We start from the raw sequence: 72,089 nt of genomic DNA, 5'->3' as shown, positions 1-72,089 counted from the left end.
ACACTATTCTTTTCTAGCGATTCTTTTACCCCTAACCCTTCCCAAGCAGACCCTTCCACTGGAGTCCAATTCTTTTCTGGTATCCTAAATAAAATTATTTCTTTAACTTCTATACTTTAGCTACTTCTCTGCTTTGCTGGTTTTTCACCTTATCCTAAATTTTCAGCAGCCACAAGGGCATCGGAAGGGAAATGTTCTGATGTTGGTTCCCCAAAACAAATATAGCCAGAACTTAACCTCATCTTATAACCACATAGGCTTCTCTTCTTGGGCTTCTCTCTCTCTCTGCTGATGGGGCTTCACTCACAGAAGCTGAAAATCTCAGAGAATGCTCTGTTTCTCTTCATACCATTTCCTCCAAATCCAGACTACTCATTTTAAAATGGAAATTCTTCAAAAGCAATACCTCTTCTAAGCTGTTCTTCCTTAGACTCCTAGTTTGACACTGGATTTCTGGGCTCCATCATCTCTCTTCTTTAAAAAGTATCACACACACAGTGGTGATATATTCATATTTTAAACATCCATTTGTTCAAAATTTCCAATCTTCACTATTTTCCACAATGTCTTCATTAGCAATAAAAGCCTTATACTTTGACCCCACCACTCTTTCTGCCATGACTTCCCAGCGCTTCCCACGATGTATTTTCGCCCATCATTAGTGCTACTTACTGTTTCAAGTTCAGCATTTTTTACCTGCTCTTGTTTTTTTCCCAAATTTCTGTGCTTCAAAACCCAATTCCACATGCATATGCTATGCAATCATTCAGTTTCTCTTCAAATGCTGTATCTGGAATAGAGCTGTCCATGATTACTCAGGTTAGAAGGTAGTATTTCTTTGAGCAGAGTTCATGGTAGGTAACTGCAATGGCACATATGGCTTTTTATCTTACACAGAGAGAGTCATAGGGAGGCTAGATTACATATACTCCTTGATAATTGTGGAGTAAAAGAAAGGAACACTAAATTTTCTATTTTCCTATGGGTTTCGAAATGTATTTAAAAACAACATAAGGGCACCTGGTGGCTCAGATGGTTAAGCGTCTGCCTTCGGCTCAGGTCATGATCCCAGGGTCCTGGGATTGAGTCCTGCATCGGGCTCCCTGCTCCTTGGGAGCCTGCTTCTCCCTCTGCTTCTCTCTCTCTCTCCCTCTCTCTCTCATGAATAAACAAATTAAAAAAAAATCTTTAAATAAAAAAAGAAGATATTTTAAAAAAAGACAATATAAAATTGACATTTAAGTTAATCATAGGTTTCTAGAGCCCTATTGAATCCCTATTTTCAAGAAATTAGGGAAAAAAGAGATTAGGCACGAATTCCTTTTTGATACATTGAATATCTAGTATATATATATATATATATATATATATATATATATATATTTTAAAGAGTCTCTTTTCCCTTGTTCCCATGTTTTTAGGTCAAGATGGAGTCAACAACAGAATAAAGGCATTCTGTCATATTTAAGTCTTTCCTTAACTTATGCATATATACTGCCATTCTACTTTTCAATTTACATGGATAGAAAAGAAGGAATAAAATAAAGAAATAGGAATTAAAATCTATGTACATGAATGAAATAGTACTAAAAGATTTCAAAAACTCTCAGTAAACCATCACATTAACCACGTGGGTTAAGAAGATTGAGACACATTTTTGCAGGATGGGAAACTCGTGGTATTAATGGCTACTAGAACTTGAACTCCATGGTCTGACTCCAAATAAGGCTTATATCCCTAAACCATTCCATTTCTGGTCAGCTACAATTTCTTTAATTCCCTAACTGCCACAATCTATGACTTTTTAAGTTGCATCTGATATTAAATAATCTCTCAATTTTCTAAGATTTTATGACAAAAAAATTGCAAATTATTTTTCTGTGTGGTAGTGACAAAATCAGTTACAGGAATGTATTTCCTAACTACCCATGCTCAGAGTTTATCAGAATCTTAAAAAGACAGGAATGCAAGAATTATGAGGGAATTTCCAAAAGTCCCTATCTGACTATACTATTTCCCACTGGTGGAAGAGCCAATATAAAAGAATTCTGTGATTTCTATGTAGAATCAAATAACAGTAAGCCTGTGTCTGAAAGATATTAGGCACTATGGAAAACAGAAGAACTTCCTCTAAAACTCAATTTAACAATAATCTGAATGCACAGCTTACATAGAGGATGTATTCAATTTTTCAATTGCCTCTTGATATTTTTTATAAATGTCATATAGGCAAAATGGTAAAACAGCATATAGCTATACAAATATATAATCATGTAGATCATATAAATTTAATTTTTGAGGGGCATATAGTCTCAGATTATATTTGTTACAACCTTTGAATGTTCACTTTTATTTATCAATATAATTTTTTAGAAGATAACAGAATTCATTCAAAAAAACTCATGAGTGGATAAGCCCCAATTTCACCTTGTGATTTAAACAAAATAACTATTTCAGGTAGACAACAGTTTCTCGAGTAAAAATATTCAGGAAGGAAGGCAATTTATGAATTTTGCATTATTTATACATGTTAACTCTCACAGATTTATGAGTGAACTCTAAGTAAACAACACATTTTTATATAAAATAATGACTTGAGGGAATGGCTTATATTTGTCTACTCTTTATACCATATTTTAATAAAAACAGCAAAGATACTTCTTAGCAGCCCAAATCCTATATGCAGTAACCCTAAGCTGTATGAGTGGATTTCTTGACTGTTTTTAAAGGAAGCAATTTCTGCTGATTCTTGTTAGAAAATAATTTTATTATCACCCATGTACTGCAAATATGTTCCTAATCACCACAAAGATGGCTTCAAAATATCTTTTTTTCAGCTTTATTGAGGAAGAACTGACAAATAAAATTGTAAGATACTTACATGTAGACAATGGAAGGGAAGGTGACACCATTATTCTCTTTCAGCAGTGGCAATGACATGAACCAATGGCAGGCATAAATTTGCATCATCTTGTGATCATCTTCTCACTTCAGTTCTGTAGACAGTTGAGATCATAGGTAGTACTTTCCTGCAAATCATGCACTTTCTTGATCTCTTGAATAACTGTGGAGGCTGTCTCTGACCTCCATGCCCCCTTTCCTTCCAAAGTGTCTATGCCTATCCAATCCCTCATGTTAAATTTCTTCTCATTTGAAATACCTCGAATGGCTATTGTTTTACTGACTAAACACTGACTGATTCAGTTAGTTAGTAATTTGGCCAATGTATATATTTACCTTGTGGTCAGGGTCATTTAAATTCCAAATATACTACTTCACCATCTGTTAGTAATTTGTTATATTCCCATTCCAGAAAAGATTATTCAGTCCTACATACAGAAAAACTGGTGTACAACCTGAGGTAGTTCTCAATTCATCTCACCCTTTGGTTCCAAGGATTATAATTAGGGTTACATAAATTTTAACCCCATCTTCACATAATCTTTCTGGGTTGTATCATTTATTTTATTAATTAAGGTATCAGATAGAAGAATAATAAAAATCTCAAAATAATATTAGCATTGTTCAGGATTTCCCCACTGTGAGAGGTGGGTCCAACATGGCACTCACAAGCCCATGAAGCAAAATCAGGATTTCTTTTTTTCTTAAAAATCTTCTGTGAGCATATTCCAGAGTTTTTGAATTAAGCTAGAAAATAAACTCAGTGTAGGTGGGTAGTATGCACCCAAACAATGCTAATAAGTACAACAGTCCCAAATAAAATACAAATGTTGAGAGAACAAAAATCAAATCAGTCACTGACTACCCTCCTTTTGAAAAAACACCTGTTTATGAGAGACTAGGACATGTTTAGCTTTCCCTAAGACATCTGGATAAGAAAATAAGCTGGTTCTCAAATTTGAGTTCCAATGCATACAAATGAGGTTAAGTGGTAATGCAGTCTTTGAGCAAGAATAGCCATCATCTGAAGAAAGGTAGAGTGGGAAGAAGAAGGAAGTAAAGAGAGAAAAAAATTTAAAGGAATTATAATAAGAATACAAAGGGACAGTTGGAGAAAAGGAAAGAAAAAAGGAATATAGAAAATAAAAATATGCTTATTTATTTTAACAGTGGTTATAGGATGCAGTTAAATGCAGCTACCATGATAAAATATTCAAGTGTTCACTATGACATCAACTTCTTGTCTAGGGAATCTTCCAGTTTGGAATGCATTTTATTTGAAACCTGCTCTAAACAAGAAAGGAACTACAGCTCCATCTCTGAAAAAGAAAATAGGTTTTTTAGGTTCTAACAAAAATTAAGAATGTTTATTTGTAACCAAAGGGAAATATGAGATCTCATGTAAACAAAGGTGATTGTTTGATATTATAACTTCATTTTTGGACAAAAATCTAAGGTCTTATGCTTCAATCAAAAGAATATAGAAAATAACTGTTTAACAAATACAGTCACTTTCCTGACAAAGGTATACAGCTCTTTTTTAACAGATAAAACAATGTGTAGCAATTATAGAACAATGGCCTTCTCTTGAATAGTAATTTTTTTTAATTTTGAGATACAACTGACAAATAAAATTGTAAGATACTTAAAATATACAACATGATAATTTGCTATACATACACATTGTGGAAGGATTCCCCCACCAAGTTAATTAACACATCCATCATGTCGCATATTTACCTATTTACTTTTTTTTCCCTTTGGTGAGAACACTTAACTTCCATTGTCTTAGCAATTTTATTGCACGATACAGTGTTATCAACTCTAGTCATAATATTTTACCTTAGCTCCTAAGACCTTATTCATCTTGTAACTGAAAGTTTGTACCCTTTTTCCAACTCCCCCCTATTTTCCCCACCTCCATCCCTTGGCAACCACTTTTCTACTCTGTTTCTAGAAGTTCAATTCTTTTTCTTTTAAATATTCCTCATATAAGTGATACCATATAATATTTGTATTTTTCTCTGTGTGTCTGACTTATTTCACTTAGCATAATGCTATTCAGTTTCATACATGTGGTCACAAATGTACATATACATAAAATCTTAATTTTCTTTACTAATTCATCCACTGACAGACAGGCTTTTCCATATTTGGCTAGGGTGAATAATGATGCCATGAATATGGGAATACAGATATGTCTTCAAAATAATGATTTCATTTCCTCTGGGTACATAACCAGATGTGGAATTTCTGGATCATGTGGTAGTTCTATTTTTAATTTTCTTAAGGAAACTTCATACTGTTTTCCATAGTGGCTGTAAAAGTTTACATTTCCAAAAGCAGTGTACATGTGTTCCCTTTTTTCCAAATCCTTGCCAGAATTTATTACCTCCTGTTTTCTAGATAATAGCCACCTTAACAGGTGTGAGATGATCTCATTGTGGTTTTGATTTGCATTTCCCTGATGATTTGTAATTTTGAAGACTTTTTCATGTACCTATTGGCCATCTGTATGTTTTCTTTGGAAATTATCTGCTCACATGTTTGCCCCTTTTTCTTTTTCATTTCTTTGTTTTTCTATTGAGTTGTATGAGCGTTCTTTGTATATTTGGATATTAACTTCTTACGGGATAGGTTTATAAATATTTGCTTTCACATTCCATAGGTGGTTTTTTTTTTTTCATTTTTTTATTCTTTCCTTCGTTTAGCAGAAACATTATAGTTTGATGTAGTCCCACTCATTTGATTTGCTTTTGTTGCCTTTACTTTTGGTGTCAAATCCAAAAACTCATTAGTAAAACTGAGGTCAAGGAGCTCACCTACTTTATATTCTTCTAGGAATTTTATGGTTTCAGGTCTTACATTCAAGTCTTTAACCCATCTTGAGTTGACTTTTGTGAGTGGTATAAGATAGAGGCCCGGTTTCACTCTTTTGCATGGAGATGTCCAGTTTTCCCAACAGCATTTATTGAAGAAATTAAACTCTTGTGTATTCTTGGCTCCTTTACCATAAATAAAATGACCATGCATGAGTGGCTTTATTTCTGGACTCTCACATCTATTCCAACTGATCTAAATGTCTATTTTTATGGCAATACCATATTATTCTAATTACTATACCTTTGTAATATAGTTTTAAATCAGGAAGTGTGATACCTCCATCTTTGTTTTTCCTTCTCAAGATCGCTTTGGTTATTTGGTTTGTTTGTTTGCTTGTTTTGTGGTTCCATATACATTTTAGGATTGTTTGTTCTATTCCTTTGAAAAATACTATTGGAATTTTGGGAGGGATTGCAGTTCACCTGTAGATGGCTTTGGATAGTATGGACATTTTAACAATATTAATTATTTCCATCCATGAACATGGGATATCTTGTAATTTATTCATATCTTCTTCAATTTCTGTCATCAGTGTCTTATAATTTTCAGTGTATAGATATTTCATCTCCTTGGTTAAATTTATTCCTAGGTATTTTATTCTTTTTGATGCTATTGTAAATGGAATAGTTTTATTAATTTCTCTTTTTGATGGTTAATTGGTGTATAGAAACATGACTTATTTTTTGTATATTGATTTTGTATCCTGCATCTTTACTGAGGTTTTTAGTTCTGAGAGTTTTCTGGTGGAATACTTAGGGTTTTCTTTTCTTTTATGGGGGGTGGTTTCTTTTCTTTTTAAATTATTTTATCTTTTTTTAAAAGATTTATTTATTTATTTTAGAGATGGGGGAGGGACAGAAGGAGAGGGAGAGAGAGAGAATCTCAAGCAGACTCCCTGCTGAATACAGACAGTGACTCAAGGCTTGATCTCACTACCCAGGGATCATGACCTGAGCCAAAATCAAGAGTTGGACCCTTAACTGATTGAGCCACCCAGGTGCCCCTTATTTTTTTTTTTTTTTTAGTGTGGAGCCCAACATGGCCTTGAACTCATAACCTTGAGATCAAGACCTTAGCTGAGATCAAGAGTCAGATATTTAACCAAATGAGCCACCCATGTGGCCTTACGACTTTCCATATATAATATTATGTCGTCTTAAATGGGAGATAGTTTTATTTTTTTCTTTTCCAATTTGGCTGCCTTTTATTTCTTTTTCTTGCCTAATTGCTCAGGCCAGAACCTCCATTACTATGTTGAATAAAATTGGTAAGAGTAGACCTCCCTGTCTTATTCCTAATCTTAGAGGAAAAGATGTCAGCATTTTATCATTGAGATAATGTGAGCTGTGGGTTTGTCATGTATGATCTTTATTACATTGAGGCACTTTTCCTCTATAACCAGTTTGTTGAGTTTTTATTATGAAAGAATGTTGAATTTTGTTAAATTTTTTTATCCACCACATCTATTGAGGTAACCATATGATTTTTATCCTTCATTTTATTAACGTGATCTACCATATTGGTTGACTTGTGGATACTAAACCATCCTTGCAGCCCTGGAATACATCTTATTTGATCATGTGTATGATCCTTTTATTTTATTATTTAATTTTCATTTATTTAATTTTTTGGTGTATGATCCTCTTAATATATTATTGAATATGCTTTGCTAATAGACAATATTTACATTTATGTTCATCGGGGACATTGGCTTGTATTTTTTTGTATTATCTTTCTGGCTTTGTTACTATGGTAATACTGGCCTTTACAAAATTAGTTTGAAGATATTTCCTCATCTTATTTTTTGGAAAATTCTGAGAATGATTGGCATAGTTCTTCTTTAAATGTTTGCTAGAGTTCACCAGCAAAGCTATCTGATCCTTGACTTTTTTTGTTGAGAGAATTTTGATTACTGATATAATCTCCTTACTAGTGATGGATCTGTTCAAATTTTCTATTTCTTCATGATTCAGTCTTGGCAGATTGTTTGTTTCTATGAATGTACCCTTTCTACTAGGTTTTCTAATTTATTGGCATATAATTGTTCTTAGTGGTCTCATGATTCTTTGTATTTCTGTGAAATCTATTGCAATGACTCCTCCTTCATTTGTAATTTTATTTATTTGAGTCCTCTTATTTGTTCTTATTGAGTCAAATTAAGAATTTATCTATTTTATTTATCTTTAAAAAAACAGCTCTTAGTTTCATTGATCTTTTCTGTTGTCTTTTTGTCTCTTTTCCATTTATTTGCTCTGATCTTTTTTTTTAAGATTTTATTTATTTATTTGAGAGAGAGAGAGAAAGAGAAAAAGTATGAGCAGGGGGGAGAGGCAGATGGAGAGGGAGAAGCAGACTCCCCATTGAGCAGGGAGCCCAATGCGGGATCCCAGGACCCTGGGATCATGACCTGAGCCGCAGGCAGTCGCTTAACCAACTGAGCCACCCAGGCGCCCTATTTACTCTGATCTTTATTAGTTCCTTTCTTCTACTAACTTCAGGCTTAATTTGTTCTTAATTTTCTGGTGCCTTGAAGTACAAAATTCGGTTTTTTTTGAGATCTTTTTTTCTTAATGTAGGCATTTATTACTATAAACTTCCATCTTGGAACTGCTTTTGCTGTGTCCCATAAGTTTAAATATTTTAATATTTAAAATTTTATTTTTCTCAAGATATGTGATTTCTTTTTTGACTTGATTGACCCTTTGGTTGTACAGGAGCATATTTTAAACTCTGTATATTTGTGGATTTTCTTGTTCCCTTCTTGAAATTAATTTCTAGAGTCATACAATTTATAATTTCACTTGATGGACAAAATGAACCAAATGATCTGAATAAAAAAATATGCTCAGGTCAGCAAATTTGTTGAACTCCTAATTATGAAATGCTAACCTTGAAATGAAATCCATAGTAGTTAAGTAAATCTTCTTTTAATAATATAGAGCTCTTTGGACACTCTGAGTTGGGATAATAGTATTTTTTTTAAGATTTTATTTATTTATTTGACAATGAGTGAGAGAGAGCACAAACAGGGGGGAGCAGCCTGCAGAGGGAGAGGGAGAAGCCCCTGACCCTGGGCTTGATCTCAGGACCCTGAGGTCATAACCTAGATTGAAGGCAGATGCTTAACCAACTGAGCCACTCAGGCATCCTGGGATCATATTATTAAAAAGGAAAGATAACCACTGTCTGAATATAATCATATTATCACAGTATGTCTTCTAAATAATATTTTAATTCTGGGATATTTTCAAGATTATATATTTTAAAGATATCTGTTTACTTAAAACTGTGTACATTTAGAGGAATTTCTTTCCAGTCCATGACCAAAATTACCAATAAAACCTTTTGTACTAAATGAAGTAACACTCACAATTTTGTAAATTGAGTAACTTTTCTAGGTGAAGCCACATTATTCTCAACTTTAGGGTTATAATCATTTAGGTTTATAAATATTTACTCTTTTGGTGTACCAATACAAATTTTCTCTAGATATTTCTATCCTTTTTGAGAAGAGATAAATACCAAAGACAGGGAAGCATAAGGATATATGGACTTCTGTGTATATGTGTTTTGTGGGTGTGAGGTAAGTGGTTTTACTTTTTTTTTAAAGATTTTATTTATTCATTTATTTTTCTTTGAGAAAGAGAGGGAGAAAGGGAGAGAGAGAGAGAGAGTGCTTGGGAGGAGCCGAGGGAGAGGGAAGGGGAAAGAATCTCCAGCAGATTCCATGCTGAACATAGAGCCTGATGCGAGTCTCCATCTCACAACCCCAAGATCATGACCTGGGCTGAAACCAAGAGTTGAACATTCAACCTACTGAGCCACCCAGGTGCCCCTGGTTTTACTTTTTTAAAATTAAAATACAGTTCTCTTGGCCTGTTGTCATTATTAGAGATTCCATCTTAGAACTGCTTGTGCTGTGTCCCATAAGTTTAAATAGTTACATATTTAAATTTTCACTTATCTCAAGAGATGTGATTTCTTTTTTGCTCTATAGAGTAAATACACACACACATAATACACAATTCCATTAACCAAATGGTGTACACATTTGGGAATCATGTATGATACAGATACATAACAATAGAAGGGCTGTGTTTTGTTTGCTTATTTTTTATTGTTTTTAAGGAATATATATATATATGTATAGTATGTACTATATAAAGATGTAAAGTGTTATTCTGTAATACGTTTGATTCTGAAAAGGTTTTCTTTTGCTTACAGAAATGATTTATGTACTGCCGTAGATAAACAAATTAGGACAATATTATCTTTTCCTAAAGTTTTTTAAAGTTTGCCTTCTTAATTTTTTTACTTTTTTGAGTTTATTTTCCTGCTTATGAATCAAAACTATTCTCTGAAATATACAACCATGATATCTTATTTAAATTCCTTAGGTGTGTGCTAACTGAGACACTTAGCTCTTATCACAAACTGTACCCGCCCAAAAAAGGTGTTTAATTGCCAATTGCAAAATTTCAGAGTGGCTATTGCTCCTCCACATCACATATGTAAGGGTAATTACTACGTTGAAACATAATGAAACTTCATTATGCCCACAATCAGCTACCATCTAGCAGGATGATGCAGGTGCTTGCTGTGCATTATAGAAATAAGTTTAAAGTTTTACATCTCTTCATCCATTAAAAAAAACAAATTCATCTTTCCAGTTGTGACCACCATTCAGAGCAAGTCTGAGAGTTATTTATACTAAAAATCTGTCTCTCCCTCTCCCTGTTCCCACCCTTTCATCAGTGGAGATAGGAAATGGGAAGAAAATCCTGTATGGCCACAAAAGTGCTATCAACTATTAAAGCAAAACCTACATTCTTGTAAACCAACTTCAGTATTATTGAATCTGAGATCAAGTGTTTTCCAACTCTGTGATAGATATGAGACTCTTCTTTAAGTCTTATTTATTGTACTGTATTAAAAGCTGAATTTTAAAGTTTGAATATGGTCTCATCTGATCCTCGATCTTTATCTGTCAACTCTCAAAATTTTGGAAGTGTTTTGCTTCAGATTTCTAGAAAAATAGCTGTGTCTGGAAAAATAGAATTTATTACTAATATTAGATAATAATGGTAAGTAATTAAGAAATATTACAAAAATTTCCACCCAAATACTCTTTATTCTCTTTAACAACTAAACAAGTGTCACTTTCAAATCATGACTCTGCTGGTATGCCATAGGTTTGTATTACATTTGGACTCACATATTTTTCTCTAAAAAAATTAATAAGACACGTTTCAGAAGAAAATGGCTTTTTTATTTTACACAGTATTAGGAATTGCATTTTTCTCTTATAGCTTCTTTGCTGTATGATTTTTTTATGCTTTTGAACTCGTGGACAATACTTTCATAGATCTTGTAGCACCGACAACTGTCAGAGATGTCATCCAACAGAATGAAGAATGTCCTTGGTTAGTTTATTGAAGATTGGTATAGAAGATTGTTGTATTTTTACATTCTTTGATGCCAATAAGAGTCTGCCTGGAAGTGGACAACTGCATCATAGGTAATTCGGTTGTGAATCCCTTTTCCTTATTCCAGTGAATCAATGACTGTCTGATATATATTGTATAAAATATATTTTAGAAACTTTTATATGGGGCCTACAAAATTAAATTCCTCTATTGTTTTCAGATCCCTGGGGAAAATGGAGACTGTGTGCCCAACAAATCCTGTTTGCTTTCAGAAATGTCGAATGTACATCTGTCTAGCTTTATACATACCTTTGTTTTATTCTGTGTTTCTCACCAGTCACAGCAAACACACACTGATGGGAGCTAGAGCACATTACTCTTGAAACTGCTAGAAAACTTTGTAAGGGACTTTATTTTGTTTTATACTTTAAGAGAGAGAAATAATTAAATGTACTACTATTTAAAGTAAAAATATACCACTCTGGCATGATTGCACATCTGTTAGCTTTAAGGCAAACAATAAATGTGCTGTTATTCCAGCCTTTAAATTGTTGCTATAAACTTCCAAAAACATTGAGCAAGTTTACTTATCCAAGCTAGTTTAATTATTTTGGCTTATTAAACAGGAAATGACAGAGGGTCAAAGTGACATTTTTTTAATATTATGATGTCTGATTTATTTTCATCCACACATGGACACTAGCCAAAATTTAGAAAATGCACTTATTAACTAATTACCTGCTACCATATGTTAATGGAATAAAACGATACTGTCAAAATTACTCCTGCATATTATGGTTTTAATATTGTTTTTCTAAATGTGGTTTTTTTTTAGCTTAAACAAAACAAAAATATATATTCTGAGATTGTGGTAAACACTAAATGAGTTAAAATTCTATTTCCTACATGGAAGGGAACACACAGAACCATGAAAAAACTTGCTTCAGGGAACCCAGTACAAGTCGGGGAGCTAATCTCAGGAACACTCCTCTTAGTTACGTGGTTCAAGTTGTTCTTTGTCCCACTTACTCCCTGCATAAAATGATGACTATAAGTGCTTTCTAGTACCAGAAAAAGAAAATAGAAGATTGTAAACATGATCAATTTCCACTGCAATTTTCACCTTAAAACGCCTGAGTTAATTATTATAATAAAGATTTGTGTTTACCTGTTTTTTTGTTTTTGTTTTTTTTTTTTTTTACTTGTTACTGTGTTTACTCCATAAATTCCCTTGAATCCCCACGATGTCTCTTCCCTAGAGTCCATGACTATGGAAATAAGATTCTCTTCCCTTCCTCTCACTCTTTCCCCATTTTTTTTATAATTTTATTTTTTAAAGGTTTTTATTTATTTTTTTTGAGAGAGAGAGAGAGAGCAAGATAGAGCACAGAGGGAGAGTGAGAGAGAGAAGCAGACTCCCCACTGAGCAGGGAGCCCGATGTGGGACTTGATCCCAGAACCCTGAGATCATGATCTGAGCTGAAGGCAGAGGCTTAACCAACTGAGCCACCCAGGTGCTCCTCTCTCCCCATTTTCTTACTTTTCTTTGTTTGTTTGCCTGTTTGTTCTCAAATTAAATATATAGATAGATTTATCACCTACATGATAAAAGTGCTATTATCGGATTCAAATCATCAAATCTGATGTTTTGGCTTTGAAATATTTGTTGAGGACACACAGTATCCCTACCAGAATTTCATTATTTAAGGGAAATAATAAAATAGAATAGTAATAGTAACTGCTTTATTCATGTACCTGGTACTGCTTTGAGAATTTGAATCAATTTTGTGTGAGATCCAGATTAGGCCATGTGCTTATTGGCTTCTGCCTCTTATAATCCATCCACTTCCATATATTTTCTCCCTACATCCCTACTGTCTTAATAGTATTTTGTGTCCAAATTTGCAAATCTTTTATGCTTACCAGGCCCTCTCTTCAATAAATTAATTCAAAATCAACATATATCAATACAAGATATATTGATAGAAATCATACCTATATACAAAACTGGATTTGATACTTTCAAATGACAGTCTTCAGTTAAATAAATCCCATTTTTTAAAAGTTTATTTATTCAGCAAATTGAGCAATTATTTGTCAGGCACTGGGGATAGAGCAATTAACAAAACCCAGCAAAATCTCCTCCTTCATGAAACTTGCACTCTGACAGGAGAGACAAGACCAAAAATAAGATAAATAAGTAAAACGTGTATGTATTGGAAAAACTCCCAAAAGAAAAATAAAGAAGTGAAGCAGGACAGAGTTGAAGATGGGGGATTTTAGATAGATTGATAAGTAAAGTCTCACTGAGAAGGCAAAACTCAAATATAGATCTAATAGAAGTGAGTGAACAGGCTGTGGAGACATTTGGGAAAGAGCATTCCAGGCAGAGGGAGTAGCAAGTCTGAAAGCCCAAAACATGAATGTGTTTTATGTGTTCCAAAGTCCCCAAGGAGGCCAATGTAGCTGGAATTGAAAGCAAGGAAAAGAGCATGGAAAGAAGGTAAGAGATCACCAGAGGCTAGCCTATGCCGGGTCTTTAAACAATGTTCAAAGCTTTAGCTTTTGATCTGAGCAAAATGGGAATTCATTTGAATGTTTTAGGGAGATGAGTGACATGATGTGATTTTTATTGAAGTAAGAGTTATAGTATAACATAGCAGTTAGGGAGAATGGATTCTGGTACCAGATAGCCTAGGTCCTTACTTTTGACGTTATTCAACTATGGGGTTGTTGTCAATTTGCTTTGCCTTACTGTGGTTCATTGCTCTCATGGGTAAACTGGGGATGATAGTTGTATCTACCCCATAGAAGTATCATAAGTATTAAATGATTTAGTATTTATAAAGCACATGATAAGGAGTATTAAGTGCACTTTAAAAAAAAAAAAAGAATCACTATGTTTGCTGTGTTAAAACAAGGTCTGTGAGGATCAGAGAACAGAGCAAAGACACCAGTTAGGAAACTACTGAAATAATCTATTTTATATAAGTCATTTTAGCTTGAATTAGGGCAGTAAAGCTATAAGCTGTGGAAAGAAGTGGTCAGTTACTGCAGATATTTTAGTGGTAGAGCCAACAGGATTTGCTTAGCTTAGATTGAAGTATGAAAGATGAAAAGCAAAAATTGAGTGGAAGGCTAAGTGATTGGGAATATTAGCTGTCATGTATTAAAATGGAGAAAGCACTGAGGAGGAAGGACAGGTTTGGTATGGAGTTGGACAATGTTCTTAGTTTGGACAATAAGTTTATTTGAATTTGTTTGCAAGTTTCGTTTTGGTAACATTTTAAGTTTGAGATTTCTGCTAGATATTCAAGTAGAGAGATTCCAATAATTGGGGACACATATGAGTGTGGAATTCAGGGAAGAGTTTAGAGCAAAAGATATATAGATTTGTGACTTGTTAGCCTGTCTAAAGCTAAGAGAACTGATAAGGTTGCAGAGGGGGTGAAGAGAGAACTAAATTTTGGGGCACTCCAGCATCTAGATGTCAGGGAGACAATGAGGATACATAAAGGAAATGGAAAAGCAGGAGAATGTGGTGGCCTTTAAGCCAAGTGAAGAGAGTAAATCAATAGGAAGATGTAATCACGTATACACATGTTGCTGACAGGTCCAATGAAACCGGGCCATGGGATTAACAGTAGAGGGGTCCTTGTTGACTTCGACACAACCAATTTCTATATAGATATTGGGGTGAATTCTTAAAAGTAGTGAGTTCTATGACAAATGTAAAGAAAGAAGTTAGAAATAACTCATACAGGGAACTCTTGAGGAATATTCATGTAAGGACAAAAAGAAAAGGAATAATTAGTTAAAGGGGGAAGTGATCTAAATAATATTTTATTCACACAGAAAAAGGTATCATGACTTTATGCTCTCAGCAAACATCCTGTGGAGATTATTTTTTAATTGAAAATGATGCAGGGGAAATGGAATAATTCTAAAGCACAGTACTTCAGTAGGTAAGACTTATGAAATTTGTTTAATTAACTGGAAGGATGGCCAAGTGAATCAAGGCTATCAAATCAATATAGCTATGTATATGGAGTTTTGCATTTTTAATTATCCCTTAGGCAGAAATATTGTGAAGTTTCTGTACAGCCCATTTTTTGTCTTCTATGGGAACAAATTCTGTCAAACCACAACATCATACAGGTGAATTTCATGAGCTACTGTTGTGAAATACATGAAACCATTATCTTTGCTGTAGTTGGATAGATCAAGAATGGACATCTGGCATAATATACACTAGTAGAATTCTCTCTCCTATCATCTGGAATAGTAATTGAGGGATTGCAGTGAGCTATTCTCTATATGAAGTGTACCTGTCAGAGTAAGTCTGGAAAACAGAAACTATCCAATGTTTTTTGAGAAGAGGAGCTTTAACAGGGGCGCCTGGGTGGCTCAGTTGGTTAAGCGACTGCCTTCGGCTCAGGTCATGACCCTGGAGTCCCGGGATCGAGTCCCGCATCAGGCTCTCTGCTCAGCAGGGAGTCTGCTTCTCCCTCTGACCCTCTTCCCTCTTGTGCTCTCTGTCTCTCATTCTCTCTCTCAAATAAATAAATAAAATCTTTAAAAAAAAAAAAGAAAAGAGGAGCTTTAACAGAGCAGATTGGTCTATCAGAAATCAGAAGACTGAAAAAAAAAAAGAAATTAGAAGACTGAAAGAGCAAACAACGAAACCCTGAGTTTACCCTGGGTGTTATCAACTGCACCAAGCAGATGCTGTCTGCTGAGCTGACCTAGTTCTTGTATTGATAACTAGGGAGGAACTGCCACCAGGAAGACCGAGATAGCCCAGAAGCTAGCTCCCACAGACAAAAGTGAAGAGATGGTACTATCAAAATTCGGGAGCTGGAAGAATCTTATATCTCTGAGGAAGACACCACATGCCTACTTCTCAGAAGAGTAAGGGCTCATCATCTATCTGATACTAGCAAATGGAGATAAGGGTGCTAAAGTTTTCCAGAGAGAGATAGGGCGATAGTTGCCCTCCGTTACCAAAGTAAGAGTGACAAGGTATGGAAATTAAAAAAATCCCTTCTCCCATCCTCCTGCCTTTCACTCTCACTCCAGATTCTGGACAGAAACCTAGTGCCACCTAGCAAGAAAGTCTGAGGAGCGTAATTTGCAAGCCCCAGCTCTAATATCACGGAGAAGAGGAAGGAGAGTGGCCTCAGTACTGAAGTACAAGTTAAATAACCAGTACAGTATGTACCCTAAGGAGTTTGGGGATAAGCATCCTTCACACATGATGTGGATAAAGAGAGGAGACAGATGCTGTCTTATAGGGAGTGAGAATATATATTTTTTTTTCCACAAGTAGATACAGAGCAAATGAACATGTATTTCCTATTGATTTAATATTTCCAAGTTCCAACCACTGAGACCCAGCTGAATTCCTGCTCTTGGATTTTACAAGGCAATTTTATATCCTTAAAATTAAGTCCCTCCCTCCTCTTAAGTTTATCTAGCTAGAGCACTTAGCAAAATGTCTAGCACAAAACATCAAACATATTTCCAGAAAGAAATTGGATGCTGTTTTCTCAAACTTGCCATCAACTGTTCTGTTACAATATTCTATGTTTCTGTGCTGCCCCATATGGTAGGTACTCACTACATATGGTAGCTGAGCATTTGAAATGTGGCAGTTTAGGTACCAAATTTTTATTTTATTTTATTTTTAAGTTTAAAGAACTGATACTTGAGTCAGTTGTTAGGACAGTTTTAAGTATCTTTGGACCAAGTGGATATGTGACTCTATTTTTTCTAACATAAATTTTATGAAATCTGAAAATGTCAGATATTTATGATGAGAAGGTAACATTCCAATAGGGATGTATTAAAAAAGAATTTCAAATATCTCATTAAAATTTTTATATTGATTCCGTGTTGAAGCAATACTATTTGGGATATGTTAGGTTAAATAAAGAAATAAGAAATATAAAATGACACATTTGGCTGACATTTCCATTGGACAGTGTGGCTCTAGACCCTTGCTAGACTTAAAGTATGTTCTGTGGACTAATAGCATATGCATCATCTAGATGCATATTCCAAGGTCCTTCCCAGACAAACTGAATTTGAATCTGAATTTGCTTTTTAACAAGATCTCCAGGCAATTTGTGTGAATATTATAGTTTGAGAGGCACTGCTTCAAGCTACCTTCATATTCATTAGTTCCTCTACAGCAAAGATCAAATATAGTGTGTACTGCCTGTTTCAAAACATGGTTTGGTAATGAAAATTGGAACTTAAAATTCTCATGAAAACAAGAGTTTGGTAAATAGGGAAACGATACCTGTTTAACATTGAACTTACATTGAACATAATACACAATTTTCCCCAGCCTGCACCTGTAACATTTTGTGGCGCATGGTTGTTACTTTGTTACAAGTACAGCATAGTAGCACCATGTATCCTAACAGGGCTAACTCAGCAAGCAGCATGGGGACATCTGCTACATGATGCCATGTCACTCTGATATTTTTTTCCCTTTGTCTAAGTGCAGCCCAGTGATTTGTCTTGGACAAATTTCCTGGAAAGTTCTCCCTGATCTCTGTAAATTTCATTTTTTCTTCATAATGAGCATCTTCAACCCTTCCTTATCCCCTCTTCTATCAACTGACTTTCCTATTATTCCTGAAGTTCAATCATATATTAATCATCACATTCTTTTATTTATCAGAACTTTACCATATCACTTGAAAATCACTGATATTATTAGAATTATTTCTATTCCTTCTCTGATTACACAGGCTCTAATCATATTTTTTAAGCCTTGAAATTGTTAGTGTCTGGCTTTATGGAATGCACTGTTTTACAGAAATCTTATATTGAGTGTGCAGAAATACCTGTATTTGCTATACTTTTGTAAATTGTGATAACACTGGAGAATCTGAGGAATTCCTCATTTCTTGTGTTTCAACTGTTTGATTAAGGGATCACTTCCAAAGAAGACTGTAAAATATGAGAGATGATTGCTGGAGAAATTGTTTAATCCTGAAATAGATTTTCAACTGCTCTTAATTTATTATTTATACTATGCTTAATTCTAAAAAGATCCGAGGCTGAGTACAATAAAAGACACAAAAGAAAAGATTCAAAAGGCCCATTAAACAATTGAGTAATAAAGGGACAGCTGGAAGGAAAAAGAGGAAATACAGTTGTGCTAGAAAATCTTGACTAAAAAGCTATTATTTCTGAACAATAAGGACATACAGGCTTACTAGCAAAGAGGGCAAAATATCTTAAATAATACAATAAGTAACGTAATATTTTTTCTTTAAATTTTTTATTGTTATGTTAATCACCATACATTACATCATTAGTCTTTGATGTAGTGTTCCATGATTCATTGTTTGTGCATAACACCCAGTGTTCCACGCAGAACATGCCCTCTTTAATAGCAATCACCAGGCAAAACCATGCCCCCACTCCCTCCCCTCTAGAACCCTGTTTGTTTATCAGAGTCCATCATCTCTAAAGGTTCGTCTCCCCCTCCGATTTACCCACCCTCATTCTTCCCCTTCTGCTATCTTCTTCTTTGTTTTTTCTTAATATATATTGCATTAATTGTTTCAGAGGTACAGATCTATGATTCAACAGTCTTGCACAATTCACAGCGCTCACCATAGCACATACCCTCCCCGATGTCTATCACAAAGTCACCCCATCCCTCCCACCCCCGACCACGCCAGCAACCCTCAGTTTGTTTCCTGAGATTAAGAATTCCTCATATCAGTGAGATCATATGATACATGTCTTTCTCTGATTGACTTATTTCACTCAGCATAACACCCTCCAGTTCCATCCACATCATTGCAAATGGCAAGATCTCATTCCTTTTGATGGCTGCATAATATTCCATTGTGTATATATACCACTTCTTTATCCATTCTCTGTCCATGGACATCTTGGCTCATTCCACAGTTTGGCTATTGTGGACATTGCTGCTATAAACATTGGGGTGCACGTACCTCTTCGGGTGCCTACATTTGTATCTTTGTGGTAAATACCCAGGAGTGCAATTGCTGGATCGTATGGTAGCTCTATTTTCAACTCTTTGAGGAACCTCCATACTCTTTTCCAGAGTGGTTGCACCAGGTTGCATTCCCACCAACAGTGTAGGAGGGTTCCCCTTTTTCCGCATCCCTGCCAAAATCTGTCATTTCCTGACTTGTTAATTTTAGCCATTCTGACTGGTGTGAGGTGGTATCTCATTAAGGTTTTGATTTGGATTTCCCTGATGCTGAGCGAAGTTGAGCACTTTTTCATGTGTCTGTTGGCCATTTGGATGTCTTCTTTGGAAAAATGTCTGTTTATGTCTTCTGCCCATTTCTTGATTGGATTATTTGCTCTTTGGGTGTTGAGTTTGATAAGTTCTTTATAGATTTTGGATACTAGCCCTTTATCTGATATGTCATTTGCAAATATTTTCTCCCATTCTGTCAGTTGTCTTTTGGTTTTCTGGACTGTTTCTTTTGCTGTGCAAAAGCTTTTCATGTTGATGAAATCCCAATAGTTCATTTTTGCCCTTGCTTCCCTTCCTTTGGTGACGTTTCTAGGAAGAAGTTCCTGGGGCTGAGGTAGAAGAGGTTGCTGCCTGCATTCTCCTTTAGGATTTTGGCTCCTGTCTCACAATTAGGTCTTTCAACCATTTGGAGCCTATTTTTGTGTGTGGTGTAAGGAAATGGTCAAGTTTCATTCTTCTGCATGTGGCTGTCCATATTTCCAAACACCATTTGTTGAAGAGACTGTCTTTTTTTCCATTGGACATTCTTTCCTACTTTGTAAAAGATTAGTTGACCATAGATTTGAGGGTCCATTTCTGGGCTCTCTAATCTGTTCCATTAATCTATGTGTCTGTTTTTGTGCCAGTACCATACTGTCTTGATGATGACGGCTTTGTAATAGAGCTGGAAGTCCGGAATTGTGATGCCGCCAGCTTTGCTTTTCTTTTTCAAGATTCCTCTGGCTATTCGGGGTCTCTTCTGGTTCCATACAAATTTGAGGATTATTTGTTCCATTTCTTTGAAAAAGGTGGACGTATTTTGATGGGGATGGCATTGAATGTGTAGATTGCTCTAGGTAGCATTGACATTTTCACAATGTTTATTCTTCCAATCCATAAGCATGGAACGTTTTTCCATTTCTTTGTGTCTTCTTCAAATTCTTTCATGAGTATATTATAGTTTTCTGAGTACAGATCTTTTGCCTCTTTGGTTAAATTTATTCCTAGGTAACTTATGGTTTTGGGTGCAATTGTAAATGGGATTGACTCTTAATTTCTCTCTCTTCTGTCTTGTTTTGGTGTATAGGAATGCCACTGATTTCTGTGCATTGATTTTATATCCTGCCACTTTACTGAATTCCTGTATGAGTTCTAGCAGTTTTGGGGTGGAGCCTTTTGGGTTTTCCACATACAGTATCATATCATCTGCAAAGAGTGAGAGTTTGACTTCCTCTTTGCCGATCTGGATGTCTTTGATTTCTTTTTCGTGTCTGATTGCTGTGGCTAGGACTTCTAATACTATGTCGAATAGCAGTGGTAATAGTGGACATCCCTGCCGCCTTCCTGACCTTAGGGGGAAAGCTCTCAGCTTTTCCCCATTGAGAATATTATTCGCTGTTGGTTTTCCATAGATGGTTTTTATGATAATGAGGTATGTACCCTCTATCCCTATACTCTGAAGAGATTTGATCAGGAAAGGATGCTGTACTTTGTCAAATGCTTTTTCTCCATCTATTGAGAGGATCATATGATTCTTGTTCTTTCTTTTGTTAATATATTGTATCACATTGATTGATTTGCGGATGTTGAACCAACCTTGCAGCCCAGGGATAAATCCCACTTGGTCGTGGTGAATAATCCTTTTAATGTACTGTTGGATCCTATTGGGTAGTATTTTAGTGAGAATTTTTGCATCCTTTTTCATCAAGGATATTGGTCTGTAATTCTCCTTTTGATGGGGTCTTTGTCTGGTTTTGGGATCAAGGTAATGGTGGCCTCATAAAATGTGTTTGGAAGTTTTCCTTCCATTTCTATATTTTGGAACAGTTTCAGAAGAATAGGTATTAATTCTTCTTAAATGTTTGGTAGAATTCCCCTGGGAAGCCATCTGGCCCTGGGCTTTTGTTTTTGGGAGATTTTTGATGACTGCTTCAATTTCCGTAGTAGTTATCGGTCTGTCGAGGTTTTCTAATTCTTCCTGGTTCAATTTTCGTAGTTGATACATCTCTAGGAATGCACCGATTTCTTCCAGGTTATCTAATTTGCTGGCATAGAGTTGCTCATAATATGTTCTTATAATTGTATGTATTTCTTTGGTGTTGGTTGTGATCTCTTTCATTCATGATTTTGTTGATTTGGGTCATTTCTCTTTTCTTTTGGATAAGTCTGTCCAGGGGTTTATCTCTCTTGTTAATTCTTTCAAAGAACCAGCTCCTAGTTTCGTTGATCTGTTCTACTGTTCTTTTGGTTCCTATTTCATTGATTTCTGCTCCGATCTTTATTATTTCTCTTCTCCTGCTGGGTTTAGGCTTTATTTGCTGTTTTTTCTTTAGCTCCATTAGGTATAGGGTTAGGATGTGTATTTGAGACCTTTCTTGTTTCTTGAGAAAGGCTTGTATTGCTATACACTTTCCTCTCAGGACTGCCTTTGCTGCATCCCAAAGTTTTTGAACAGTTGTGTTTTTAATTTCATTGGTTTCCATGAATTTTTTAAATTCTTCTTTAATTTCCTGGTTGATCCATTCATTCTTTAGTAGGATGTTCTTTAGCCTCCATGTATTTGAGTTTTTCTGACTTTCCTCTTGTGATTGAGTTCTAGTTTCAAAGCATTGCGGTCTGACAATATTCAGGGAATGATTCCAATCTTTTGGTACTGCTTGAGACCTGATTTGTGACCTAAGATGTGATCTATTCTAGAGAATGTTGCATGGGCCCTAGAGAAGAATATGTATTCTGTTCTTTTGGGATGGAATGTTCTGAATATATCTATGAAGTTCATTTGGTACAGTGTGTCATTTAAAGTCTTTATTTCCTTGTTGATCATTTGCTTAGAAGATCTGTCCATTTTAGTGAGGGGGTATTAAAGTCCCCCACTATTATTTTATTGTTGTCAATGTGTTTCCTTGCTTTTGTTATTAATTGCCTTATATATTCAGCTGTTCCTATGTTAGGGGCATAGATATTTACAATTGTTATATCTTCTTGGTGGATAGACCCTTTAAGTAGGATATAGTGTCTTTCCTCCTCTCTTATTAGTCTTTGTTTTAAAATTTAATTTTCTGATATAAGGATTGCCACCGCAGCTTTCTTTTGGTGTCCATTAGCATGGTAAATGTTTTCCACCCTCTCACTATCAATGTGGGGGTGTCCTTGGGTCTAAAATGAGACTCTTGCAGACAGCATATCGATGGGTCTTGTTTTTTAATCCAATCTGATAGCCTGTGTCTTTTGATTGGGGCATTGAGCCCATTTACATTCTGGGTAACTATGGAAAGATATGAATTTAGTGCCATTGTATTGCCTGTATGGTGACTGTGACTGTATATTGTCTGTGTTACTTTCTGGTCTATGCTGCTTTTAGGCTCTCTTTGCTTAGAGGACCCCTTTCAATATTTCTTGGAGGGCTGGTTTCGTGTTTGCAAATTCCTTTAATTTTTGTTTGTCCTGGAAGCTTTTTATCTCTCCTTCTATTTTCAATGAGAGCCTAGCTGGATATAGTATTCTTGGCTGCATATTTTTCTCATTTAGTGCTCTGAAGATATCATGCCAGTCCTTTCTGGCCTGCCAGGTCTCTGTGGATAGGTCTGTTGCCAAACTAATGGTTCTACCATTATAGGTTACATATCTCTTCTCCCGAGCTGCTTTCAAGATTTTCTCTTTGTCTCTGAGACTCGTAAGTTTTACTATTAGATGTTGGGTTGTTGACCTATTTTTATTGATTTTGAGAGGGGTTCTCTGTGCCTCCTGGATTTTGATGCCTGTTTCCTTCCCCACATTAGGGAAGTTCTCTGCTATAATTTGCTCCATAATCTTTCTGCCCCTCTCTCTTTCTTCTTCTTCTTCTGGGATCCCAATAATTCTAATGTTGTTTCATCTTATATTATCACTTATCTCTCGAATTCTGCCCTCGTGATCCAGTAGTTGTTTATCTCTCTTTTTCTCGGCTTCTTTATTTCCCATCATTTGGTCTTCTATATCGTTGATTCTCTCTTCTGCCTCTTTTATCCTATCTGTTAGTGTCCCCATGTTTGATTGCACCTCATTAATAATAGCCTTTTTGATTTTGACTTGGTTAGATTTTAGTTCTTTTATTTCTCCAGAAAGGGTTTCTCTAATAACTTCCATGCTTTTATCAAGCCCAGCTTGTATCTTTAAAGTCATGATAATGAACTCTAGGTCCAACATCGCACTAATATCCATATTGAGTATGTCCCTGGCAGACGGTACTACCTCTTGTTCTTTTTGTTGAGGTGATATTTTTTGTCTTGTCATTTTGTCCAGAGGAGAATAGATGAATGAGAGAACAAAATGCTAACACGTTAACAACGTCCCCAGCAAATATACTGTAAACAAATCAGAAAAGACCTGAAACCAGGGAAAGGAAAGGGAAAGAAAGAAGAAAGAAAGAGAAAAAAAGTAAAAGATAAATACAAATAAAAACAGAACAAAACAATAAAAAACAGAATATGATCAAATATGATCAGGCTGGTGCATAGATCAGTGCCACACACTAGATTTTTGGTGTATTTTGGTCTGTTAGAAGAAAGTGCCTCCTAAAATGTTAAAGAAAGAAAGACTTATATATATACAAAATAAAGTTTGATACGTTGAAGGGATGGAATATGACTATAAAGATGAAAATTATGAAAAAATTTAAAAAAGGAATTGATAAGAAGGTGTTTGAAAAAAGAAAGAAGAGGATTAAAAAAAGGAAAGAAAGAAAGAAAAAAAGGGGGAGAGAATGTGATCAGGCAGGAGCTAGAACAAAGCCATACACTAGAGATTTAGGGTATATTTTGATATTAGAATAAACTGTGTCTCAAAATTTTAAAGAGAGAACAACTTATATATATATGCCAAAAATAAGGGTAACTACTCTGAAGGGCTAGAATATGACTCTAAAAATGAAAAATATTTTTTTTTAAAAGGGATTGATAAGATGTTGGTTGAAAAAGGGAAAAAGAAAAATTCAAAAAAACAAACAGTTAAAAAATTAACTTTGAAAGACTAATGAATCATGGTAAAAAAGCCATGAATTCTATGTGCAGTATTCCCCTAGTGCTGGAGTTCTCCCGTTCTCCTTGATCGGTAAACTTGGTCTTGGCTTGCTGGCTGTTCCTGCTGATCTTCTGGGGGAGGGGCCTGTTGCCGTGGTTCCCAAATGTCTTTGCGGGAAGCGGAATTGCCTCGCCCTTGTTGGTCCAGGCTAAGCAATCTGCTCTGGTTTTCTCTCAGGGAGCTTTTTGTTGCCTGCAAGCTTTCTGTACTGCGTTGGAGGGCGAGAGTGAAAATGGCTGCCTCCAGGGCACCTGGGTGGCTCAGTTGGTTAAGCAACTGCCTTCGGCTCAGGTCATGATCCTGGAGTCCCTGGATCGAGTCCACATCGGGCTCCCTGCTCGGCAGAGAGTCTGCTTCTCCCTCTGACCCTCCCCCCTCTCATGTGCTCTCTCTCTCATTCTCTCTGTCTCAAATAAATAAATAAAATCTTTAAAAAAAAAAAAAAAAGAAAATGACTGCCTCCTAATCTCTGCCCGGGAAGAGCCTAAGAACTCAGGGCCGTGCTCCTCAGTGCGCCCCCAGAGAAAAGCAGTCACTCCCGTGTCCCCGGTCTCCGGCCGCACTCCGTGCTCACCCGGCCTGTGACCGAGCGTTTCTCTCTGGCTCCCGACCCCGTGTGGAGTCTCCAAACCCAGCAGATCCCTGCGGTGGGCTCCCGCGCCGCTCCTCCCAGGGGAGGAAGGGGAGTCTCCCCGGATCTGCCGCTTGTTGGGTCCCTGCTGGAGGAGCAGTGGCCCGACTGGGCCGCGGATCACAGTTTATGGCAACCCCGAGCTGAGAGCCCGTGCCTCGGCTCCGTCTCTGCAGCCGGCTTCCCCGCTCCGATACCTGGGAGCTCTGCTGCATTCAGGCACCCCTGGTCTTTCTGTGACCCCGAGGGTCCTGAGACCACACTGTCCCGCGAGGCTTCCACCCCCCGCTTAGCCACTGGAGTACATCCCTCAGCAGAGCCGGCTTCTAAAAGTTCCGATTTTGTGCTCCGTGGCTCTAGCACTTGCCAGAAGCGGCCCACGGAGGCCCCCTCCCCCACCGTCTATCCTCCCGAATATCACCTCAGATTCACTTCTCCGCTCGTCCTGCCTTCCAGTAAGTGGTCGCTTTTCTGTTCAGAGAGTTGTTGCTATTCTTTTCTTTGATCTCCTGTTGAGTTCGTAGGTGTTCAGAATGGTTTGATCCCTAGCCAGCTGAATTCCTGAGACCAGACGAAATCCAAGTCTCCTACTCCTCTGCCATCTTGCTCCACCCCCCAAGTAACGTAATATTTTAAGGATCTCATATAAAGAACATGGAAAACCTCCCTGGGTATTTTATGCAAAATCAGCCTCTGACAGGTACGAAAATATATTCTTCTAAAGACTATTTCTTATATTAATTTCCATCAAAAGGTGAGTACTCACTTTATCAGAGTTCTGTGAGGCAGCTCTAAGAGGAATCAATGAAATTTTTGTTGATTAGAAAAGAAATTTAATACCTACAATATGTCATGCATTGAGCTGAGAGCAAGGGACGTAGTCGTAGAGAAAGCACACAGGGCTCTGGTCCTCATGGAATAGTTCAGGAAAGAAGACACCCATCAAACAAGCACCCAGAAAGTGAAGCTTAGAAATTTCAAGATGCTACAAGAGCATATATCAAGACATTTTATCCTAGACTGAAGGTCAGGGAAACTTGCTGGAGGAAATGACATTTTAGCTCAGACTGAAAAATAAGGTAGAATTCTCCAGACTAAGGGAGCAATTTGTGTAAAGACTCTAAAGTAAGAAACAAGTGCAGTGTGCTTGAGGGTGCAGATTGAGGTTGACAAGTGCTGGAAAGGTTAAAGTGGGAAAGGCACTCTGGGCCTGCCAAGATTTTATTCTTACTCATAGGGGGAAGAGGAGGGAATTAAAGAGTTTGTAAAGCATGAGCGATTCACATTAAAAAAACAAAAAAGATACTCTGCTAGAGTAGAATATAGATAATATGGAAGCTTTACTGGGCAGAAGATATCAATTTTAAGACTGTTGAAATGGTTCAGATCAGGGGCGCCTGGGTGGTTTAGTCAGTTCAGCGTCTGCCTTCAGCTCAGGTCATGATCTCAGGGTCCTGGGATCGAGCCCTGCCTGCCAGGCTCTCTGCTCAGTAGGAAGTCTGCTTCTCTCTCTCTCTCCCTCTTCCTCTGCTCCTCCTGCCACTCACGCTTTCTCTCTCTCAAATAAATAAATAAAATCTTTAAAAAATTAATAAATAAATGGTTCAAATCAGAAATGGTGGTGGTTGGGCTCAGACAGGGATGGTGGGAACAAAGATGAGAAAACAGATAGTTGGAGACAGATGGGAGAAGGCCTGGGTTTGTGAATAAATGAATCAGGGGGGTTCTTACTTCAGCAAAAATTTTCAGGATCATCCACATTGAAAGTTTCATTGTGACTGTCTATGTGGGGAACTAGATGGACACGTGAGTTCTCAAAGAGTTTGTAAGTCTTTTTCTTTATTTTTTCTTCCTTTTTGAGCCAAGAATAGTCAATGTTGCCATTAGAAACCTTTTTACATAGAACAATTGTATCTATACAAGGAAAGATATGGTTGGTACATAAAAATAAAAATCATAGGGACATTTTGCATCCTTGGATTAGTGTCTTATGCTAACTGATAAACCACCACACTGACTACCCTTACTTGATGTTTTAAGGCCAAGTTCCAATGGGAGGGCCTCTTGCCATAACTAAGTAACTAAGTAAGCAGCAAATGGGAAAAAGTACTTATTTGCTTTTGATAGTTGAAGAATGACCTGGAAGGCATACAGATTTATCAGAGATAGGGTGACATTCCAGACTTCAATATACTCAGTTGTGTTATAGGTAGTGAGTTAATCATCCAACTTTATCACTAAAACCTGATCGTAGTCATAATTCTTTAAAAACATTATTGTTTTTGTGCTGGAAATCTATCTATCCTCATTCAATTAGAGATCCTAAAGATCTATTTTCTTTACTTGTGAAGTAATGGACATTAATAAATCATGTGAATCTTTTCAGTTTATAAGAAACTCCTGCTTTCTAAATTACCATTTTTCCCTGAGGAGCAAGACTTCTAATTGAGGCAAGTTCCCAGATGTATTTTATGCTCTTGTAATTATTTTAAAGCATATGGCAATAAAAAAGTTATGTGTCTTCAGTGTATTTTTATGTATCTTGTCATCTTACAGGTTGAAGTAGCAGTCACTATTTGAAATCATTTGTTTCTTTTCTTCCAAATAAAATTATTATTCAATAAGGAGAATAAAGGTTCATAACAAAATACATACATATATTTTATTTCATAAGCATGTTAGTTTATTTAATATTTTAAATATTTTAAAATTTTATTTTAAATTTTAAGTGCTGAATTTATTACTCATTTACCTGAAACTGCCAGATCAATTGTCCAATTTGCAAATGGAAAATTAACAAATTAACTTAATTCAATTCTTAATGCATAAGTTTTATGAATGTGAATATATTGGTTGGCACATGTTACCTAGAGGAATTTTAATCAGTTCACAAAGGAACTTTCATATCTCTGCAAATTGTGAGATTCATTTTAAGATATGACTTATCAAAAATTCATGAAAGATCCAAAGCATCATTGTGTTAGGGACCTAATGCATAACACTTTGAAACTTAAAAAAGGGGTACCTGGGTGGCTCAGTCAGTTAAGTGTCTGCCTTCAGATCAGGTCATGATCCCAGGGTCCTGGGATTGAGTCCCACATTGGGCTCCCTGCTTCACAAGGAGCCTGCTTCTCCCTCTGCCTCTGCCTCTCTGTCTGTCTCTTGTGAATAAATAAATAAAATCTTAAAAAAAAAACAAAAAAAAGAAAAAAGTAATGATAAAATAAGATGTTTGCCAGTCAGAATCTCCATGTATAGATGAATTCATCCCAGATACTTCAAAAAAGACTCTAATGAAGGAATTATTTACCTATTTATGGGCAAGATTAAAGAAACAAACAAGGGATACTGAGACATCCAAACTACCCAGAGCAGGAAACTGTTATGGCTCCTTGGGCTTAAGAAATAAGGGAAGGAACTAGTGTTACTAAATCTCATGAGAATGGAAGCAATCGAGAATTATATTAGACAGGGTTCTCCAGAGAAACAGAACCAATAGGATATATCCATTATATAATCAATTAATATATAATTTATCTAATAATTACTTATCAATAATTATTGATAATTTAATTATTCATTAAATTGTATATCAATCAATGCATTTTAATTAGTTATATGATAGATTTATTTTAAGGCGTTAGTCCATGTGATTGTGGAAGCTTGGTGAGTCCAAGTCTAATGGGTTAGTTTAGCAGGCTAGAGATTTAGAAGAGAGTTACAGAGCAAGTCTGAAGTCAATCTGCTGACAGAATTACCTCTTGCACAAGGGAGGGTCAGCTTTTTATTCTTTTTTTTTTTTTTATGTTCCCAAAGACTAAAATCTTTATTCAAGTATTTACTGGCCCTTTACAAGAAAAATTTACTGACCCCTGATACAGAAAAAGGTATTAGTATGGTATCTAATACATAGTAGGTACAGCATTAATAACAGTAAACACTGAAATGCTGTTAATTATATGCATTTTACACGTACGAGTGCCCTTCACTCTCACAGCTGTCCTGGGAGGTAGGTACTACCATTACCTCCATACGGGTAAGTACAAGAGTCCAGCTTTTCATTCTATTCAGGCCTTGAACTGATTTGATGAAGTCCACCCACATTATGTAGGATAATCCACTTAAAGTCCTCTGATTCAAATGTAAATGTCATCTAGAAACACCTCACAGAAATACCCAGAATGATGTTTGACCAAATATCTGGGCATCGTGGCCCAGCCGAATTAACACATAAAATTAGCTATTACTTATAGGGACTTCTCCACAAGAGTTAGTCTTGAAGGGGCACAGCAAAGGCCAGAACCATAACAGTTCAGTGAAAGAGAAAGGAAAAATAAAACTGCCTCAGTTACCTTTGGATCTTCAGAGTCAAAAAAACCAAGTGATAGGGCCTAAGCCTGTTACAGAGCTCTTCCTTTGCACTGAATTCTACTTAAAACTGCCAACCACAAAAGTACCTAGTATATAGGTTAATTCAGTACATACAAAAAGCCTATCAAAAAGGCCTTGTTTATTATGGTGGACAGTGTGAGGTGCAGCCATTTGACTTTAACTTCTATGAGATAACATGGCATGATAGAAATCACCAGTTCTCTAGAAACCGTATGGCAGGCACCTGAATTATCATTGAGTTTTTCTCCCATTCTCAACATACATATATTTTAATAAACCCTTTAGGATGCTTTATATGTCCTACTCACTACATCCATTCAGCAGGAGGACACCAACATATTGATCGTGTGTGAAGCTCTATGGGATATCAAGATGAACCAGACCCATCAAATCCATATTATTACGATGAGAAAACAAGTTGACATAGTCCACAGGCAAAGCAATGAAGCTATACAGATTTCTCCGCTAGGCTAAAGTGAAATGTTTCCTTTTGTTCTTACATGTTACAATTGAGAAAGACACATCTGCTTCCTTAAGAGTTGCAGGCAAGTACAAAGGTACTAAATGCTTCCTTTCTACCATCTGAAATAGCAGTCAATTTTGGTACCGTTACCTCCTTCATGTCCTTTTATGCAGGACAAACAACCAGGTAGAACAGGAATCCAACAGGAGTCACCATTTATTCATCTTTCAAGATTTGATAATGGCACTAATCTTTGCAATTTGTCCAGTGATGCAATATTGCTATAGTTCACTATTTGGCAATGTGTGTGTGTGTGTGTGTGTGTGTGTGTGTGTGTGTGTGTGTGTGTGCATGCACACTGAGGGAGGAACAGTTCCATGGAATTCTGCTTAGCATCTGCTATTATAGTGGCTCTCATTCAGTGAGTCAAGAACCCAATGGGTATATTCTGCAAGTTGCTAAGGGTGTCTATTACTCTATTACAGTACACACTCAGGAACTAGGAACACAACTGTAAATTTGGTATGACAGCATACTGGAATCTCTGAAAAATTTAGGCTAGGTTTTCATTTATCACCTGTCCTCCATAAACCTCTATTCTGACCAGTGGAACATAGTAGCAATATCTAATAGTCCCTAAAAGATCTCACTATTATTTTTTCCACAGTGCACAGTCACCGTGGAAAATGGCCACAGCTTCCTCTGGTAAAGGCTTAAAGAAAGGTCTACAGTATATACTTGTGTCCAAATTATAGGATTCTTCTCCAGCTGACCCAACTTTACCCCCTTAAGGGGACACTAGTCTAAGAACTCATTTAAGTATATAAAATGTACAGAAGTCTAAAATTTCCCACTGTACCAACCCAAATCAGGTTTCTACCCAATGGGATTATATAGATGAGTACCACAGTAGGCTGTTAATATATGTCATTCTTAGAGACCCTATAATTAATTTGTCACCTGTGGGTCCCTGTGAGTCAAAAAATTGTCATTGCTACACTATCCGTGTGCTGTATGGGAATAATTGCACCCACCATGTCTCTGACGATTAAGCCATTAAAATCAGTGATTTCTAGGCTATTTCAACAGTGAATACCATGATAAATTGAATATTCAATGCTACTCTAGAACATTGCAGCTTGTAGGATGGGTGAGCAGATTGCACATATTAAATTTACCCCATTGCAATTTCCTTAAGCTTTTTATTCCTCACTCTACATTATTGCAAGGGAATTCTAGCATCTGGATCTTACTGAAAGTAGGTTATGAAGTCTAGGCTTCAAGGAAGTCTTAAAACAAAGTGTTAGATCTCCCCGTTAGAGCTGATGAATTACATTGAAAATCCAGAATGAATGCATTTATTGAATGAATCAATAAATTTGGACCAATCTAACATCACATTACAACTTTTTGCTTACTACCCTTTGAATTTATTCCTGTCCTTGCTGATACAAAGGACTATGGTTTTGCATTTCTTTTGGCATACCTTACTATTTCCTCCCAGGAAAGACCTTGCAGTTCTCCTCTGGGCTATTATTTAACACACAGTAGGATCCAAAGCCTGTCCTTCTCATCTGAGGGCTCCATGACAAAACCAAACATTGTACTTATGTATGTATGTATGTATGTATGTTGTATGTAATGAATTAACTTATTGCCTATCCATCTAGAATGTTATTAGTTATGTAAAATCCTTGGGAAAATTGAGAAAATAGTCATTGAAATAATTATATATAAGGTTTAATTTTCTTACTGAACCATGACCATGAAATGCTGGTAATAGAAACTTTAAAAGAGGGCAGGGAGCACCTGCTTTTTGTGAAGTTATTCAAGATCATTATGCAATCATCAGACAGGAGAGAATAGGTAGATATCTTTGGCAATGACAGGTCAGGTGTACTAGGTTGCTCGAGATTCTCTGTTTTATCTGTCTATCCAAATATTCCTATTCCAAATTGCAAGGCTCCATTTTCTCCCAATCAGTGCCTTCACTTCAACATAAGACTTGTGAAATCCTGAATTTAATTGGTCTTGTGATATTTCAATTGCTAAGTTATATCTTAGACCTGATCTTCAGTCATATCTGTCCTGCAAATATAAGAAACAATAAGGATTTTCAAGGTCACCATTTTGTTGTTTTTATTTTTTTGAAAACTCCCCAGAGCAGTCAGAGAGAGGCAACATGTCTAACTCTCAGCATTTATAATCTCAACTGCAATCAAGTAAAACAGGCATTTGATCTCCAAAAGTTTTCTTTTCCACCTCATGATAAGGATAATTTGAATAATTATGATGATAATGCCTGGCAAGGATATCAGTGCCATCTCTGTATTTCCCAATCCAATACTGAATGCCATCTTGAGGGCTACTTCTGGAACGGAACACTGTCAATCAGAGTCCCACAGAAAATGGAATTGACCCCACATGGTTCAAATAAAAATAAATTAATGAAAGGACTACATACACAATTGTGGAAATCATTAAGGGATGAAACAAGAGTTGTCAAGGCATGGACCCAAGAGACCGTCAATCGTATAAAGCTGTTAGCACCTCCTGGGATAAAGAGATAAAAGAAAGAAAGAGTATTGCCAAAACCCAGTGAGACTTAAGGACCTGAAGATGTTTCTACCCAGAGTTGACTGTTGTCTGAGAGGTATTCAGCTAAAAGTAGAATAAATGCAAACTCCTCTGATTGTTTGTTAATGACTTCCATTACCAAATTACTCAGAAGCCACTTACATTTACTCTATCAAAATCTTTATAAATAAAGTTGTTAATCATGAAAAAATGTATATATTCATCAATATGAAATAAAATTAGCATATATAATGTATATAGGAAATATAATAGGTAAAAGACTTTAAAATGTAATCATAAATGCTCAAAGCAATGCAAATAATAAAAATATTTAACATTTGAATAATTTGAATGTGCCAGGTACTTTGTGAATATTTAAGTATATAAGTAAAATTTTATCTTCCTTAGTCTTCGCTAATCCTTATGTGGTATCTATTGGTAGTATTTTTAGGAAATGGAGTTCCATCAGGTTTAAGGTCACACATGACAATAATGAAAGAACAAGAATTGAAACCCAGGATATCCCAGAGTCAGTGCAGTGATTATATATATATACACACATACCTGCTTTAAGCTGCTTTAATTTTAAGACAGACAGAATGGGTTTAATTATTCTTATTTTATAGATTGTGCTATTAAGCAAAGACAGTAACACAAAAATTCTCTCCCCAAGGAGGAGCCCAGTTAATGAGCACCACAGCTGGGAAGAGAACCTGAGTCTCCTGGATCAGAGGCAAACATTCCTCCCCATGTGCCCATTTCAGATTCTTCAAACAAGCTGTCACCTTGCCATTGCAGCTTCCCAGATAATTATGCTATAATTGCATGCTTTAAATTATGTTTCAGTGTATAATTCCAATATTTCTCCTGCCCACTTTGTGTACAATCAGCCTTAAAGAATTATGCAAACATCTTGTTTAGGTTCCCTCAGTTGCAAATTGCCTTTTAATTCACTTAATTATAAAAGACATTTGTCTCTTCTAATATTCAGTAATCAGGTTTAAGTATGCAGGGGAAGGCATCGATATCTAGCAATGCTACTGTAGCATATACAATTTTATTATTTAATTTAATTTGTATATTTCATTCTTCTATATTATACATATAGATATAGATAGATATCATACACATACACATAATATTCTATAAGGATGTGTGAGAGTGTGCGCACACGCATGTGTATGTGTTCAACTCACGTCTCGCTCATTAAGAAAGGGCCAAACCTTTATTGAAAGGTAAATGAATCATGGAACATTACATCAAAAACTAATGATGTAATGTATGGTGATTAACATAACACAATAAAATAAAAATAAATTAAAAATTAAAAATTGAAAAAAAAGGTGAATAGATAAGGCCATGTCTACCCATGCCTTTTCAGAAAGCAACAGGTCCATTACTGCTTCTTCAAACTCTACTGAGGTCCTTGAGCTTCCCCTGTTCTAGACAATGGCTACTGGCTTCTTCTGCAATGTATTGAGGCACATCATCCTCTAAATCAAATAACAACTCATTTGATAGACACAAATGTCTGGACATACACAGAACCCATGAACACCACTTCCAGAGTTAGTTCATAAGAGGCAACTGAAAATAGCAGAGCACAACGAAGTGGGGGGAGCAGCCTGATGATGGGAACAGGTTTCCCTGATCATGTTCCAGTCCATGTGCTAACCAAACACTCTTCTGCTGTGATGGGGGCCTGTTGTGCTCATTTCCTGGCAGAACAGAACAACAACCACTGTCTTCCCCTAGGATTAAATCTGGATTTTTCTTTATTTCAAATATATAGGAAAAAAAGTTACATTTTTTCTCATTTCTGTAAGCTCATAGTGGTTGCTAATTCAGACACTCAAAACTAGAGTGATTTCTGAGAATGTGTATTAGACCCATTCAATTAATCTATCCATGTTTCTTCTCTGAGCACCTAGTATTGTTCCAGGTGCTATGGATACATTAGTCAACAAAGAGACGCTGCCCTCCGAGAGCTCAGGAGATAATTGGGGAAAACGGACCACTGAGAAAATTAGATGCATGCTCTAAAGCATGTTAAAAGTTAACAGTGCTTTGGAGAAAAATAAAAGAGGGATGGGGAAAGCACTAGGTTTTGCAGTGTTAAATAAGGTGGTCAGTTGGGCATTCAATGAGAAGGTGTTCTTTTAGCAAAAACTGAAGGAGGTGTGTGAGTGAGATATCACTGTATTAAGTGGGAGAAACTATTTTAGGCAGAAGAAGCAGCTAGGACTGCATTCCTGTAGGCGGAGCACAGAGCTGTATTTGGGATTAGCAGGAATACTCCATGAACTGGGGGGTCACGAGGAAGGAACTAGCACAAAAGAAGGTGACAGCAGCAGGGTGTGGGTGAGGATGGGGACCTCTTGATGGGCAAAAGGGAAACCATTAGAGGAACTGGGCAGAGGAAGGAGTGACAGAGAACTGGTGCTGGAATGGGAGCTCTCCATTCTTGAGTCCATATTACCCACAAAAGCAATGTCTATCCTTGTTTTGTGAAAGCATATATTAAGGTGCCCAGCGCCAGGTACAGCTTTCAATAAATAAATTGACTAATTGATTTTACTTCATTTTTATTAAGTAAAAATAAAATTTTAAATGAGCAGAAATATATTTAATAAGGAAAATACACTGCTGTTCGCATTCAAAACATGCTAAGACTTAAGATTTCAGCACAAAGATTTGTATTGCATTGTGAAAATTAGGGGTATATTGGTACAAGACCAGACTTATATTATTATTTGATGATACTCCAATTCTGCTACCCCAGTACAGTTTAAAACGAGGTTCAAACAGCTTTTCAGTGCTGCCAGGTTTGAAATTATACTTAGTTCTTGACTATAACTAAATAGTATAAGTGTTCCTCATTATACAATATTTGATTCTCCACAATTATGAAAGTAACATAAAATTAAAAAGAAAAAAAAGTACCTTAACCAGATCATTTCCACTAATTTAGTCACTATTCAAACATCAGTGATGGTTAATTTTAGGTGTCACCTTGACTGACTAAGGGATGCCCAGACAGCTGGTAAATATCATTTCTGGGTGTATCTAGGAGGGTGTTACCAGAGGAGATTGACATGGAATCTGTGAGTTGAGTTAAGCAGATGCCCTTCCTAATGTGGGTGGGCATGGTCCAATCTGTTGAGGGCCTAAATAGAACACAGAGGAAGGGTGCATTTGCTCTGGCTCTGAGCTAGGACCCCCTCCCTCTCCCACCCTCAGACACTGGCATTTCTAATTTTCTGGGCTTCAGACTGGGATAAGGACTTATCCCATTGGCCTCCTCTGGTTCACAGACCTTTGAACTCAGACTGAATTACACCACTGGCTTTCCTTATTCTCCAACTTTAAGACAGCAGATGGTGTGACTTCTTGGCCTTCATTATAGAGTGAGCCAATTCCTATAATAAATCTCCTCATATAGATACAGGGACGAGAGAGAATGAGATCCTACTGGTTCTGTTTTTCTGGAGAATCCTGACTAACACAATCACATACCACTTAATACCAATATATTTACTATGTTGTCATGGTGATGGAAAAGATAGTGTATTGCAAATACAGAATATAAATTTTGAATTGATTTTTTAAAACTCTAGGGACATAAATGCAAAGGAAACATTAAAGAACTGATAGAATTACACTTAAAGCCTTCGACAATGAATATGTATCTGGCAGAGTGAGACCAGTTAAAAATTAAAGAAAAAAAAGATAATAAAGCTAATAAAAAGACAACGATGTGTGCATATCAAAGATTAAGTTAGACACTTGGAAAATTGATAACCCTCCAATATTCTTTTTAAAAAAATGGCAGCCTTTATGATCATGCTAAAAATCAAATATAAATTAAAATATGCTAATCTCATACATTTTATCTTAAAATTATGTAAAATATTTATACTTGAGTGATTTTTGTTGAATTAACATTTCAATATAAATAAATAATTGTTAATAAAAGATTTCAAATCTTCTTCAAAATTTTATTTTTATTTCTAGAGAAAAACATACAAACCAGTTTTATACCATCTTTATACCATTGGTCCCTATTTTAAGTTAAACTATTTAAGCAGCCATTTTTTTTCCTGCCCTGATTATTCCTAGCTATTGAGAATTTCCTGTATGGCATTTAAAAAATAGAGTGAATTATTCAATAATATTTTACTGTCTCAAATATAATACTGTTCTTTTAAATAATCTTATTTAACAACACTAAGTGAGCTATTATGTTTTTTAAACTATTGCTTAGAGACCTCTGATTAACTCAGAAAAGGAACAAATTCTTATTAAACCACAAAGTATATTTTGCCAATTATTGTACCACTCATTTCACTAAATTACCAAAAAAAGTAAAATAAAAATAAAATAAAATGTAAAAAGCATGATGAAGCTTTAAGACTTTTATTTATTTTTTATAAAGATTTTATTTATTTATTTGACAGAGAGAGACACAAGGAGAGAGGGAACACAAGCAGGGGGAGCGGGAGAGGGAGAAGCAGGCTTCCCGCTGAGCAGGGAGCCCGATGCGGGGCTCGATCCCAGGACCCTGGGACCATGACCTGAGCCGAAGGGAGACGCTTAACGACTGAACCACTCAGGCGCCCTGCTTTAAGACTTTGAAGTAACTTATTATAGCCAGTTATAAAATCTCTAAGGGACAAAGTCATAATTTAAACTCAGGTTTTTCTGATTGCAAGGTTAATTTATTTTTAAAGATTTTATTTATTTATTTGACAGAGAGAGACACAGCAAGAGAGGGAACACAAGCAGGGGGAGTGGCAGAGGGAGAAGCAGGCTTTCCGCTGAGCAGGGAGCCCAATGTGGGGCTCCATCCCAGGACCCTGGGATCATGACCTGAGCCGAAGGCAGACGCTTAACTGACTGAGCCACTCAGGCGCCCTGCAAGGTTGATTTTGACACTTTTTCTAATTGCAGTAATATTAATGAATGTTCAACTGCCAACTGTTTTTTCCTGAAATCCATATGTATTTTGTGGAAAAGCAATTCAAATACTTGAATCTGTTTTTACATGGTTATTAAGATAACTTTTTACAGATTAATGAAAGAACAGGAGCAAAAATCAAACTATTTTCTTACATATTTCATAGTTATTATGACTAGCTACAAAATTATTTACAGATTTGTAATTTGTAATAGTCTTTCTCTTGTAATATAGATATGTAATGGTTTTATCCCTCAAAAGATCAATTAAAAGCTCAACCAACCAACAGGCAAATATAGTTTGAGTATAATGTGGTCACATTGAACCAATATCGTTTGTGACCCAAACAAAACAAAATAAAACTAAACAAAACAGCAACAATTTTCCTCAAGGAACTTACAATAAAGTGGATAACATTATACACATGAGAAAATTAGACAATATAATGTTATTTAAGGCTAAATGAATTATTAAATTATCTTGATCTTATTGAAAGAAATGTTTAAATTCTTTTAATAACACTTTTATTGTAATTTAAATGTTATGGTAATTCATCCCTTACCATCATCCTGAAGTTTCTCCTTCTGCTAAAGATTGGAGAGTAGAAGGTTCACTGCAAAGTTTGAACCTTGGCAAAAGATAGTCTTTCTCAGCAGGTTACCAGTAAGGACAAATAATCACTATGAGTTGAAAACCTGCAGCTAGGGTCTGTTGCTATTCTTAAACAAATATATCTAATCATAAGAGAAAAGGTCATTGTTTCCCAGAGAACTATCCATATATCCTTCTGGCATTTACAGGTTTAGAAATATGAATGGAACAGCCCATAACCTAATGAATTAAATGTGTAGAAAAGAGAATTGCAAAATGATGACAAATGAAAATTTCCATAGTCATGGCTAGAAATTGGCACTTGACAGAGCCATCAACAGTAAATGCCAGGAGCTCCCTACAAAAAGGGCTCAAGATGTTTTACTGTAGGCATATTTAGTTTTCTAATTCAGCCAAATTTCAACACATGCTGGAGACTGTTGTAACAGAGGAATGTTCTGCTGTATGTTTTGACATCCAACTTGGCAACTCTGAAAATCAAGCTCTGAAAGATAAAGTACAGAAAGGAAAGCAGAAGAATCAGTTTTTCTTCGTTTTTATGAAAGATGTTTAACGGTCTTGACGTGAATCCAGCTCTAAAATGTTATTGGCACAAAATACCACAAATTATCCAGGTTTCTTTTGCCAAAGCCACATGGAAATTAAAGCTGTTTTCCAGATTTTTTTTTTTTTATTTTGGAAATGGTAAGCTTAATGACCCTGGTGCTCCGCATGACTTTGGCAATAAGATGTTGATACAAAACAGTAATGTAAAAATAACGTGAATATTAAGCCACAGGTTCTTGTTGTCTTGATCTGTGCCTACATTTGTAAAACTTGTTTTTTGACGGGGGAGGGAGACAGATATTGAACTCATTGAAAGAAAAACCGGTTCATAATCAGTGGCTTGACTCAACTGAAATAAAATTGTTTATTTTTCAAATCTTATTTTGGAAACAGCAATATTCCTCTGTTATCACTTAGGTATTTAAATTTATGGACGGGGCACCTTGCTGGCTCAGTCAGTTAAGGAACTGCCTTTGGCCCAGGTCATGATCCCAGCGTCTCGAGATGGAGCCCCCACTTGGGGCTCTCTGCTCAACGGGGAGTTTGTTTCTCCTTCTCCCTCTGCCCCTCCCCTGCCCTGCTCATGCTCTCTCTCTTAAATTAAAAAAAAAAGCCTTTTAAAAAATAAAATAAATTTATGGACAGGTACAGGTGTCCTTTCAAGATATGAATAGCATCATTTTATTTACTTCATATCAAGAAAACTATATCACCCACAACTTCTGCTGTATTTTTAAACATTCAGATGTAATCTCTGCTTCCTTAATTCCAAAAAAACTTTCAGAGATAGAATATGACATATAAACCGTACTCATGATAAGATCCTTGTTACCAAAATTATAAAGTTCACTTAATGACCAACTTTTTCTTTCTTTCCTATCCTATTGGCACAACACTTGCCAATTTGTTACTGAGAGAGGCCCCACCCAAACTCTTGTTTTCATAAGCCAGTGAAAGAAACCTGTAAGATCATATGGCTTTCAACAGAGAGATGAAACATTTGATTATATTTCCATAAATCCCATAAATTCTAGAGAAAATCAGTTGTTTTAAAAGCATGTTCATGAATATCCATCAGAATATTTTTTATGTTATTTGGGTACTTGATGAATATATCTGATTTAAACTAACATCTATAGTTGTTTTGATTTCTATTGTTCAATTTTTATTTCCTCCTTATTCAGGAAAGTAATGGTTACAATTAAAAATTGTTATGCATAGCTTTATTAACCATAAATTTAGACTTCAATTAGAGATAGGTCTATATAAAACATACAGGATAAATGACTTGCTATGAAATGTCTTTCTTTGAGAGCACACAGTGTGTGTGAATTACAATGAGGAATTTAGGACTAGTGATGACAAATGACATGGGTTGATAATATTCTGGAGCATTTTAAAAGTTATCTTTATACATCGTATGTTAAACACAGAACACATCCATTATGTATAACAAACACACGTGCTGTTTATTATACTTGCTATTCAATTCAATGGTTTGCTTTTGGGGCTTTGCAATTTAAAAAAAATAATCCTAACAGATTGTCACTATTACATGTATATCTAATGTATATCTAATGTGGTTCTGTTTTTTCATATTATATATATAAGTATATAAAGTTTATAAGTATATATATAAAGTATATAATAGGTATAATTTTATATATGTATACACATACACACACACACACACACACACATACACCCACACATAAATTTCCACAAATGAGTTTTGGACAGAACATTGATGCACAGACATTGAACATTGATGCAGAACATTGCTGCTTATACAGAACTATATTCTTCTAAGTTCTAGTATATGAGAATTGGAAACCTAGAAAGCTTTAATAATGTGAACCTCTTTGTCTAAAAATTTATAATATGTGAATAATTCCAGATCTACCTACCATAATCTTTTGAAACATATTCTGTTTTTAAAACAACAATTTATCTTTCCTTTGTATACACTCTTTCCTGTTCTTTCTTTGGAAATCTCTACTTTCCTTAGAGCTTCAACTTTTATTTCTGAGGGAAATACACCAGTTGAAATTCTTAGAATATATTTTATATAGTATTCATTCATTTTGTTTTTTAAAGAAGTCAGTTTATTTGGACAGGATGAGTGGCTTCTCCAGCTGTGCTGTATATCTTTTTATTTCATTGTTCATTACTATTGACAAAAGGGGATAAAGCAAGATCCAAACCATTTTTGACATATACTAATGATGTAAAATTAAGATTTGGCGAGAATCATAAACTGAATAACATGAGTATCACTAGGTGACTTTTTAAATTAAATTTGAAAGAATTGTTTAAGATCAAATTGCTTATCCTATGTTCAAATTAACATTGGAGAACTTCAGAAAACATTTTTTAAAAGAAAGGAAAGCATCCCTCAGGGTGGTAAAGCCAAGGTAAAATATGTGATTTCCAACTATGAGAGACATGCAAAATAAATAGCTATTTCCATTATTTTCTGCACCATAAAAGGTAAATGCTGATTTATGATAAAGCTACTTTGCTTTTGGGCAACTCTATGCATCATACTCCAGGTTATGACAACACATACCTATTTATTGCAAGCTATTTATAATTCCCATGAACAATGCTAGTAGGATCACTAGTTTATAATACATGAGAATGTGCATGGCTGCTCAAGGAACCATCTTGCTTGGACATGCACATGTGACCAGAGGTGACCTAAATTCTGAGGCCAATATCAGTATGAATTCTTCAGTAGCATTTTATCTTTAACCACCTGAACTTTGATTGCCTGGGGAAAACAGGCAGTTGAATTAAAAGACTTACAAAAATACATAAGCAATCATGACTTCTCTCTTTAGCCTGTGATTACTAAAGGCTGAATATTTTTATTCACATATTCTGCAAACACTTTAACTTCAGAATAATTAAAATGCAAACTTAAAATCTTTCAGGAAAACCAGGACTCTCTTCAAATAAGAGTGGTGGCAAAGTTTAAAACATGCCCAGGGTTAAACCACATTTATCACTTACCAAGTTTTGCAAATATTTTTCTTAACGGATATTATGTCATTCTTTCCTTCACATAAATTACCAACATTTTGTTCAGGACTTCATCACAAGAATATGGCAAGACAATTCTAAGCGGTCTTTCTTCCTCTAACCTCTACCATATGAAATCCCCATTTATAAAAGTTTTATAAATGTTCAGTATTCATAAATAATGTCCAAATGGTGTAACTAGGCTTTAGGGGACCTTGACATCTTCTACCCTATCTACATACTGCATATTCATATTCCACAATTAATCTACTTCTAAACTCAGGTGATTTGACTTATGCATTCTTCCATGAACTCCCCTTCATTTGAGCTCCTAAACTTTTATCTCTACCATTACTTCTGTTCCCTTCCATTTTTCACGATTTGCCTATTCTGTAAGGAACAAGCATGCAAGCATTTTCCTCCCATGAAGACTTATATAACATCTAGGCAACAACCCCTCCCCTAAGTAATGGCAAATGCATAGTCTTCATCATTCGTCACCAGCAATACAAGATAGCACATGATTTTTTTTTTAATTTTTTTAAAGATTTTATTTATTTGACAGAGAGAGACACAGCGAGAGAGGGAACACAAGCAGGGGGAGTGGGAGAGGGAGAAGCAGGCTCCCCACTGAGCAGGGAGCCCGATGCGGGGCTCGATCCCAGGACCCTGGGATCATGACCTGAGCTGAAGGCAGACGCTTAACGACTGAGCCACCCAGGCGCCCCCACATGATATTTTTAATATTCTGAATAGGATCTGATTTTGAAATACATACAAACATCTTGAAGGTAAATGTCTTATTGTATATTTCCTGATAGAGAAGTACCTGGCTTGAATTAGTTAACTTTTGCTGCATAACTGTATTAGTTTGTGAGGAAAGGCCCCACAGATACCACCAACTGAGTGCCTTAAACAACAGACATTTATTGTCTAAGTTCTGGAGGCTAGAAGCTTAAGATCAAGGTGTTGGCAAAGTTGGTTCTTTCTGAGGTCTTTGAGAGAGAATGTGTACCATGCCACTCCCCTGACTTCTGGTGATGTGCTGTCAACCTTTGGCGTTCCTTGGCATGTAGAAGCATCCCCCTGATCTCTGCCTCATGGTCACTTGTGTTCTTCCTATGTGCATGTCTGTGTCTACATTTCCTCTGTTTATAAGAACACAAGTCATAGTGGAGTATTGGATTGAGGCCCACCCTACTCCAGTAGGGCCTCATTTAACCTTAACTAATTACATTTGCAATGATTCTACTTCCAAATAAGGTCACATTCTGAGATACTTGAGATTTAGGATTTCAACATATGAATTGGTGGGAAAGGGTGGGTGACACAGTTCCACCCATGGCAATAAGAAACCATGCACCGTTGGATGTCTTAAAACAAAAACCATTTATTTGGCTCATGATTCTGAGTCAGCAGTTTTGGCGGGGTTCAGCTGGACAGTTCTCTCAGCCTCAGAGGGGTTCATTCATTCGTCTACTCAGCAACCAGTCAGCTGGGCAACTCTGTTCTGGGTCTGGCTGTCTGTCAGCTGGAAAAACGAGAGCAGGTGGGCCACAAATCTTTCATCATCCAACAGACTAACCCCCAATTTTTTATATGGTGACTGGGCAAGTTTTCAAAAGGGAGAGCAAAATTGTGAAAGGCTTTTTGAGGCCTGGCTCAGAACTGGCATGATGTCAGTTTTGCTACAGCAAGCCATAAGGTGAGGCCAAACTCAAGAGTGTGGGAAACAGATTCCACCTATTGGAGGTGGAGCTGCAAAATCATAGTGCAAAGGACATATGGGGAAAATGTCAATCAATTTTTGCAAACCTTTTCTCACATGGCTCAATACCTCATACAATACTATTTCTGAAAGATATGTCATGGTTATTGCTTTTTAACATATTGTAATGCAAATTTACTCTGAGAAAACTCAGAGTTTTCTCTCTCTTTATTCCAGAGCTAACATGTGAAACCATGATAAACATCAACATAATAGCTCTAAGCCATCTGAATTCCAAATATAACCTGGTTAGTCTGGTATAATTTATACTTGTTGACTAGAAACACAGAAATAATTTTTTTAAAAAGACCCTAGAATATAGAAGTATAACACACCAAAGCATGATGATGTAAGCACAAATGTGTAGTGAAGGAAATCAAGAAACATGTGAGTTGAATAAATACTTAGGGAACCATGTCATAGCTGATCCATGAGAAAAACAAAAAAAACACAAAACCTATAGCTGATTCACCAATATTAAAATGACTGCAGAAAAAAATGTTTATAGAGGATTTCTTTGTGACATCTAAGAAGTAGAGCTTATTGCTGCAACCCTATTGTGTTTACATAGCCATATAAAGGGGAGGGGGTGTGAGTGCTCTGAATATCAGAAGGTCTTCCATACTCACCAGACAGGATGATTGACTAAGCTTCTCATGTCCTCAGTTAAGAGTTTATCAAATCTATGTTACCCCTATTACTCTTTCCATAATTACTAAATAATCTGATTTCTGATTTGGCCACTCAGGTAGTTTGCTATCAGGCAGGGGGATCCCTGATATGTTGGCACTGGTATCCTTGGTCCATGAAATGTATCCATCTGCTGCAAACTAAAATTTGATGTTACGATATATAAAGAGATGTAGAAAGGACACAGATGTAGACATAAATATATTTTTAGATTTTTGTTTGTGAGAGTCAACACCTAAGCACTTTATAACTCCAGGTTTACAGATGAAACTGAATTTCTGATCTTGGAAGCTGATGATGAGGCTCTGAGCCCCATCAAATGAACTTACCATAGTACAGATCCTGACAGTTCCAACTTGAGGAACCAATACCTCTAAGAAATGACTGGCCCATCTTTGTTTTTTTTTTTTTTTAATTTAAATAGAATATATAATGCCAGCATACTATTTATGTTATGCTATCTGTCAAAAAAATCCATTGAACATCACCATATTTTTAATGACTATTCCCCAAATTGGTATTGAACATTGTTTGGGGGAAAATATATAATTTGTATGACCATGTGAATTTACTGGCAAAAATGAACCCCATGTATTATAATAGCCTATCTCTTCTTTTTATTAATATTATTAATTGACTTGTTTAAATTCATGTTGACCATATAGTCCCATACTGCTGTGAGATGGGCAGGTTTGAGTTTTATTTTGCCATTTCTCAGTTAATTTCAACAACATAATGTTCTGCCAAGAGACCTAAAAGATTTTTCTGAAGGTTGGATTTAGAGATAATGGTTACAAGGAAATACAACCTACATCAATAAAACATGGCCATTGATTGCTACAAAGTGACAGCTGCTGGACAAGCCACGCTGACTTGCAACAGAGATATGTTGGCTTAAGAAAAAGCCATAGGATTCTGAAGTTAAAGTGACAGAATTGCACATGTAGAGAAACCTAAAAGCACTGGTCACGATAGTTTTGGTTATTTGCAAAATGTTTCAATTCTCCAGGGAGAGACATTTGTCTTTACACTTCCATATATTTATGCATCCACAGGGAGGTCTGATGATGATTTGGGCAACACCAGAGAAACTTATCTATTGCATGGCTGTTTTCACTTAAAGATGAAGCTGCTGATCACTGTCATCCATTTAGGAAATGTGGCAGAGGATGCTGACTCGTAAGTTTGGCCTTTTGCCCGATAGTCAAAACTAAATGTTAATAGAAATACTAGTTCTTTAGAATTGTCTATTTTCTTCTCATGCCCTAAGTACTAGTTCATAATTTGGTTGAGGACAGGAACTATAGAGTGTTTATATAATGGGGCTGGTGATAGTTATATATTTAGGCTGACCTTGATAAGGTTCACAAGCTTATGGTTTCCTCATCTGCAAAACTGTGGTTTCCTCATCTGCAAAATTAATCGTCATCATCATCATCGTATGAAAGAATATTTTATAAACATATAAAAGGGCATGTGCAAAAATGATTTTGCAGAACAGAAGAATGTTATACAAATTTTATTATCCTCTGTAGCACCTAGGATATAGTTACTGTGAAGAGTAAGCAGTAAAGAAAAGCCAGGAAAAATAACTGAAACTGTTTTTTCCCCCAAAGAAGGAACCTTCTCATGTGTAATCACTGCCTATCAAGTAAACTGGCATTTATAGTGTTTTCAAGTTTTCAAATATTTTACAAAGTAAGTTAGGTTGTACAATGGGGTCTTTTTTTAACCTCAACTTTCTCTAAATTCTGTTAATCTAACTTCATATCTTTACAAATTACATGTGTAACTGTGACTCTTTTTTTCTATTTTATATACATGCTGAGCCACCCCGGTTCCACACTGTAGTAAATATTCTTTTTATACTGGCAGGAATACTTTACATAAATTTAACAAAGTGTCTGTTTGTCTTCTTTGTGCTAAAAAACTAGGAAAAAAATAGAAACTTAGCAGATTTCTGCCAAATTTAAAGGATATGTTTGGGATTAGCTAATGTAAAATAGGAGGTATACAGCATTCAAGAAGTTCACTTCAGGGGATCCTAAGGGGCACCTCCTTTTGAGTAGCTGCAGGTGTTTATTTGCAGTTTTGTGAAATTATAATGCACAATTCTTCATAGTGTGTCCCAGGATGACTAGGAACACGGATTTACTTTTTAAAATTAGTTATTGTTTCTCCAAAACAATACAGGAGAATCCACCTGGTTGATAATATAGAATGACAGTAAGGAATATAAACACAGTCACCCACACCATTCTTTGGAACTATCAGTATGTTATAATAACATTATACAACAACCTAACTGTTCAAAAAGTACAAATATCCCATTTACAACCAAGCATCAACTAGTTACAATATTTCTCAAAATTATGACATTTTATGTAGTTTCATAATATAAACAAGGTATATTAAATGCATATACTAGTTAATATTTTGCATTATATATAAACAGATACCTTTAGATAGAGGATTCTAGGAGGATGACAGAATAGGAAACATGTGTCAACAATTGTGGCAGAATCTGTCTGATGCAACTATTTTGGGGCCCTGGAGTCTATTGAAGGTTTGCAACTTCCAGGAGAAGGTTTAGATGGTAAATTATTATTAATTTTGGTCAATTTCAGCTCTTGCACAGATGCACCTATCCATCCTCCATCTCTCAATCCTGGCAGGCAGCTGTACACATGTTCCTAGAGCAACTTACACACAGCTTGAGGGCCAAAGTGGGAAAAATGGACCCTGTCCTCCAAATAGGAGGCACCTGTGCTCTACTCATTGATTATAACCTCTAATCAGAGAATGCCATTGATGTAAGCCCCTCCTTCTCTGGCCAAAGTGATTTCCAGGGTATTAACATCTCTGGAAACTCCCCCACCTTCATTTTTCTCTTTTCACTCCTTTGGGAGCCAGACATTGAAGACTAGGACATTAAAAGGCAGCCATATGTGTGGGAGAAATTAGAAAGTTATTACACATCCTCAGAGGAAGGAACAAACTCAGAAAAGACCTGGTAAAACTTTAGGTTTACACATCAGTCTGATCTTCATCACAGAGACAACCTGCAACAATCAAAAGAACAAAAGCAAAACAAACCAAAAAATCCCAGAAAATCCCAGCAGGGGGAGAATCTGATTTTCCAGAGTTACCACATTATTACATTCAAATCTCCAGTTTTCAACAACAACAAAAAAATCAGAAGGCATACTAAGAAACAGGAGAGTATAGTACATTCAAAGGAAAAAAAAATAATGTCTGTGAAAAAGACCTAATGGCTGATCTAGTAGATACAGACTATTTAAAACAATGTCTTAAAGGTACTCAAAGAACTAAAGGAAGACATGAAGAAGTCAAGAAAATGATATATGAATAAAATGGAAATATCAATAAAGAGATAGAAAACCTAAAAAGAAACCAACAAGATATTCTGGAGCTGAAAATTACAATAGACTTATCTAGTATAAGGAGCAGAAAGAAGGAATAAAAAGATCTGTGGAATACCACCAAGCCGACCAATAAACGAATTGTGGGAAACCCAGAAGGAGATGAGAAGGAGAAAGGGGCAGAGAAAATATTTGAAGAAATAATGACTGAAGGCTCTGTAAATTTGATGAGAGTCATGTATATAAACATCCATGAAGCTCAATGTATTCCAAGTAAGAACTCAAAGAGACCTTCAGCAATACATATTATAATCAAACTGTGAAAAATCAAAGACAAAATCTTAAAAGTAGCAAGAGAAAACTACTCACATACAAGGGAACCTCAGTAAAATGATGAGCAGATTTCTCATCAGAAACTTTGGAATTCAGAAGGCAATGGGCTTGTATATTTAAAGTGCCAAAAGAAAAAAACTGACAACCAAGAATCCTATATCTAGCAAAATTATCCTTCAGGTAAACAAAAGCTGAAGGAGTTTGTTAGAATTAGACCTACCCTGCAGCAAATGCTAAAAGGACTCGTCCAGTTAAAATGAAAGGATCCTTGATGGTAACTTGAAGCCATTTGAAGTAAAACTCTCAGTAAAGGTAAATACATGGGCAAGTATAAAAGCTAGTATTGTGGGGCGCCTGGGTGGCTCAGTCGTTAAGCATCTCCCTTCGGCTCAGGACATGATCCCAGGGTCCTGGGATCGAGCCCCATATCGGGCTCCCTGCTCAGCGGTAAGCCTGCTTCTCCTTCTGCCTCTGCTTCTGCTTGTGTTCCCTCTCTCACTGTCACTCTGTCAAATAAATAAATAAAATCTTTAAGAAAACAAAAAAAAACTAGTATTATTAAAACAACAGTATGCAACTCCACTTTTTGTTTGCTACCTGATTTAATAGATGGTTACATTAAAAGTTAATAGTTTATGTTTTGGGACACAAAATTTAAATTTTGTGATATTAGTAACAGGATAGGAGTGGGGATGGAGCTGTTAAAGGAGCAGCTTTGTACATTGTACATTGTAAAATACATTGTAAAATGTAGTATACATACAATGGGAAATTACACAGCCTTAAAAAGCTAGGAAATTCTGACATATGCCATGGTGTGGGTAAACATTGAGGATATTATGCTAAAGGAGATGAATTAATCACAAAAAGAGAAGTATGGTATGATTCCACTTATATAAAGTACTTAGATTAGTCAAAACCATAGAAAGAGAAAGTAGTATGGTAGTTGTCAAGTGCAGGAAGCCGGAGAGAAGGCAGAGTTATTGTTTACTATGTACAGAGTTTCAGTTTTGCAAGATGGAAAGAGTTCTGGAAATGGATGGTGGTGTTGGCTGCACAACAGTATGAATGTACCTAATATCAGTTAACTGTACACTTGGAAATGGTTAGGATAAGAATGTTTATGTTGTCTGTATCTTACCACAATAAAAATTGGGAGAAGAAGATAAAGTCAATAGACTTCCACATTTGAACAATATCAAAAAGTGAAAAGAGAAAAGGAGAAGCAACAAAAAGGTAGACAAGCACAATAAGAAAAGAGAAATAATAAATTGGTTTAAGAATTTTATTTATTTGTTTGATAGAGAGAGACACAGCAAGAGAGGGAACACAAGCAGGGGGGAGGGAGAGGGAGAAGCAGGCTTCCCGCCAAGCAGGGAGCCTGATGCGGGGCTCGATCCCAGGACCCTGGGATCATGACCTGAGCCGAAGGCAGACGCTTAACGACTGAGCCACCCAGGCACCCCAAGAAATAATAAATTGGGAGAAATAACTACCAAAGCATAAAAAATGAAAATGAAATAAAGCAAAACTTAAGACTTTATTTTTTATGATTCAAAGCAAATAAATTTGAAAGTCTACATGCCATGCATAATAGTCTGAAAAAATGTAATTCACCAGCCATGACTTTATAAGGGATGGGTAGTCTAAAGAAACCAATGACAATAGCAGGTGTAGAAAAAAAATTTCAAAGAACCCTTGCAAAAACATCTAGGCCCAGAGACTTCATTTTTTTTAAAGATTTTATTTATTTATTTGAGAGAGAGACAGCAAGAGAGCACAAGCAAGGGGAGCAGCAGAGAGAGAGGGAGAAGCAGACTCCTCCGTGAGCAGGGAGCCCCATGTGGGCCTTGATCCCAGGACCCCAGGATCATGACCTGAGCTGAAGGTAGATGCTTAACCAACTGAGCCACCCAGGGGCCACCAGGCACAGAGATTTTAAAAGAAAATTGTTCCACTCTAAAGGAATAGATAATTCCAGAGTTCACTAAACTTTGCAGAGAGGAAAACATTTTCCAAAATTTTTTATGCTAGTATGACATTGACATCTAAATAGGAAAATACTACAATATACAGAAAGGAAACTATAGTACTTTTCTCTTAGAAACTTCAAAATAAAAATTTGAAATAAATATTGTTAAAAAAGTATTTATTATCATGTAAAAAAGAATACATCATGACCAAATGCTATTTTTTTTCCTGGAATATAAGGATAGTTTGATATTATAATAGGCTTTACCATAACTCACCTCATGAACATATCTAAGGACAGAAGCCATATTATCACCTTAGTTGCTGAAAGGGTACTTAAACTCAGTACTCTTTCAAGATAGCATCTTGCTATCTTCCTTGGCAGATGCTATGCCAATGTCTTCTTTAATGGGAAGCCACTGTTTGCATCCTTGCTGAAGTGGAAATAAGCAAAGAATGTCCACTTCCTTTACCACTGTTTAATGTTCTTTGAAGGAATTAACCAGCATAATCAGACAATTTTTTGAAAATTTTGAAATGCTAAAATTAGTATCTCTATATGCAGCTAATCAAATAGTTACCTGGGAAAAAACCCAAGGGCACCTAGGAGAAAATCCAAAACTAAACAAACAATAAAGTAGCAGACTATAAAACTGACAGAGAAAACTAGTAGCTTTCATATATTAGAACAATAATTACATACAGTCTTGGATTTGGGTGATTCAGATATGCATACATTCCAGTTGTCCCGGTCTGTGTGCGATAACCCTGGTCCTCCAACAACATGGTTCAAGTTTCAGTTACCATGGCATATTCACTATTAGAACTGTATAAAGTGTCAACTTTATCGATAGCTCCTCAAATCATGACATAAATCACAAGGTATACATCATGATAAGCGAAATATCACCTCACATCTTCCAAAGTCGGCCTGTGATTGGTCACCATGAATCTGTTATTCAGTGGATGCACAAGCAACAAAGTTTGCAGCTATGTTGCCACCCTTGTCCCCCCATGATATTTTACCAAAAATGGATAATCAAAATAGGGAATTTGACCAACAGAGCTGAAAATGCAGCAAGGAAATGATAAATAATAATGGTGGAATGGAAATGGAGTTATAAAGAGCTGCCCCTGTAATGTTGGCACTGCTATGGTTCAAGAGATGCTGAATGTGTAGCCAGAGGAACTTATTGATGCAAAGGTCAACATAAGTGAGGAAAGTGGTTATGACAAAAAGAGCTGAAGGCAGCCCAGAGGAAGTGACGCTGGCAAAAACCTTCATGTTAAAGGAATTCTCAGAAATATTTCATGACATTGAAAATGCAAAAGATGAAGTGCTCTAAACTGACTCATACTTAAGAAAAAAGCTAGGACAGTTTGCGAAATAGAGAAATTATTCACATTCCATGTTGTAAACTCTATAATGAAGATGAAAGCAAGCATTGTTCAAATTACTCTTGATAAGATTTTTGCGAAAAAAGTTACCTCTCAGTGCTTCCAATGGCTTAAATTACAGTGCACTGTATGATAGTTTTATGATTTTTTAAATTTTCTACACATTTATAACCTAGAGCAAGAGAGTTTTTAATGTTGTGATAAAAACATTTAAAGCTCAAAATAATCGTAAAATTTCCCATCACTTTCCACGGTTTCTAATTGCCCATTTTTAGAGTTCTGTGGTATCCACGCAAAGCGTAAACTGTCTGTGCTCGCTGGAGGTTCTGCGCTTATGCTTACTCATGTTAATGATAAATGCCTATTTTGTTCATGATAATTAAATGCTAAGGGGATTCTTCCTCCATTGGCTTGATTAGTGCCAGACTAGAATCAAGGATTTCTTGACTTCAAACACTGGCATGGGTAAAACACAGCAGGAATACAACGTTTCAGATGCATTGTTAACAATAAACTTCCATGGGATGTCCTTGGAACCTAAACAGAACTTTAGTCACTGAAAAAAATATATATATTCTGAATTTTTAACCAATTATTAATAAGCTTTTAGACTATGAAGAGTTCACATTTCAGCACATCTCTATATCTCATATAGAAAGATTGTATGTAACAAATGACTGAATCCACTCTACAATTAGTGCTTCTAGGAATAACATAAGTAAATTCTTCTACCTCTTCCTAGCATAATACTTTAGTTTAGCAATCTTCTAAAATCAGTAACTCATGAATCTAAGTATTTTATTTTATTTAAAGTTGCTCCTTTTTTTTCTTTTTTTTTTTTATAGAGAGCAGGCGTGTACACGCACAAGCAGGGGGAGGGGCAAAGGGAGAGGGAAAGAGAATCTTAAGAAGGCTCCACCCTCTAAAGGTGACTAACATAACATAATAAAAATAAAATTTAAAAAAATTGAAAAAATGAAAATAAAGTTGCTTTTATTTTTATATAATTATTTATATTATGTATTTCTAAAGTTTATAGAATTTGTTTCAGTTAGAGGCTATATTACATATTGTTAATGTTTACAGGAGATATTCATTCATTTAAATTAGTATGTATTTATAGTATACCAACAAATTTCCAGGTACTGTTCTAAAGATTTAAAAGAAGTTAAGACCGGGCACCTGGGTGGCTCAGTCGTTGAGCATCTGCCTTCGGCTCAGGTCATGGTCCCAGGGTCCTGGGATTGAGCCCCACGTGGGGCTCCCTGCTCCGCGGGAAGCCTGCTTCTCCCTCTGCCTCTCTCCCTGCTCAGACTTTCTCTTCTCTCTCTCTGTGTCTCAAATGAATAAATAGAATCCTTAAAAAAAAAAAAAATTTAAAAGAAGTTAAGACCAAACAAGTGACCTAGTATCTACTGGAATAAGCAGAAAGAATCGTAAGGAACAGGGTGCCTGGGTGGCTCAGTTGGTTGAGCGACTGCTTTCGGCTCAGGTCATGATCCTGGAGTCCCAGGATCGAGTCCGGGGATCGAGTCCGGGGATCGAGTCCGGGGATCGAGTCCCGGGATCGAGTCCCGCATCGGGCTCCCTGCTCGGCGGGGAGTCTGCTTCTCCCTCTGACCCTCTTCCCTCTCGTGCTCTCTATCTCTCATTCTCTTTCTCAAATAAATAAATAAAATCTTTAAAAAAAAAGAATCGTAAGGAACAATTATCATATCATGTATTGAGATGTAAGATTAAATGGCTTACCCCATGCCAATCAAATGTTTATAAATACAAATCTTGCATCTTATTATCGCATTTCATCTATAAAGTTAGACTACTAAGCCTACATGCTTGAAGATGAAATTTCATAGATAAGTTATAAATCACACGAGTGTAATTATAATACTAATTATTATCATCAAGAATAGTGAATTGAAAGAAAGAATTCAGAATTAAAGTTGAAATAAAGAACAAAACATTTATTAAATTTTTAATTTTGACCGATTCTAAGCAGGAACTCACTCTAAATAGGTAATTTGAGCTATAAAAACTCACCGATATGTTAAAAAGAGTCTGGTAGCAATCAGCCTCACATACTGAGCTGCAGAAAATTTTTAATATGATAGTAAATTTACCGACAAAAAATTGATTTTTTTTAAATGGCACTCAATACTAATTTGATTCTATAATATTTAAGGAAATTTCCTTTTGCCCTTTAGAACAACAAAAAATATATAACATGGCGCATTATTTCATTCACCTTAATAAGGTTTATTTTGTTACCAAATCAAAGTATTATGAGGTTTTAATATATTTAATAAATCTACTCCCATATCCTCAATGTCTTCTACAGGGCACTAATATTATAACAATCCTTCCTTAAAAAACACCTGATTTGTAGAGCAATAAAAGAGAGTGTTTATATTGATCAGATATATAGACTTCAAACCCAGAACGAATTGAGTTCAAATCTCAGCTTTGAAAGGTGTTTATTTCTATTACTTTGTCAAATTACTCAATCTTCCTGAAAATTTTTCTTCTCAACGATATTGGGAAAATAACACTGCAATGGAATTGAGGTGAGAATACAATAACAATTTATTTTAGAAGTCAGTAATAGTAAATTTTATCTATTTTACGTCTTTTACATTATTGCTGAATATAGTAACAATCGTGCTGATATTACAAATCTAATGCTCCTAAAAGGATTGAGTTCGTAGGATTTCTGTGTCACAAAATTTCATGTCATTTCCACTTCCCACCAAAGTAACAAGTAAAAATGCAAATAATAGTCTACACCTGAGATTAAGCAACACATTGGAGCTTGACAATTATTCTCTTATTTTCTCCTGTAACAAGCTGCTAGCTTGTTTCAATTGGATACTTTCGCTAAACATGTGTTAATCAGTGTAAATTTCCTTTGCTCAGTTTAAAAAGTAAGTATTACTTAATATAAATAATAACAATTTCTAAACTCAAGATGTGATTAATATTCTTACAAGTATTAAAACTCTTGTATCAGTTTTGGTATTCTAGAAAATTTACAAAGCTTCTCACATAAAGTCAAACTGAATTTGTTCCTTTAAACCTGTCTAAATTTACTTCCCCGCCAGAAGGTATAAATGACAGAATTGTGTGATCCACTTGGTTCTAATGTAGCAAGTGACTAATTCCACTCTGTAAGTGGCACTTCTAGTAACAAGAAAAGCAAATCTATGCTATTTCTTCCTGCTAAAATTCTTTAGGTCAACACTCTTTTAAAAATCAATTCTTCATGAATGAAAAAAATTATCCATTTGCTATATACTTTTCTTTAAAATAATTATATATGGAATTTCTGCTAGAGTTAGTATTGTTTCTTGGAACTTTTTCTTAGTCCTCTTTAGAAAGATACACACTCTAATTCAGATGTATCTAACGTTAAAAAAAACTGGATTTGTAAACATTCAAACATGAAACTGATAAGTTGGTGAGAGAGTATTTGTATTATAAAATTATTATTTTAAAACTGTTCTTTTAAATAGGAAGTTTATTTTAAAACAAAATTTAAGATAGCAAATTACTTATGTAAGGAGGAAAATAATTCACAGAGAACTTCTAGTATAAATAAGTTGTGTAGTTTTACATATTTACAAAGGCAAAGTGTGAAATAAAAATGAACTCAAGGACAGACATACACATAGATGATTACAGCCGAAAGGAAAACAATAATGATGAATGTACAGATCATCAAAGGGCAATGAGCCATAGTAGAGTCCTGCTCCAAATCTAGTCTCAAAAATGTCACTATAAACAAACTAAAACCCCCACATATTGAGATAACAAAACTTTAGCTGAGAATCAATAAGCAACCCTTATTTGTGTTATTAATACCAGAGTTGTCTTGAATGCTCATTTTACATAAACTGTACTTTCAAGTTGAGAGGATTCGTTAGTGGAATTCTGGTAAATCCAATGCACTTAGGCAAACACTACCTATCAAGCATCTGATTTCACAACTTACCTAAATACCTTTATCAATCAAATATTTATAATTCATATTTAAAAAATAATAAAAAATAAATAAAATAAAAATAAAAACAAAATAATGCCCTCACAGAAACTTGATTAAAATACTGAAAATATTCTACCAGTGTTTCCTAAAAAATGACTTTCTCTCCCACAGAATAAGAACAAACTCACTGTGGTGCCTTTAAAAATAGAACATGACACTAAATGCCATAATAATGATGGCATGGTAATATTAATGGCAACCACAACTTATATTTGATTAGGTTTTTTCTATTTGTCAGGTACATTTTATGGTATATCTCATGTAGAGTACACATAGTTAACACTTTTTTTTTAAAGATTTTATTTATTTATTTTAAAGAGACAGCATGAGTGTGAGCATGGTGAGGGGCAGAGGGAGAGGGAAAGAGACAATCTCAAGCAGACTCCATGTTGAGCTTGGATTCCGACACGAGGCTCAATTTCACCACCCTGAGATCATGACCTGATACAAAATCAAGAGTCAGATGCTCAACCAGCTATGTTACCCAGGTGCCCTGTTAACCCTTTTCAATCCAAAGGTTGAATGCAATAAAGGAATGTACCTATAAAGGCAGCCCTCTTTATGACCCTTCTGTAATGAATCAATAGGCAATAATCATTGTCAAAAACTTATTTTAGCATTCCATTATATATATGCTAAGATGTCACTTCTTTATCACTAATTGTATCAATATTTTCTCTAAAAAGCCGGCACTTAAAAAAAATAAATAGCGCTAGATACTATCTTTCCTTGGAAAGAATGATTTCTTTTTGTTCTTTATGACAGGATGACTTCATTTACCACGTAGGGATTACTCTTCAGAACCTAGTGAGGTAGTTTTTACAATTGTGTATGAAGATTACATTGCTTTGTGCTACAGGTGAATTAGGGCAGGCGTGGACCTGCCTTAAAGAAAGTTATCTGCATTTTTCTGCATATGTTTTTTACTGCTGATTCTCACTGTCAAAGCTACTCCTAGATTGTGTGCCTCCTTCCCAAAGAAAGTAAAAATCCACAAAAAAACAAACCAAAAAAATGTTTGCATATTACTATTTATCATGGAAATAATTGCTAATAGTATAAACCTTGAAATTTTTATTTATCATTGAATACAAGTTTCTCACTTGAATGGACATGTCTTTGATGGAGGTGTCAATGGTAAGCTGTTACCATATTCCAGTTTTCTGCAATGTACACATTTTTTCTCTTTTCAGTGGTTGCCAATACATTTTTATCTGCCTAGTAATCTCAACTGTCAATGGTAAAAACAGAATTACCATAGAATTATAAAATTCTTTCAACTTATATTATTAGGATAATAACTCTGCAAAGTGCCTGGATCATTGGAGTTCTCAAGAAATAGTTAAATGAATGCATGAAAGAAAAGAAGGAGAAGAAAGGAAACAAAGAAAGAGTACTTACTACAGTATTTGCAAAGCAAAAGGAGTATTAATGACATGTTTGTTGCCCTTAACGAGATTAGAATACAAGTAGTAAGTTTGTAAACATATGTGAAAGAATAAGTAATAAAACAAAATAATACAGGGCAATCATGGAGAGTTGAAAGGGTTATAAATGATATTAGAGTTCAGAGAAAAGAGCCAAGAATGCTAATATTTCAGGTATCATATATATGGATCATTTCATGTATCATATATGTATCATTTCATATATATACACATATGAAATGATCCATATATATGATACCTGAAATATTAGCATATATATATGCACCCTATATTATATATATATATATATATATATATATATATCTCATTATGCAGTCCAGTGATTCAAAGTACTATCATATTCTTCACTAACATAACTTCTGAGAAATGTCTGATGATCCAGACACCCAATATTTGTTAAAGGATATGAGTGTCCTCTTAAATTTGTATAAGCTATTTGGTTTTGGTTAGCAAGTCAGAAAGTATACCAAAGACTGCAGTTACATCAAGGTGAAGCCTTTTCTATGATTGAAAATACAGATTTCACTGGAAAGAAGCAGCAGCTGTGTTCCTGAGGTTAGAGCACTTTGTTGCAGAAAGAATATCAATGGAGTGTTTATGAAATAACAAGGGAACATCACATTGCAAAGAGCAATGAAAGCCTCTTTTAAAAAATCTGTATAATAAACATGTCTAGATGGTTATGGTTCTGGCAGATCGCTACAGAGGAAATATTAGAAAAAAAAATCTCATACTCATACATTTTTCATGAAATGTTCTGTATTATACATCACAGCTGCAAATCTGCCCTCTGAAGTTTTCAGCTTCTTAATGACACCAGAGATTTAGGGCATGGGGTGGAGTCAGAATGACATGTGACTGATGAGGTGGAAGTGTGAGTCTGAGGGCCATTGAACACAGAGAATTTTCCCAATGTATCATAATTACAGAAACACCTGTGCTGAAGGGTTTGTGCTGATTCAGAAAAAAATATAAGGACTTAATGGACTGCAAGATCCTTCATCTCAGACCCATGGCAGTGGGGAGTAAAGGAACAGTTGCATTTACAAATAGTATTAAGACATTGCTTTAAAAAAAAAAAAAAAAGACATTGGTTTGTATCCTTTCCATCACCTGAAAGTGTTTGTCTCATTTGAGAATGGGAAATTGGATCTTGAAACACCACCAAAATGTACAAGGAGCATTTTCTGGAAAAAGATGCAGAAATGTAAGATCATAAACTACTGAGCTTGATGAAGCTATTAAAGCTGGATTATTCTGAGTTTTCCTTATCTTTATAAAGTCTATTATCGATTGAAAACAGTTTTTAATGCAAGTGTATATTCTAGGGAAAGAAACATGATTTGACAACAAAGTCATTCTTCAAATTAGAATTCTTACCCCAGTGTGTTCTGTGCTTTTAACCATCTATTATATCTTGGGACTAGGGTACAGGTTGGGATGGGGTAGAGGGATTATAATAGTTTATATCTATTTGCCTTTGAAAAAAGCGTTCAGAAATTGTTCAAAAACATTAAAATATGTGTAGACTGTGATTTGAGAAGGATAAGAGAATAGGATATGACAAAATATGTTCATTAGGATAGAAATGAAGTTCAATATTTATGAGAAATAAATAGTATTTCTTTAAATCAGTAAAAGTGAAGTAAGTTCAGAAGATAATAGTAAATATGAAATATGAAATAATTCACATTATTAGATCAAAGTATTTTTAGATACATTATTTTTTTCAGTTACATTATTTTGTTCTCTCTAAATATTTAATCTGTAATAAAATACTGTTCTTTGGATGAATACTATGTCTGAAATTATTTATAACAAGATTTGCAGCAGTATACACATACTTTGGGCAATGTCTTTATATGAATTTTTCAAGATTCATTCTTTTTTGGAATATCCTAGTATAAAAACAAAGAATAAAAATAGTAAGCAGTGTATAATATTTATATTATTATAGAAATAGCATATTTACATGTTTTGAAGATAGCATGTTTTGAAAATCAACATGATAGGGACGCCTGGGTGGCTCAGTCAGTTAAGTGTCTGCCTTTGGTTCATGTCATGATCCCAGGGTCCTGGGACCGAGTCCTATGTCGGGCTCTTGCTGAATGGGGAGCCTGCTTCTCTCCCTCCCTTTGCCGCTCCCCCTGCTTGTGCACACATGCTCTCTCTCTCTCTCATAAACATATAAATAAATAAATAAATAATCAACATGATAGAAAAATAAAATATGAAAAGTAATAAAACTTGCTCATAACCTCATCAGTCAGATATATCTACAATTAATATTGTGGTATAAATTCTTCCAGGAAAGTATCATATAATGTTAACATAACAGAAAAAAAATTAAGTTACACTGCTTTACATATAAATTTAGGATCAAAGATCTATGACTCTTTTTCAAATTTTATGTATTTATTGAATAAGGCATACCACAATTAGCAAGTATTTTAATAAATATCAGATACAAACTTATTCTTGAGTTTAAACATGAATATTAACTGCAGTTACATGTGAACAATTCAGCAGGAAGATTGCATTTAAGTGAGTAACTTATCTGATCCATAGAGAAATAAGGTAATGATGCAAACAAAATTCAGCAACCTGAGTGCTATTTGCGGGAGGATCAGGGACAGAAATAAATGTGTAGATCTTTGACATATGCTCTTGTCCAATCTCCACAAAGATCCAAAGACAGCTCCATGCGCTTGTTAAAACCTTGGATTCTTGAGGCTAATTTGGAGTGTTCAAATCCTACCTCTGGTACTAACCTGATGACAGACTTGGATGGTGAATATATTATCCAAATCTTAACAATTGTTCAGCATACTGTAACTTTAGGAAACTTACTGACCTCCCTCCCCTCAGTTTTGTCATCTATAAAGTGGAATCATTGGGACTTTAATGAGTGACTGTTTGCATTGGATTTAGAACATTCATACCCACACAGGAAGCACTATGCAAACATTATTTTTAAACTGATAGCTTACTTTACTATTTATTTTACAGATGAGGAATCTGAGCCTTAGTTTGAATTTTCCATTTGCTCACCATTTCCATTTGCTCACAGATGGCATAAAGTCCGTTCTGGTGTCAAATAATTTTTGTTTTCTCAAGTTAAAAAAAAATATATATGTTCTGTATTTTTCAAGTATATAAGCTTTTAATTACATTATTTCTGCCTCTACAATCACAATAGCAAAGCCATCCAAATAAATAATTGAGAATTTCCATGAATTTGGTGTGCTTTTTTTTTTTTTTAACAAGAGCATTTTTTCCCTGAATCATCCACCTTCCCTACCCTAACTGTGACCCCGTTGTACTGTCTTTATTTAAAATTTGGTATTTGTTCATCAAGGATTCTTTTTGCATTGATTTTTAATTTTTTAAAATATTTTATTTACCTGTTTGTCAGAGAGAGACAAAGGGAGAGAAGGAACACAGCAGGGGGAGTAGGAGAGGGAGACACAGACTTCCCGCTGAGCCGGGAGCCTGATACGGAATCAGTCCCAGGACCCTGGGATCATGACCTGAGCGAAAGGCAGATGCTTAATGACTGAGCCACCTAGGTGCCCCTATTTTTAATTTTTTTAATTATTGCTTTTAAATATTATTTATCTTGACTGCTAAGATTTTGTGACCCCTGAGATTTCATATCTGAGGCAAGTTCTTCACCCTAATCCCAGCCAAAATGGGCTTTATTAGCCATACTAAAATGTCTGGGCTTTATCTTAAAGGCAATGTGACAAGTAAGAAATAAAAATAATGTTACCGTGTTCGAGTGGACCATGGGATTTAGGGAGGAGTGAAATATTTTGCCAGTGTTTCTGCTTGATCAGTTGGGCAGAAAATAGAGCTATTCTCCCTTTTCTGAGGGAGGGAAAGCAGGAGGAAGGGTATGTTGTGAGAAGATGGCCTGATTATGAGTTCAGAGGTTAGACTTTGAGCTGTCTTTAGGAAATTAAAAGAGAGATGTGAAGAAAGGAGTGGGAAATTTCATCTGTATTCCAGGTTCAGATATGCACTCTGGAAGCTGTCAGCAACAAAATTCATGGAAACAGATAAAATTACCTAACAAAGTTTAAAAAAATAAAAAATGAACAAGGCTAGGTACTGAGAAAATAATAGAAGGAACAGAGCTCCTTGGAAAGGAAATGGACAAGTCAAGAAGTAGAAGTGTTTCAGTCGCTTTAGACCAACTTGAAACTTTCCTGATAGTAAATTCCTTAAAAAGGCAAATCAAATAGTCCTGAGTTTGCATGCAAGCTCTGTCCCTGGCCATCTGTGTTAACTTTATTAAATGATTTCCTCACCTAGAACCTGGAAATAATAACTACGTATTTTACAGAGGAGCTGCAAGAATTTCAAGAAATAGAAGGAAGGCTTAAAAGAGTATTTGGCACAAAGAAAGTGCTCAAGTAATAAGCTGTGTTTAATAATAATGATTTGGGGCACCTGGGTGGCTTAGATGGTTAAGCGTCTGCCTTCGGCTCAGGTCATGATCCCAGGGCCCTGGGATCGAGTCCCGCATCGGGCTCCCTGCTCCGCGGGAGCCTGCCTCTCCCTCTGCCTCTCTCTCTCTGTCTGTCTCTCATGAGTAAATAAATAAAATCTTTAAAAAATAATAATAATAATGATTTGAAGGATCATGGGCTCTGATGCTAGACCAACTGTGCTTGCAAACCAATTCCACCAGTACTAGAAAAGCTATCTCACCATGTAATGTAATTATTTCCTGTGTCTCAGTTTGCAAAACAGTGACATCAACATTATAATAATATCCACCATAGAGCGTTCTTGTGACGCTCAAACCGAGTTAGTACATAAAAACTGTTTATCACAGTGCAGACAATTATGGCTCATAGTTTACAAACCTGGTTTATAGGCAGAACAACTTTAAGTTCAATCCCTGAACATATGTGGAGGTTTTCGTTTTTGTTTTTTTTAATCTTCAATGCTTCTCTCTTTTAAACTTACTTTTTAAATTAATACTGTTGCTTATGTTTTGAAAAATATTTCTTTTTAAGGGAAAGATTTAGATATAAATAAGTTCAATGAAGATATCAAAAGTCAAAGCCAATATAAAAAACAAAGCAGTGTCTTCAAAGAGGCTTATTGTGAACAATTCAGCATCCTTTGTCCTTAGACCAATCAGCCCCTGGCTGTCACAGAAGGTATGCTGGGATAATTGGTATATACTCTTACTCAAGAGAGTACTAGAAAGACCATGATCTTTAGGATCAGAAAAAGAGGAATCCAAATCCTCATTTTTTAAATGATTGATTGTGTGACATGAGTTGTTATTCAGCATCACTGAGCTGCAATTTTTTCATCTATAATAAGTAATAGGAATATCAGAACATGGCGTTAATGATGAAATGGTATACCAAAATGCACAGCACATAGTAGGCTTTCAACAAATGTGTGTTACCTTCTCTTCTGCCAGATAACAATCATTCCCCAGAGACATGAGTCCAGTAAACTTGAATTTAAATTATTGCAGAAAGTAGATGAAAGACACAGTGAAAGTAAAAACAACTACAAATAGCCACACAATAGTTTTACTGAGAATAAACAAATATGCAAAATTTTATGACATTCAGAACCCACAATTTAAAGTAAGGCTGGCTTCTGTCCTAGCTAATGATTTCATGTAATCAGAGAAAGTAGTAAATACTTTTTATTTTTTCTCCTTTTTTTTTAAAGTGGCCTCCATGCCCAGCGTGGGGCTTGACCTCATAACCCTGAGGTTGAAAGTGATATGCTCTACCAACTGACCCAGCCAGGCACCTTGAAAAGTAGTAAATACTTTTTAACATGATTATTTACTCACATTCATTCTATGCAATAAATGCTGTATGTTTTATACATTGCTAATTTTTTTAACATGGCAATCAAATTTAATTGAATTTTTAAATATTAGAGTAATGATAAAAAACACAGAGATTGGGAAAATGACCACGAAAAGACAAAGAATATTCTATGTGGATATTGGATGAGGCCAAGACAAAGGAGAAACAAACTAAAAAGATCCTGATGGAACAAGGGAGTCTTCCACTTGGGATACCCAGAGTTATTCCAGATCAGAAGACTTGAAGTCAGATTTAGTTTTTTTAGCACCCACCACATTGTGAACTCTCAAAACTACTAAAGAAGCCTGGGATATTTTTGACTTAACTAATGTGTATAATGAAATAAAACACCTGTTGACAAATGTGTCAATAGCACCTTTGCTACTAAGAATTATGAGTTCCTTTGTGTACCTTGATTATATTTGAATTAAAAATGGACACTTTCATCCAAACTTTGCAACAGTGTTAAAATCTTATAAAAAAGAGGACATTGACCATGTCACTTTTATTATAATATGAGGTTAGGAATTAGCTTGTTTCTTTATCCAATTTCATCAAATAATGTATTAAATTATATAATATTTTTCTCCAATGAAAATTATGTTAGAACAAATAGGCAATATCAGAAATATTTAGAAAATGGTGGAAAGTTTCCTATCTGATATCTAGTTTCACTGAAATTTTAAATAATATATGTAAATTAAATACTTTGTTAAATGAAGAAATTAATTTGGTATCACAAATACAATCAGTAGAATTTTAAATTGGTTAACATAGGGTTTGATGTAAATAGAGCAACCAAAACTTAATTGACTATGTATTAGACACTTCTTATATCCAATTTAATTTACAAATCCTTTAAAACAGTGAACTAAATAAGAAATAACATCTGGACCTATTAGCTGCATTCAAGGAACATTTCTTTGGACAACTGTCTTAATATTGCCCCAGCAAAATTTGTTGAAAGCCATTCTTCAACTTTTGTTCTGAGTAAAGTTATGTGTGTAACATGTATGTGCACAAGCAAGTGTGCTCACACATATGTATGTGTGTGTTTATGGAAGAGAGAATAATTGAGAGAACACACTAAAAATCTGGCACTTTTTATTAGGGTAATTGATAACATGTTGACAAAACAGTTTTTCTCAGTTGGCTCATTTGACAGTGTTATGTTTATATGTCAGTTATCATCAACTCTAATAACTGAAATTTTAAACATACTATGATAAGTTGGCCCTAAAAAGTAGTATTTTTAACTTTTTTAATAGTAAAATTAATTACTTATAGCCGGTATTCCTTGTACCACACAAGTGTCAGAAATTATAAGTTTTTAAAAATTCTTATGATAGCCTCTCAGCTCATGAATATAGGTTTTCTACCATTAAAGAAGTCCATCGAGGTAGGAACCAATTTTAATTTATGGGTTTTTTTATTTTAGTTTTTTTTTTAAGATTTTTTTTTATTTGACAGAGAGAGCACAAGCAGGGACAGTGGCAGGCAGAGGGAGAAGCAGGCTCCCGGCTGAGCAAGGAGCCCTTCGCAGGGCTCGATCCCAGGACCCCAGGATCATGACCTGAGCCGAAGACAGACACTTCACCAACTAAGCCACCCAGGCGCCTCTGGGTGTTTTTTATTTTATGATATAACTCACAGTGTTAACAAATGCATGCAGCACGTGCTAACGTATATCAATGTACGTTCTTCAAAACCAGAAACTCAGTGTCTATTGTGTAAAAGTCAAATTTTGAGGCACTGTAGTCATAGTTAGATATGAATATCAAAAACAAGTTTAGTTTAATAATGTAAATTAATCACATAATTTGACATGTATGTAGCAACCTGATGAAATATTGAAATTTTCTCTGAAATGATGATTTTAGTATGGTTAATGATATATTTTAAACATTAAATATTAGCTTCTATAAACATACAGTATGATTATACCATATATTTGATTACTAATTTGTCGTGGAGGTTCATTAAAAAAATTCATGGGCCACAGAACAAGTCAAGAAGTGGTAGACAATTTTCTTTTTTTTTCTCTTACAAAGTTTGCTAACTAAATGGCTCTCTGACTTGGTGTCTCAGGGCTAATAGAGTTACTCTATGCACTGAAAAGACCAAAATATTTATCTTTGGGGAGATGCAAAATTTTTTAAGATTTTGGGATCATTTCATATTTTGTATCCATTCTATTTAAATCTCTGATTTAAAAAAAAACTGTGTTTTGTTTTGTTCTGTTTTTCTGTAAGTCTAACAGGTTTATACTTTCCAAATAAGAAAATGATGTACCTGAGCTTCATAAATGACATCTCCCATATCATCGATAAAAATGATATACATCTTGTTGTAGAGATATTCAGTAAACAATTCCCAGAAATCACCTTTATGACAGGGAATAAAACAGATGTACAACTCCCTCTTTTGGATGTCAGATTTACACAAAGGCAACACTGTACTCCCAAGCATAATATTAAAAGAGCATTAGTGTTCGTGATGCTTCACTCAATAGATATGAGGTCTATTATAAATATATTTCCAAATCCTTTGGATAATTGACTCATCAAAAATACAAAAGGATCTTAGCACAGATATATTGAAGAAATTCCCTACTCAGCCTATCTCACATTTAGGAAGTTATAGCTAGGATCCCATAAAGAGCAAAACAAGGATAAAGAAGGGAATTGATCCATCTAGGTTGCACTTACTTTTTGTAAACTATTCCATTGTCTGAAATTATCCAAGATATAAATATTGTAACAGTGGAAACAAATCAGTCTGATATTCCTTTTTACTTCAACTGAACATAGTATATATTACCTTCTGGAGCCACAAGAGGGACAAGGCTCCATTTACTGTGAATCCCCCAGCCCCATTCCTTCAGACTTCTCCATTCAAGGTCAGTGATCCTTGTTTATCTTAATCTGAGTATTTTTATTTATCTAGTTATTCATTCATCCATTCATTCATTTACTCATTCATTCACTTTTACTTCTACATAGTTAATTGATGTACTTATGTTTGAATTAAGTATGGGTAGGTACCAAAAGAGCATTACTAAACGAACCCCAAGACATACCTCTCCTCATTCCTTGAAGTCTTCTCATAGGTCAAAATGTAGTTGTTGTTGTTGTCTTTTTTATATTCATGTCATTCTCTCTAATCCTTCAATGTAAGGAAACAGTCTTTAGGGTATTGCCAGATGAAGCACAATAGTAATATACATGTGTGCAATATATACCAGTAAAAGAATACACATTTCCTATGGTTCAGCATTCGATTTCACTTTTGATACCCCTATTACATAAATCTTATAGTATAATGTAAGAAGTTGCAACTGGAGAAGACATGGGGAAGGAGGGAAGTCACTAACGTGGTATAAAATAAAGATCATGGAAAATAAGAATAAAGTAAAATATAAAGAAAAATATGATCTTTTTAATGAGAAAGTGACAGTATCTTCTTATTTTGTGCATTTCATGAAAAATAAAACTAAAATATATAGTTTGGAAGACAGAAAAATAATTTACTCCCAGGTATTATGTACCATATGTAGGTGGATGGATGGATTGATAGGTCCACACACACACACACACACACACACACACACACACGCACACACACACACACACACACAGACACACACACACACAGACACACACACACGCACACACACAGACACACACACACAGACACACACACACACAGACACACACACAGACACACAGACACACACACACACAGACACACAGACACACACACACACAGACACACACGCACACACAGACACACACACACACAGACACACACACACACACACGCACACACGCACACACGCAGTCAAACATTTTTAAAAAAAGGTTTTTTTTAAGCATTTCATAATCTACTCCCAATTTTATTTAAATCTTTGATAAAAGTCTATTTTTTTCCTGTGAGTCAAACAGGTTTATATTTTCCAAATAGGAAAATGATGTACCTAAGCTTCATAAATAGCATCTCCCACATTATAAATGATAAACACCTTCTTGTGGAGATAATCAGCAAACAGTTCTCAGAAATCATCTTTATTACAGAGAATAAAACATCTTATCTATTTACAAATAGTATTTTATTTTTGAAATAAATTCAACCTCATTAAATTATTAAGCAACTTAACATTAATTTGCTAAATGTGTTATAAGGTTATGTTGAGAATGAAAATGACTTGTGGATTCTGCCCTCTTCAAAGTTCCCAAAGCTGAATAGATTACCATTATCTATGCAATTGATAAACTGGAAGAAGGCACTCACTGTTACTATCTATTACTCTTCTAGTAGAATATTGTAACAATAGACATTTCCTATTGAGGAAATTCATACTGTAATTAAGTAAAAATAATTCAAAATAAATTTTTTTTAAAGATTTTATTTATTTGACAGAGAGAGACACAGCGAGAGAGGGAACACAAGCAGGGGGAGTGGGAGAGGGAGAAGCAGGCTTCCCGCCGAGCAGGGAGCCCGATGCGGGGCTCGATCCCAGGACTCTGGAATCATGACCTGAGCCGAAGGCAGACGCTTAACGACTGAGCCACCCAGACGCCCCCAAAATAAAATTTAAATGGATATAATTTTATTTTAATAATTTAAGGGAAACTAATTTCAGTATTTGACAGAGCATGTGGTCCTCACCTCAGATACTTTCACGATGATGTGAGAGACAAATATTTGTTCATAGAACAGAAGAGTTCTGCAATCCGGTTGGTGGGACCCCTTCTGCCCTACATTCTGTCTTCCGACGGGATTCTGTGACCGCTGTTCTCTACAGGCCTTCACGGTGACGCAGACAGGACCCGGCTCTGTTTAAACCGGACGCATGCACATTTTCTTCAGCGGCTGCAGAGAGTCACGTCGGCGACAGGACACACAAACGCCAGTGCTGTGCGGGAGCAACAGCAGAGTGAAAGGGGCCAGGTAAGCTGCCCCTTTCTGTTGTTACACCCGTCATCTCCTTTAAACAAAATGTTCTTTCTTTTTTCACCAACTCAAGCTTCCTTCCGGGGCTGCCTTCTCTTCTGCACACGTTTTCCTGTGCCCGGCAGGGTCTTGTAAGCACGCCTTCTTCTCTATTTTCACTGTTCCTTGAAAATAGCTTCATTATTGAGTACATCTTACCACTGTTGTCTTTTCTTTCTGTCCCACGACACTCCCAGAGCACTTATTTTCATGTTTGTATCCCCTGGTGTCCGGCACACTCTGATACGTACATAGTAAGTCACCAATAAATGGTAAGAATTTTTAGAAATCAGTGACGTACCAACAGAAAGACAGAACTCCATAGAGAGAGACCTGACGTAACAGTGGGTGATTTTCCTGCAGTGAATTGAAGCTACTGAGTGGTAATAGGTCAATGAATACAACACAACTACCAGCCTCTAATATGTTATTCTTCAGTAGTACTTTCTACCAGGTGTGTGTCCAGGCTTTGTGACTCCTGGGGCTTATAAAGTTGGGGAGTGGACTCTTTAAGAATAAATAGCTCAAAATAATGAAGGGAGGACGTCCATGGCATTCCAGGAACTGCCCCTTGCAAGACTTAGACTTGAGGCCAAACTTGACGAAGCAAGACAATAGAAACAAATCTGAAGAAAGCATCAGTTCATAAATGTAATGTTGAAGGAAAAGGGAACAGTCTGGAAGGAAGCATGCTGTCATCACTCAGAAGAAAATCCTGCAACTTATTATCTGTGTAGCCAGAGGCAATTCATTTTACTTCTCTAAACCTTCATTATCGTAATACTAATGTTAAACAATACATAGTATTTTTTATTTTCCAGGCACTGCTCTAGGCATGTTCTAACATAGATGAATGTATGCAGGTTTCACTAGAACCAGTGTTCCTTGGTGAAGTCATTTAGCTAGTAAGGGGCAGAGTCCAGATTCAAACGGGTTTCTGCCCCCCGAAATGGCTCCACAGTGCATCTTCATCTATAAACAGAAATGACATCCGCCTGCATGACTGTTGTGAGTGCAATTTAGTTCCTATGTTGTAGCTTCTTCCTTAGGTCGTGTACCCTAGCAGCAGAGTCAGAGACAATGATTCAGGAGCACTTGGTTTATTGAGGAGATGCTCCCCAGGAACAGTAGGGAGTGAGCACCGTAGGACAGATGACAGGACGGTGCCAAGATGTGGTCTCCAGTGAAGTGTAGCCTTGGCCCAAACTATAGGTAGGTAAAGAGCAGAAAACACTAAGCTTTCCCCCACCCCTGACCCCTGCACCTAGAGCAAGAAGACAGAGGCTTGTTTTCTGGGTTTCGGTTTTGTGTAACCTCCACATCAGTACCTCTCAGGTAGGCTTCCCCTGGGGGCGGGGCTGGGGGTGGAGAGAGCAGGGTCTGTAACCTCCCAGGCTAAACAAACAAAATTCTCCAGAGAAGCCAGTTGCTCATAGCAAGACAACCCACAGTAATTCAAAATATTGTGCTTATTTACATTTCACAAAATGCATCTATCTCTTCAATATTGCCAATGATTAAAGATTCAGTTCAATTCTGGGACTTTAAAAATAACAAGTGCTTAGATATACATAATGATTGATCCTACATGAATATAACCAAATAAAGCACCTGGGAAAAGGGGGTCTGGGAGGACCTCAACTGCATCTAAAACAATTCTTAACGCCTGGTAGTTACTCAACAAATATTTCGTATCATTTTTTGTCTGATCTGTTAAAGGGTGATAGGGGAAGTGAAGTGCAGTGTTTTCACTTTTGGCTGAGTATAATATAATGTAGAATAAACACAATGATTAATCAATTAAAGATGCTGACAGATACTGGGTGGAATGTGGTTTGTATTACCTGTCCCACAACAAATTAAGATGTATATGATTACTATGGGTGTTCTTGCTACCAAGAATGGAATGCATAATGATGATTTTAATGCACAGATTTTGGAGTTTGTGTGGTTTATTCACTCCGTTTAAGTAAAGTGACAAAAAATAAATCATTGCTTTTATATAAACTACCCCAGAAATGCTACAATTGCAATAAATAAAAGTAGTAGGTAATCTAGGTTCAAAAACTATGAAGGGGGAAGAAATAATATTTGGCCTAAATATGTTACCAATCAGTCAAGGGGGAAAAAAAAAATTGGAGGGAGCTTTGAATCTTTCAAAGGATAGATTTTTCTATGGATTTGTTTTTAAGAGTGGTGTAAATGCTTCTAAGGAAACATTAAGGCCCCATTCAAACTCTGCTGCAGCTGATCCATTCGGTAATGCGTCTGTATCTATCCAGATAGAAGTGGGGGTGTTAGCTCAGGAGATTTATGTTTATCTCTGTGCCCAGGACAGAAATGTAAAATGAAACTGAAGAGTGATGTAACCACCAATGAAGTGGTTAATATAGAAAGACTCCATGGTGATGTTTAGATGCAGTAGCCCCATCTTCACAAGGTTCCTGGCCTTTGCCATTTGCCATTTAAGGAGCAAATGGATGGTGGGCTGCAGTTGTAGAAGGGAGGCCGTGGGAGGATGAGCCTCTGTTCTCATTGTAACAGCTCAGCCATTCTAATAAGCGCATAATCCAGTAATTGCCGCACTTAAAACCACCAGAAAATTGCAGACTATCAGCTTTAATGACCAAAAGAGTATATAAACAAAACATAATAATCAGATCTTTCTACTTGAAATTCAAGTCAGGGTTAAACTTATTTTTAAGTGTTAAATTCATAAATTATCCATATTTGTGTTATTTCACTCCCTAAAACACACTAATTGATAAGTCACTGATCACAATTTTTATAACTTAAACACTTCATGCATTCAAAATGGGCATACAGATTTCAGTGAAATTACTCACTCCCACCCAATAAAAAAATCCCGTGACATAGTTCCAAAATATTTTACAACAGTATTAAAATAAAAACCCAGCATACAATGCACCCTCATGCCACGTTTCACACAAATTTAACCTAATTAGTACCAGAGGAAAACCCCCAAGTCAAACCAGTTTCAAGATTTTGCTTTTAGGGGTGCCTGGTGGCTCAGTCATTGGGCATCTGCCTTCGGCTTGTGTCATGATCCAAGGGTCCTGGGATCGAGCCCCGCTTCGGGCTCCCTGCTCGGCTGGAAGCCTGCTTCTCCCTCTCCCACTCCACCTGCTTATGTTCCTGCTCTAGCTATCTCTCTCTGTGTCAAATAAATAAATAAAATCTTTAAAATAATACATAAATAAAAAAGATCTTGCTTTTAGAAACCGATTTGAATCTGTATAATATGGGACAAGAATATCAGTCAATAGAAAAATATAACCATAATATATTTAATAGGGAAACTTCCTTTGTGATGTGGTTTTGCCTTTTCAACCTATTAAAGACATGTCTAGGCTTTTGCAGGATGGCCCACAATAATTCAAAATATTGTGTTTATTTACATTTCACAAAACGCATCTATCTCTTGAATATTGCCAATAATTAAAGATTCAGTTCGATTCTGGGAATTTAAAAATAACAAATGCTTAGCTATACATAGTGATTGATCCTACATGAATATAACTGAATAAATATATATGGCTTTGTACACCATTGGTGCTCTCATTTCCTATCATTGCCACTCAAGAAAGCATTAGCTTTCCAATGTTGATATTCCTCAAAGTTGGCCCAGGAAATTTTTTTTTAAGTAGACTCCATGCCCAGCATGTAACCCAATGCCCAGCTTGGAGCCTAACTCTGGTCTTTAACTCACAACTGTGAGATCATGACCTGAGCTGAGATCAAGAACACGGCACTTACTTAATTGAGCTACCAGGTGCCTCTGGCCAAGGAAATCTTAATTCTGTGCATTCTGAAACTACTTGTTGAGCATGGACTATATATCCCACCTTCTAGCAAGTATCAGATACAGGAAACATATCTCTCATTGGAGAGAAAAATACATGAAATTAAATAGCAACTTAGGATTCACGGTAAAGTAAATCACAAAAAGAAATTCCATGGAAATTAATATCATGTGGGAAAAAGACATATCCATGGTCATGATAATTTCTTGAAATGAGCGAGATTTAAGGTAGCTTGGGGGATTCATGGAAATAATTTTACTGAGAATAATTGTTGAGTGGTGGTGTTATCATTTAAGGCAGTGGGATCAAAAACAGGATGATAAATTCCCACCCATGAACTAATTTCAGTTTTCAATAAAACTTACCATAACAAAAAATTGAAAAACAGGCAGAAACAACACAACCAAAAGAGTGATCATATTCCTGATCAACTATTTTTCATATCTACCTTGTGAATTTAAAGCAATTTGATTAATTGCCCTTAAAACACGTTTGAGAAAGAATATTGGAAAATCTTAATTATTTTTAATTAAAAAAATGTTTTCTATGACACACATCCTAAAGACCTGAGATTATGCCTTGTCTTCCTCCAGTTAAATGAACAAGTTCAAGGGCATCTTGTTGATCTCTGTATTCCATCCACTTTGCATGGCAGTCGTAGCTCGATGAACATCGTTAAATGGTT

The sequence above is a fragment of the Zalophus californianus genome, chromosome 2 (assembly GCF_009762305.2).
Source record: "Zalophus californianus isolate mZalCal1 chromosome 2, mZalCal1.pri.v2, whole genome shotgun sequence".
In the NCBI taxonomy this organism is placed as follows: Eukaryota; Metazoa; Chordata; class Mammalia; order Carnivora; family Otariidae; genus Zalophus; species Zalophus californianus.
The sequence above is the reverse complement of the archived record's forward strand: the minus strand, read 5'-3'. Positions refer to the sequence as shown.